This window comes from Diadema antillarum, unplaced genomic scaffold, assembly GCF_040938485.1.
Source record: "Diadema antillarum isolate AM-2024a unplaced genomic scaffold, OU_Dant_1.0 seq00001740_RagTag, whole genome shotgun sequence".
NCBI lineage: Eukaryota > Metazoa > Echinodermata > Echinoidea > Diadematoida > Diadematidae > Diadema > Diadema antillarum.
Window position 1 is genome coordinate 265,548 of NW_027272423.1, and position 72,089 is coordinate 337,636.

The 72,089-nt window shown below is 39.3% G+C and overlaps 5 protein-coding genes across 5 annotated transcripts in view; all 5 read right to left on the minus strand.

Moving 5' to 3' along the window:
* Positions 1-2,776: 2,776 nt before the first annotated feature.
* LOC139711970 (uncharacterized) lies at positions 2,777-5,005 on the minus strand. The gene has a single exon (XM_071623816.1). It carries the CDS (start codon positions 4,587-4,589, stop codon positions 2,808-2,810), a length of 1,782 nt encoding a protein of 593 aa, XP_071479917.1. The 5' UTR covers positions 4,590-5,005; the 3' UTR covers positions 2,777-2,807.
* Positions 4,622-6,887, minus strand: LOC139711960 (uncharacterized). The gene is made up of 4 exons (XM_071623807.1): positions 6,868-6,887; positions 5,958-6,193; positions 5,491-5,618; positions 4,622-4,633 (listed from the first exon to the last, which is right to left on the minus strand). Exons 1-4 carry the CDS (start codon positions 6,885-6,887, stop codon positions 4,622-4,624), a joined length of 396 nt encoding a protein of 131 aa, XP_071479908.1.
* Positions 6,888-6,971: 84 nt separating this feature from the next.
* Positions 6,972-56,990, minus strand: LOC139711961 (uncharacterized). The gene is made up of 3 exons (XM_071623808.1): positions 56,753-56,990; positions 7,467-11,351; positions 6,972-7,027 (listed from the first exon to the last, which is right to left on the minus strand). The coding sequence occupies exons 2-3, from the start codon at positions 11,212-11,214 to the stop codon at positions 6,972-6,974; spliced, it is 3,804 nt and encodes a 1,267-aa protein (XP_071479909.1). The 5' UTR covers positions 11,215-11,351; positions 56,753-56,990.
* A 7,376-nt stretch (positions 56,991-64,366) lies between these two features.
* Positions 64,367-65,107, minus strand: LOC139711962 (uncharacterized). Its single transcript, XM_071623809.1, has one exon. It carries the CDS (start codon positions 65,105-65,107, stop codon positions 64,367-64,369), a length of 741 nt encoding a protein of 246 aa, XP_071479910.1.
* Positions 65,108-71,712: 6,605 nt separating this feature from the next.
* Positions 71,713-72,089, minus strand: part of LOC139711963 (NACHT, LRR and PYD domains-containing protein 3-like) — a 5,651-nt gene continuing 5,274 nt past the window's right edge. The window contains exons 3-4 of the mRNA XM_071623810.1: positions 71,896-72,089; positions 71,713-71,727 (exon numbers count right to left, since the gene is read on the minus strand). The exon at positions 71,896-72,089 is cut by the window's right edge and continues 1,353 nt beyond it. Of these exons, the coding sequence (XP_071479911.1) occupies positions 71,713-71,727; positions 71,896-72,089 (209 nt within the window). The remainder of the gene's footprint in view (positions 71,728-71,895) is intronic.

Sequence of the window (72,089 nt, forward strand, 5' to 3'; positions counted from 1 at the left end):
GAAAGTGCATTTTCAGTAGTTCTTCTACAACCCTTTTTTTGTATGGTAGTGAGATCAGGTATGTCTTAGAGGCCCCTTTTCATTTTTTGATAACCCTTTGCAAACTCTTCACTTTCAAGTCTGATAACTTTTGAAAGGATAACACTACTGCTTTGAAAGTTGGCATTAATCATGAACAGAATGTTTTGATAGAGCGTGCTCAATTTCAGTTTAATCTGATGATATCTTCATTGCTGTTGCTCCAATGGTTTACAAACTGTTTGCTGTCCCATTCATCGCACAGTTAGCACGGTTTGTTAAAGATTGAACGCTTGAATAGACAGATAGACCATGTTCTTCAGAGACTGTTTTCTCGGTTCGCACTTTTCTAGAGTGAGCACTTTCTTTCCAATATTTAGAAGGGTTGGGAGTGTCCATTTGAATTGAGTTATACATCATTTTAAAGCTTAGAGTCTACCCGTTAAGAATCTGTCCTTAACTAAAAAATCCATGTCTGGCGACTTTTTGTTTGTTTTGTTGTGCAGGGTCACATATTTCATTAACACTACTTCATTTACACAGCGCTGATTGATAGACTACAGTATTATATCTACCCAACGGAAAATCATAAGAGGATCAAAGTCCTTTAAACCTTTTTAGGTCTTTACATTTGATCAGACACATACAATGTAAGCCCACACAGCACTAAAAGCCTTAATTGGGCAATTCTTTTTAATTCATTTTTACATAGTTTTTCTTAAACAAATGCACTTCTTTTGAACCTTTGAAAGGATATACACAAATAAGAATTTAGTATTGTTAACCTTTAACACAATGAATACAATGCGAAATGACATTGAACAGTTCTATTACCAAAAGAACAAACACAAGTAGTTTGAAACGACCTCCGCAAAAATGAAGCTTTTATGATGTTAGGAAAGTCACATTCGTCCGCATTTTATGATACGTATTAAGAAATGAATGACTGTAACCAAACAGACAAAAGAATGAATAACATAACAAGAAATAATGATATCGGATGACAACAAATGCAGCTGTAACATACTGTTATGGCAGTGTTAAAGAATGAGCTCACATAACATTCACTTCTGTTCGAGACTTTAATTGTTGAAGGTATTACACAAAAGCTTAAATAACCACAAAGAACATAATTATTTTCATAGTTGGCTAACAGATAAAACTATGGAACTGATTGATGATTTGAAGATTGAGGCACAAGGAGCGTATTGCAAACAGATGGTTAGGTGCCATGTCTTGGAGAAGTAACATAAAGTAGCCGATATAAGACACCGTGTGAATGATACACAATTTCGTAAAGGGGAAAAGCTTATACACACATCTGCCTCCATATAACTCATATATCACGACTGGTATATAGATTCTTTGATACACAGAAATGAAATATTAACATGTGCTATTCATGTATTAATTAAGGAATAACATTCTAGCGTTTGTCAAAGTAGATACATGTACATAAAATATAACAGAGTTATTTTATCGGCAGTTGAATATTGAGATTAGAGGTGATCCTCTCTACTAGGTTAATCATTGAACAACAAACAAGGCAATTATTCCATGAGCTATGTACAACAGTACCCTGTCGTCAATCTTCATCAAATATACACAAAGCTGACTATACACAATACATACTGCAAAAACCAAAGTCAACCAGACAAGGATGGCATCATGTAAAAACAGACTTATTCACCAGATGCATAAGTAGATAAGAAATGCGATGCGTATATCATCGACCAGTATTCATGACATTTGTAAAACACATTGCTGCATTTTATCTCACAGAGTTTGATTATTTGCTGTTGGTTTCATGCTTAAGGTAAAAAGGAGCTATATGCCATTATCAAACAAGCAAAAACAGGTGTGAAACAATGCATAATATAATCTAAAGCGGATCATGGTCAGCTTCTTGCTCATCAAGACAGTGTACAACTTCTCGATTGCTGTTCAGACACATCACACGTAAAGACGCAATATCATCATTCATTGGAGTATTCACGTCTGGTATCTTGACAATGATTTGAACAACTGAGAGATGTCCATTTCCACATTTACCGTCCTCCGCTGTAACATTGACATCTGATCCCCTGTTAGTAAGGACTCGACATGAGATACTCATTGCGGCATGTAATATGCAGCAAATTATCACCCCATGAATCACTGCATATCAGCTCGAATAATGTGTTATGAGTGTGAAACGATATTTTCGTATCTTTCCATAGATGCGGGGATGAGAGCTTTGAATTTTTTTTTTCATTAGCTGCATTTACATCAGTTCCTTGTTCAACAAGATTTTGGGCAACTTCAAGATGCCCTTTCGAACTAGCAATCTGTAGCGAGATATAACACTCTTTAGTGGTAGCATTCACATTCTGCTCCCTTGTCAACGAGGGTTTTAACAACCGTGAGATGGCCATGCAGACACGCAATAAGCAAAGCCCTTGTATCGTTACTATATACTGAATTGACAGCCCTGCAGTTCCATGTTATATCATGCATGGAAACCAGGGTGGGGGTGATGGAGCCTGTTCCGTCAGCAGTATTTACGTCACCTAATTTTCCAACAAGATAGCGTACAATATCTACCTCTCCATTCTCACAGGATTTTTGTAATGTTGTAATGCCATCGTTACCGGAAGAACACCCGTCTGCTCCCCTGTCTACAAGAATTTTCGCATTTATGAAATGTCCATTTTCACATGCTTTATCCAACGAATTTTCACCGCCAACGGTTGCTGTGTTCACATCAGCTCCATGGTTTGTAAGGTATGAAACAATGACTCTGTGCTCTTTCATTGCTGCGAGAAATCTTCCTGATCAGCATCATTTACATCAGCTCCTTTTTCAACAAGATAGCGTGCAATCCTAAAATGTCCATTCTCACGAGCTCTTTGTAAAGGTGTAACACCAAAGTTATTGGCGTAATTCACGTTTGCTCCCCTACCTAGTAGGATTTTGACTATTATAAGATGTCCATTTTCACATGCAACATACAACGAACTTTTGCCTTCAATGGTTATTGCATTTACGTCACCTCTATGGTGAAAAACGTGAGAGGCAAGACTTTGGTGTCTTTTCATAGATGCAAGTATGAGAGAATTAAAACCTTGTTCATCAGCAGCATTTACGTCAGCTCTAAATTCAAGAAGATAGTGTGCAATTACAATATGTCCGTTTTTACATGCGTTTAGCAATGGTGTGGCGCCATCTTTTGTTACATAATTCACGTCTGCTCCCTTGTTGACAAGGTTTTTAGCGATATGTACTTGTCCATTTTGGCATGCAATATGCAACGAAGTTTTGCCGTTGATTGTTACTGCATTTACCTTAGCTCCATGATCTATTAGGCGTGAAACGATACTTTGATGTCCTATCTCGGATGCAAGGATGAGGGGACTGAAACCTTGTTCATCAGTTACATTTACGTCGGCACCTTTTTCAAGAAGATAGTGTGTTACTTCACTTTGTCCATTTCTACATGCGTTTTGTAAAGGTGTAACACCAGCTTTGGTTGCTGAGTTAATGTGTGCTCCTCTGTCTACAAGGATTTCGGTAATCTTGAGATGTCCATAGTCACACGCGACATGCAGCGAACTTGTGCCATTAGTGGTTACATCATTTACATCAGCTCCGTGGTCTATTAAGTGAGAAACAATCCTTTCGTATCCTTTTCTAGATGCGCGGATGAGGGCATTAAATCCCTCTTTATCAGCTGCCTGAGTGTTAGCTCCTTGTTCAATGAGATAGTGAGCAACTTGTAAATGTCCTTTCGCGCTAGCATGATATAAGGGAATAACACCGTCCTTGGCTTTAGAATTCACATCTGCCCTCCTATCAACAAGAATTTTGACAACTGCGAAATGTCCATTTACACAAGCAGCATGCAAAGGCCTATGATCGTCAATGGCTACTGCATCCACATCGGCTGCATGGTTTGTTAGGTATGAAACAACTCCTTGGTGTCCTTTCATACATGCAAGAAATGAAGGGTTGAAACCTGTTTTATCAGCAGTATTCACGTCAGCTCCATTTTCAACAAGATATCGTGCTATGTCTAAGTGTCCTTTCTCACAAGCTCTTGGCAAAGGAGTGATACCATCTTTACTGGAAGAATTCACGTCTGCTCCCCATTCTACGAGGATTTTACCAGTTGTAAGATGTCTATTTTCACGCGCTTTATCCAAGGAACTTTCACCATCAAAGGTTTTTGCGTTCAAATCAGCTCCATGGTCTAAAAGGTAAGAAACAAGAACATGATATCCTTTCATAGATGCAAGGATGAGGGGATTGAAACCTTCTTCATCAGTGGCATTTACGTCAACTCCTTCCAGAAGATATTGTGCTATTTCAAGTTTCCCGTTTTTACATGCATAATGCAAAGGTGTATTACCATCTTTCTTTGCTGAATTCACGTCGGCTCCCCGATCGATAAGGATTGTCACTACTCTGAGATGTCCATTTTGGCAAGCTAAATGCAAGGGACTATCACCGTCATGGTTTACTTCATGTACATCAGCTCCAAGGTCTATTAGGTGTGAAACAATATTTTCGTATCCTTTCTCCGATGCAGCCATAAGAAGATTGACACCCTCCTCACCAGCTGCATTTACGTCAGCTCCTTGATCAAAAAGATATTGTGCAACATCCAGATGTCCTTTCAAACAAGCACCTTTTAGCGGTGTAGAACCGTCTTTCGCTCTAGTATTCACATCTCTGCCCGTGATTCTACTCCCCTGTCAACAAGGATTTTGGCTACTGTGAGATGTCCATTACTTTGGCATGCATAATGTAACGAACCATAACCCTTATGGTTTACTGCATTTACATCAGCTCCCAGGTCTATTAGGTATAAAACAACATTTTCGTGTCCTTTCTCAGATGCTGCGATGAGTGGAGTGAAACCCATTGGAGAGCATTCAGATGTCCTTGTAAACTAGCAAGATATACTGGTGTTACACCGTCTTTCGCTGTAGAATTCAAGTCTGCTCCCCTGTCACCGGATATTGGCTACTGTGAGATGTCAATTTGTGCATGCAAGTTGTAACGAACTATAACCCTCATGGTCTACTGCATGTACATCAGCTCCCAGGTTTATTAAGTATGAAACAACATATTTGTGTCCTTCCTGAGATGCAAGGATGAGTGGAGTGAAACCCTTTTCATTGGTTGTATTTACGTCAGCTCCTTGTTCAACAAGATATTGGACAACATTCAAATGCCCTTTCAAACTAGCAAGAATTAGTGTGTATTACCGCTTTTCGCTGTAGAATTCACGTCTGCTCCCCTGTCAACAAGGATTTTGGCTACCGTGAGATGTCCATTACTTTGGCATGCAAAATGTAACGAACTATTACCCTCATGGTTTACTGCATGTATATCAGCTCCATGGTCTATTAGATATAAAACAACATTTTCGTGTCCTTCGTGAGATGCAAGGATAAGTGGAGTGAAACCCTCTTCATCAGCTGTATTTACGCCAGCTCCTTGTTCAACAAGATATTGGACAACATTCGGATGTCCTTTCAAACTAGCAAGAATTAGTGGTGTATTACCGTCTTTCGCTGTAGAATTCACGTCTGCTCCCCTGTCAACAAGGATTTTGGCTACTTTGAGATGTCCATTTTGGCATACAAAATGTAACGAACTCACTCCCTCATGCTTTACTGCATGTATATCAGCTCCATGGTCTATTAGATATAAAACAACATTTTCGTGTCCTTCCTGAGATGCAACGATGAGTGGAGTGAAACCCTTTTCATTAGCTGCATTTACGTCAGCTCCTTGTTCAACAAGATATTGGACAACATTCGGATGTCCTTTCCAACTAGCAAGAATTAGTGGTGTACCACCGTCTTTCGCTGTAGAATTCACGTCTGCTCCCCTGTCAACAAGGATTTTGGCTACTTTGAGATGTCCATCTTGGCATGCAAAATATAACGAACCATAACCCGTATGGTTTACTGCATGTATATCAGCTCCATGGTCTATTAGGTATAAAACAACATTTTCGTGTCCTTTCTGAGATGCAAGGATGAGTGGAGTGAAACCATTTTCATTAGCTGCATTTACGTCAGCTCCTTGTTCAACAAGATATTGGACAACATTCGGATGTCCTTTCAAACTAGCAAGATATAGTGGTGTACCACCGTCTTTCACTGTAGAATTCACGTCTGCTCCCCTGTCAACAAGGATTTTGGCTACTTTGAGATGTCCATCTTGGCATGCAAAATGTAACGAACTACCACCCGTATGGTTTACTGCATGTATATCAGCTCCATGGTCTATTAGATATAAAACAACATTTTCGTGTCCTTTCTGAGATGCAAGGATGAGTGGAGTGAAACCATTTTCATTAGCTGCATTTACGTCAGCTCCTTGTTCAACAAAATATTGGACAACATTCAGATGTCCTTTCAAACTAGCAAGATATAGTGGTGTAACACCGCCTTTCGCTGTAGAATTCACGTCTGCTCCCCTGTCAACAAGGATTTTGGCTACTTTGAGATGTCCATCTTGGCATACAAAATGTAACGAACTACCACCCGTATGGTTTGCTGCATGTATATCAGCTCCATGGTCTATTAGGTATAAAACAACATTTTCGTGTCCTTTCTGAGATGCAAGGATGAGTGGAGTGAAACCATTTTCATTAGCTGCATTTACGTCAGCTCCTTGTTCAACAAGATATTGGACAACATTCAGATGTCCTTTCAAACTTGCAAGAATTAGAGGTGTATCACTGTTTTCCCCTGATGTATTCACATCTGCTCCACTGCCAACAAGGATTTTGGCTACTGTGAGATGTCCATTTTTGCATGCAAAATGTAACGAACTACTGCCCGTATGGTTTACTGCATGTACATCAGCTCCATGCTCTATTAGGTGTGAAACAATATTATCGTGTCCTTGCTTAGATGCATTGATAAGTGGATTTAAACCCTTTTCATCAGTTTCATTTAAGTCAGCTCCATGTTGAACAAGATATCGTACAACTCCCAGATGTCCATTAAAACTAGCAAGATATAGCGGTGTAACACAGCGTTTTGCTTTATGATTTACATCTGCCCCACTGTCAACAAGGATTTTGGCCACTGTGATGTGTCCTTTCATAGATGCGATAGTGAGAGGACTGAAACCTTGTTTATCGGATGCATTGACGTGAGCTCCTTTTTCAAGTAGATAGTTTGATACTTGAAATTTTCCTTTTTTAGATGCGTTGTATAAAGGTGTAACACCAGTATCCGTTTCACAGTTAACGTATGCTCCCCTGTCGACAAGGATTTTGGCAATTGTAAAATGTCCATATTCACTTGCAACATGCAATGAACTTGTACCGTTAATGGTTGCAGCATTTACATCAGCTCCGTGGTGTATTAGCAGTGAAACAATGTTTACGTATCCTTCCCCAGATGCACGGATGATGAAAGTGGAACCTTTTTTATTAGCTGCACGAACGTCATCTCCTTTATCGACAAGATAGTCAGCGACCTGTGCATGTCCTTTTGCGCTAGCATAATATAGCGCAGTAACATTGTCTTTGGCAAGAGTATTCACATTTGCCCCTTTGTCTACAAGGACGTTCACAACCGTGAGGTGTCCATTGACGCATGCAACATGCAAAGGCCTGTGATCGTCAATGGCTGGTGCATTCACATCAGCTCCCTGCTTTGTTAGGCATGAAACAACACCGTGGAGCCCTTTCAGACATGCAAGAAATAGGGGATTTGAACCTGTTTCATCAGCAGTATTCATGTCAGCTCCATTTTCAACGAGGTAGCATGCAACGTCTGCATGTCCATTCCTACATGCGTTTTGTAAAGGTGTAACACCTTTTTTCGTTGCAGAATTCACGTCTGCTCCCCTGTCCACAAGGATGTTGACAATTGCGTCATCGCCATTTTTGCATGCATTATGCAAAGAACTTTCCCCATCAATCGTTACAGAATTCACGTCAGCTCCGTGGTTTAAAAGGGGAGAAATAATACTCAGCTGTCCTTTGTTAGTTGCATGGATGAGGGGATTGAAACCTTGTGCATCAGATGCATTTACGTCGGCACCTTTGTCAAGAAGATATTGTGCTACTTCACATTCCCCCTTTTTACATGCGTTTTGTAAAGGTGTAACTCCAGTATTCGTTGCAGAGTTAACGTCTGCTCCCCTGTCGACAAGGATTTTGGTAATTTTGAGATTACCATTGTCGCTTGCAACATGCAAAGAACTTGTGCCATTAGTGGTTACAGCATTCACATCAGCTCCATGGTGTAGTAGGTGTGAAACGATAATTTCGTATCCTTTCCCAGATGCACGGATGAGAGCAGTGGAACCCTTTTTATCAGCTGTCAGAACGTCAGCTCCTTTATCGACAAGAAAGTCAGCAACCTGTAGATGTCCTTTTGCGCTAGCATAATATAGCGGAGTAGCACCATCTCTTGTTTTAGTATTCACATCTGCCCCCATGTCAACAAGAATTCGGACAACTGCGAGATGTCCATTTACACATGCAACATGCAAAGGCCTATGATCGTCAATTGCTTTTGCATTCACATCAGCTCCATGATATTTTAGGAACGAAACCACACCTTGATGCCCTTTCATGCATGCAAGAAATAAAGGGCTGAAACCTTCGTGATCTGCAGCATTTACGTCGGCTCCTTTTTCAGCAAGATAGCGTGCCATGTCTACGTTGCCATTCTCACAAGCTCTTTGCAAAGGGTTAATGCCATTTTTATTGGAAGAATTCACATCAGCTCCCCTGTCTACAAGAATCTTGGCAGTTGTAAGATGTCCATTTTTACATGCTGTATTCAGCGAAGTTTCACCGTCAAAGGTTGCTGAGTTCACATCAGCTCCATGGTTTAAAAGGTGAGAAACAAGATGATGGAATCCTTTCATAGATGCACGGATGAGGGGATTGAAACCTTGTGCATCAGATGCATTTACGTCAGCTCCTTCTTCTAGAAGATATTGTACTATCTCAAGTTTCCCGTTTTTACATGCGTCTTGTAATGGTGTAACACCACCTTTCGTTGCTGAATTCACGTTGGCTCCCTGACCGAGTAGGATTTCGGCCAGCTTGAGATGTCCTTTGAGGCAGGCTAAATGCAAGGAGCTATCACCGTCATTGTTAACTGCATGTACATCAGCTCCAAGATCTATTAGGTGTGAAACAATATTTTCATGCCCTTCCTGAGATGCATAGGAGAGAAGTTTGAAAACCTTTTCAGTGACGGCATTTACGTCAGCTCCTTGTTTAAGAAGATATTGTGCAACATCCAAATTTCCTTTCAAACTAGCAAGAGATAACGGTGAATTGCCGCTTTTCGCTCTAGCATTCACATCTGCTCCCCTGTCAACAAGGATTTTGGCTACTGTGAGATAGCCTAATTGGCACGAAAAATGTAACGAATTAACCTCGGCGTGGTTTACTGCGTGTACATCAGCTCCATGGTCTACCAAGTGTGAAACAATATTTTCATATCCTTTCTGAGATGCAACAATGATGGGATTGGAACCATTTTCATTAGCTGCATTAACGTCAGCTCCATGGTCTATTAGGTGTGAAACAATATCTTCATGTCCTTTCTGAGACGCAACGATGAGGGGATTGAAACCCTTTTTATTAGCCGCATTTACGTCAGATCCTTTTTCAAGAAGATATTCTGCAACTTTCAGATGTCCCATCAAACTAGCTAGATATAGCGGTGTAGAACCACTTTTTGCTCTATTATTCACACCTGCTCCCCTGTCAACAAGGATTTTGGCAACTGTGAGATGTCCATGCTGGCATGCAAAATGCAACGAACTAACATGTCCGTGATTAGCTGCGTGTACATTAGCTCCATGGTTCATTAGGTGGAAAACAACATTTTCGTATCCTTTCTGAGATGCAACGATGAGGGGAGTGGAACCCTCTTTATTAGCTGCATTTACATCAGCTCTACGGTCTATCAGGTATGACACAATATTTTTGTATCCTTTCTGAGATGCAACGATTAGGGGATTGAAACCCTTTTTATTAGCCGCATTTACGTCAGCTCCTTGTTCAAGAAGATATCGTGCAACGTTCAGATGTCCGTTCAAACTAGCATCAAGTAGCGGTGTATCACCGTTTTTCGATCTAGTATTTACATCTGCTCCCCTGTCAACAAGGATTTTGGCAACTGTAAGATGTCCATTTTTGCATGCAAGATGCAACGAACTTTGGCCATTAGTTGTTACTGCATTTACATTAGCCCCGTGGTATATTAGGTCTTTGACTACTGTGAGATGTTTATTTTTACATGCATTATGTAACGAACTATCACCGTCATTGTCAACTGCATTGACGTCAGCTCCATGATCTAAAAGATAGGAGACAACTCTTTTTTGTCCTGCTGTAGATGCAAGAATGAGTGGATTCAAACCTTTGTTATCAGCAATATTAACATCAGCTTGGTGTTCAATAAGATAGCGTATTGTTTCTAGATGTCCATTGATACTTGCATACTGTAATGGTGTAATACTGTTATACTTAACCACAACTGCATTTACGTGAGCTCCATGATCTACAAGATTAGAAACAATTTTTGTATATCCTTTCATAGATGCAAGGATGATGGCATTGAAACCGTTTTTGTCAGCTGCATTTACATCAGCCCTTTGCTGAAGAAGAAAATTTGCAAATTTTTCATGTCCATTCTCACATGCCCTATGTAAAGGTGTAACAGCATCATTCGTTAGAGAATTCACATCTGCTCCCCTGTCTACAAGGATTTTGGATACTGCGAGATGTCCATTTCTACATGAAATATACAAAGAACTTTCACCGTCAATAGTTTCTGCGTTCACATCAGCTACATGGTCTAAAAGGTAGGAGACAACAGTCTGATGTCCTTCTCTAGATGCAAGGAAGAGGGGATTGACACCGTTTTCGTCAGCTGCATTGACGTCCGCTCCTTGTCCAACAAGGTAACGTGAAACTTCTACATGTCCATTCGCACATGCGCTTTGTAGAGGTGTAGCGCCATCTCTTCCGGCAACATTCACGTCTGCCCCTTTCTCGACAAGGGATTTGACAGCCGAAAGATTTCCATTTTCACACGCTTGATACAGTGAATGGTTACTGCTAGTGTTTTTTTGATGTACATCATCTCCATGCACCAAATTTAGAGAATCAGAGTACCGGTGTATTTTCCTAACTGTCGTTTCTCTATTATCCATTATAGTGCAGTTCTACCTTTTCGATTGACAGAGTACATAGCAGGTTCGTCGTTATTTAGGAGAGTTACAGCGTTGTGACATACCTGTATCAGTAGTCTTGAATCAATAATGTATGCAGCATCACGTCCTTTGAAGCCCTATGATGCAGAAAAAAATATGAACACATAACAAATGATAAACCAAAGAATGTCAAAGATGCACAGAGTAGAACATGTACTCTTGGAAATTGATAATGTTTTCCAGGCCAATTGTATCAAATTTGCATTATAATGAGTGGAAAGGCATTCAAAGCTGAGTTTGGCATGCCTCAATTCTCTTTGTTCATTTTAATCATTCAAATCCGTTTCATGTCATTCCTTTTAGGTTCTGTTTCATTCAATTGAGAGAAAAAAAAAATCATTGAATATAAGGACGTTGAGCTGGCATTCAATTTCGAGCCAGCTTGATAAAGGTACTTTAAAAGGTTCCAAGTACTTGTTTCAATTCCATTTAGATGCAGATAACTTCGAATGTCAACGACCCAATTTACACCGCAAAAATTCACGTCGCATTTCCATTTTAAATCGTTGAATAATGTAATATCGTTGCATCATCAAATCGCCATTCAATTAGTTGATTTCAATCACTTTAGTTTTGATGTATTCTTCTTTCTAGTCTCTCTTCTACTTTCACTTTATTAATTATCAACAATATAGATGAAACACTTACAGCATCGTCATATCTCTTACTTTTGTACACATCAAAATCCATTACTACGTTTTGGACCCATCCCTAATGGTCCATTCCTTTTTTTTTTCTCTTTTTTTTCGGTTTTTTTTTTAACCGTATGTACGTTAAACGTTTCTCGGGCCAGTTGCATCAACCCCCCTCCCCTATCTGAGTAAAGCAACAGTTTTATAAAATCATGCCGGTTTTGAAATTCTGCAATTACTACAGTTCCCTGATTATTTTAGGACATTTACGTAATTTGATCCTCGAACATCCGTCAAATTTGTGCAGAAAGGAATGTATATAGGCTAATATGCATGCATCCATGAGAATGAAACGTATTGCCAGAAGAGAAGGTCAGGAAAACCAAATGTCCCATTTCAAGCTACATTAAGTAAGCAGTTTCAGGCAGATGTGTTACGAAGAAGAAAAAAATAACAATGACGGAAACAGTGTCTACATGCTGAAATTTATATATATATAAATATATATATATATATATATATATATATATATGTATATATATATGTGTGTATATGTATATTGTGTGTGTGTGTGTGTGTGTGTGTGTGTGTGTGTGTTTTGAACTTTGAAAAATCCTTAACATCTCCACGGTGGTGCAGATGCAAATTTGATTCCGTTTCGCATGCAATTTAAATCGCTTTTCACACGTCCATGTTAGGAAATTATTAATTAGTATTCTGTTGAGAAATGAACTAGTTAGCTTTTTGAAGTTGATTTTCCCGATTCGCTTGAAATCTTATGATCTCATTGGATTTTAATGCAAACCTGATTGAAGCGGGTGGAAAATTCTTTGATATTCAGTTGACACTTTTAGATGAACCTAATATTTAAGAAATGGGACAAATTATGCATCAACATTTATAGCCCGATATCTTTGTAAACCTCGTTATCCAAAATCTCAGAGAAAGCCGTTCAATCAAGGGCGACTACCTTCCTTGGAAATCACAACATCATTATATCTGACTCCCAATTTGACATTAGAAAAATTCAATAATGCCATTGTAAATTTATATCAATACCACACTAGTAGGGTTCAAACGAAAAATCCTGACTATTGATTTGTTCTTAGATTTTTCTAAAATGTTCAATACTACAATCACGACATTTCATTATACAAACTTGCGCACTATGGTATTATACAAATATCGACTGCTGCAGAGGGAGATGGTAAAACTATTTGCACCGAGGTGATTTCTCAACAGTGCTTATGTCCCGAGACGAAGTCGAGGGACATGGCACTGTTGAGAAATCACCGAGGTCAAATAGTTTTACCATGGCCCGAAAGAAAGCAGTCGATATTTGTTTTATATCCCTCTCGAGCATTTTACTAGAGTAATGACGGTTCCCTTTTGGAAAAATGTGCAGGTTTCTTGAACGATAAATCTACCGTTAGGCCGTAGCTGTGCAGCAGCAGTGCGTGCAGCGCGTAGCGAACGACACCGCTGCGCTGTTGTTGATTCCTACACACGAGCTACACTACTACACAGCGTGCAAAACTCCGAAAGATCGAGGAGGTCCAGGACTACGTTAGAAGTAGGCCTAAAGCAGCTTCGTTACCCAGATCATCTTCAAAATCGGTTTTAGTTTATTCCTAATTCGTACCTGATATGGTGTCCTCCTGCGATCATTCCTCCGTTACTTGAACCAGTCACTTTGTCAATTGAGCTGAATGCATTGATCACACTAATTGCAAATAACGTTACACACACACGCCATCGCACCACAGATTTCTGTAATTATGCCGTCGCGCAATTCCAAAGCGCTGCTAGCGCTAGCTACAAGCCACGCACAGGACTGTCGCTCAAAAGTATCGCTACTACGCGCACTGCGTACATTCTTAAGTGAGAAATGTCGATATCGATCGTACGATCACGATGGGTGCAGATCGTGGATTCCCAAAAGTACTATATCCCGCTGGCTAGTAACCAATTGCACCGCATCCAGCTGCTCGTAGCTAGCTAGTAAAACTACACCATGTTCGTGCTCTGTACAATCCTATGGCAAGAAGCTTTACATGAGGGATATAATAGATGTTAGACCCCGGAATGTTTCGAAAGTTATCTTTCTGGAAGAAAGCATTTCGAAACCACTGATGAATATAATCAGTGTACCCTTCCAATCACGTGGGAACGTCCCCAAGGAAACTTTCTTGGTCCACTACCATTCGATGACATTCGATGTTCTTTGAGTGTTTTCTCTTTTATCCTCTTTGCTGATGATTCATATTTCTTTCATACTCCATGTCATCCAAATAAGTTTGTAGATGTTTTAAATGTAGAACTTACTCATGTTTCAAATTGGATGAAAGATAATAAATTATCTTTAAATAATTAAAAATACATAAATACATGTTATTAGGTAAGTCGGTAACGTGAATTCCTTACCGAGTCCTATTTGAAAATTCTGTCATTAAAGACCCCAAGACCTCAAAATTTCTAGGTATTACAATTGACAATAAGGTAACTTGGAATCATCATATTTATAAAAGATTGCATTATAGTTTCAAGAAGTATTCGGATTATCAATCACGTTAAAGGGATTCTCCCCAAGTCGTTAGTCCTACTTCTAATGTTGTATTAAACCCTCATTCTACCTTATCTCAATTATGGCGTAATTGCATGGGGAAATACAATACTAACAAAAAATAGAGTTCTTCTGTTGCAGAAAAGAGCACTGCGATTGATTCGCTATATCGCCTATAGCTCACATACTGATGTTTTGTTTGTTTAGAGAAATCCGGATTCTTAAGATTACTGATTTATATCGAATTCAGCTGGGTTGTTTTATGTACAATGTAGAAAGTAACGTTAACCCTGCTACATTTAAGGAAATTTTCTTAAAGAATAAAGTTATACATAAGTACTAATAACAAGGTATGTACATGATTGCCATCTTCCTAAGATAAAACTAGTTTTGGCAAAATAATTTTTTTCTTTGAATTCCCTCGATCATTCACTGAAACAAGCTCAGAGCATAAATAGTTATAAATGTAATAAGTATAAACCAAATATATTGATAAGTACATGTACCAATAATTGGTTGCACAGTAATTTATCATTCTGTTTATTTGAACCAATGTTTTCTAGAAGTATTTTCATTATGTATACATCGAAGGTTATCTTCTACGTCATTCATTATTTTAATGACATATGAATGCACATTGTAAAACCTTGTACATAAACCTGTGCTATATAACATTAAACGTATATTCATACCAATGTCCATAATTGAAGCCTTGTACATATGCATATAATACTTTTTCGTTGTATCACTTTGTTTGGTAAAGAAGTATCAAAAAATAAACCAGAGAAAATACAAGTCAAAGTATCACAGGTAAATGTCAGGATATTCCTGTGTGCCTGTGGTATTTTGCCACATATACCATTGGAGTACCCCAGGACAAAACAAAACTAGTTTGCAGGCACGAACCCTTGTTGGTCGTTAAGGCGTCTGCTTGCGCCAGGACTACAATACCCACCACTGGCACTGAAGCCTCTCCCAACTGCATTTGAGAATTTGTCAAGACTGACAAAGTAGGTAATCTAGTGTACAATAATTTCTGAGATTCTCATTGAAGAAAACACCGTCTATACGTGTGCAAAACGTGGAAAGATAGAACGGGTATTCACCAAGATACAGGATGAAACAGTTATGACCTTTGACCCTAATTAACCTAGAAAAGACAGTGTCTGATGAAGTAGTTGTTATCTTATGAAATGATGTACTTGACATGGGCTAAACATGTGCAGGATATGAGGGTCAAATTGCGTGTTTTTCTTTAACTATTGCAAAGAAAGTGACAGAAAGGAAGCCATATCTCCTTACATTGAAGGTAAGCGTCAATTTCAACCACGTTTGACGTGATCCCGACGTCCAATGAAAAAGAAAAAGGAAAAAACAAGGGCGCATTAATAATAGCCCAAAGTCTCAGCTACAGCATACTCAAATGTGGGAGAAATTCATCAACGGATAAGAAAGCTAGTGGTCAATAAAGACAGTAGTATGTCAAGTTTCATTTCCAGGAGAAATGCACTCCCATAGAGATAACATGTAAACTGGTCAAATTTGGCAAGGTACCTTGCAATTGATATTTTTGAGGTGGTGATGTCATCCAATCAAATTTTGCTATACGTCTCTGAAAGACCATTTAATAAGCTTGTCATGATATGACATATTTTGTATTTGTCACGTAATAATTTGTCTCATTGTACTACTGTTTATTATGTAGCTCATGTAAGAAATTGATGTTATCGCACTGATTACAAAAGAAGTGCAGCTTTAAAGACAAAAGCTTGCATCAAAATAACCATATAAGGAGATGTTGCGATGCACAATCAAAGTAAAAGAGAGTGATTTGGAATGAAATGTTTTGGGGATGAGTAAACCCTACATAACGTCAAAATACGAGGAAAGGATATCCCTCGTAGTATGCCTCATACTAACTGGTATGTGGACGTCATTCACGACGTCAAACACAAGTTTCTAGCTAGGTCAAAACAGGACCACTTCAACGAATTTTGGTTTCCGTGGACAGGAAGTGATGACGTCAAGCAGGGGCTTGACCAATGCAAAATGAGATACTCAGGAAGGTTCTGACAGACAGAAAACTCCATCCAATAAGGAAAAGGGGGCAGGACTTCTATGAAAACTTTCTAGGAAGTCACTTCATTTAATTAATTTTACATGGAGACCTATGGTCCAACAAATGTATAAATATGCAGTGTTTGGGCATAACATTCAGATGCCATATAATTTGCGGAACACTCCGGACCAGGCTACGGTACTTCGAGAATTGCGAAGTTAGAGAGTAGCAGAGTGTTATTTGGAATCAGTGTGATTCAGGGATTGTTGCATTTCGGCTTGGACAGCCTGACCGTCCAGCAGAGAATCTAGGAGGATTCGAGTGTAAACACCAACAACTGTTGTAAGTACACGATCATTTAATTGAAGTTGTTTATGCCTTGTAAGTTCCTATGTAATTCCCGATATTACATTGTATGTGTGATGTTAGTATGTCAAACCGAATTTTAATTGCATTGTGAAAAAAATAGAGAATTAGAACAACGCTTAGATTTTAATTGGCTGATTAATCACCCCTATTCAACATTGAAAGATAATGATCCAGGGTGAAACATTATTATGGTAATTATGTGTGGCTAATCAATGTTAATATGATGGAATATTTAATTATATGTTTTGTTGAAGTTATATGAATGGAATCAGGAATAACCAAAGACCACAAATTATAAGGGAGGTATTATATTATTAAATTAACAGGGTGTTTAGGGTTCCAGGGAGAGAGCCACCGTTTAGGGTTCCAGCGAGGACCAAGTTTAGGGTTCCAGAGAGAGCCACAGTTTGCGGTTCCAGAGAGAGCCACAGTTTGCGGTTCCAGAGAGGACCAGAAGTAAGGGGAGACGACCCGCTACTTCAGGCAGGGCATCGTCGACAACCTAGAACAACCAAGCACGGGAGCTTCTAGAATAAGCCAACGAGCAGAGCAACCAAGCTCAAGATCAAGTGGAATTGGATATCTGTATTCAAGTCTGTACTATGTTGTTATTGTAAACGACCACAATTTGAGACCAGTATAATAAATCTTATTGCTTGTTATATTGTAAGAACACGGTGTGATTGGCTACTTCTTTCGAGGCACTGTAGTTGCACAAGTCGAAAGAGTTGATTGAGTGAATGGTCTGCTAACAATCTGCTGCATTTAGAGAAAGTCAACCTTTGACTATAGAAAAGATCCCAGTCGCAGGGAGGACTTTCGTTCCCCACATTCGGAGGAAAGTCCCCTGTGACAAAGCGATAACATACTAATATCTGGGTGAAAATCGGCGAAGGATAAGTAGGATACGCTCGAGTGAACTAGAAATGTGATGATGTCATTTAAAAAATCAGCGTTTTTTTTTTTAATTTACTGAGGAATTTTAAACGTTTTTATCGTTCTGCTACCATCGACTACCAATGAAATGCTATGTACAACTCATCAGCTTTTAGAATATGTAAAGAAAATGGGGGGTTTACCTTCCATATTGACGAGTAAAATTGGATTTAAAATTGGCGGTTTTTACCGTATAAGTTTTTACTGTATATTGCCATTGATGCACGTGCGGAATTTTAACTTTGACGGGCCCGTATGACGTCATATTGAGTCTGATTTAGTTGAAACTTGGCAGAATCATCCCTTGACATTTTAGATATCTGATCCAAGCAAAACAAACAAACAAACAAACAAAATTTCCACGGCGTATGAGCTGCGTATATGCATACATCCACGCGCGCGTCCGCGTCCGTCGAATTTTTATGAAATGCACTAAATGGCATACAACGTGTGAAAAACAATTTTGAGCTCGATTGGAGCATGCCAATATTTTAACGCGCGCGTACGCGCACGTTAACCGTCAACGGATGAATTTGAAAGAAATGAATAGATAGAATTGCCATGACCTATATCACGTTCAAATTTCAGTTCAAAATCTTCCGTTACGAAGGTATGATTCATAAGGTGATTTTAGATCATGACGTCATGGTGACGTCACGAGTGACAGGACAAAAAGATATATTAGATCTGTCGTCTTAGGACATGATACATGTATGGTATAGGTATGAAATTGATAGTCGAAGGACTCTTTGAGTCAACCTCTGCACAACATTTGAGGAGAAAATTTTTTTTACAACATCGGGAAGTTTAACACTAATTTCGAGAATTTGTCAAGATTGACAAATTAGGTGATCTGATATACAAATGATTTCTGAGATTTCTGAGATTCTCATCGAAGAAAAGGGAATCAAACTTGTCATGACTGCAGATTTAAAGCAGAAAGGGCATACATTTTGACCTTTGACCCCTCTTTGCACAACCATTATGGCATCTGAACAAAAAGTGGTTAATCTATTAAACGATTAATGCGACATGGTCTATACGTGTGCAAAATATGGCAAAGATAAGACCAGTACTTACCAAAATACAGGGCGAACATTTATGATGTTGACCCTAATTTACCTACAGAAGACGATGTCTGATGAATTAATTGTGACCGTGCACCACAAAACAAACAAAAAAGTCGCTCCCCTTGATTTTACGCGAGGGCTTAAAAAAGGTGACATCAGTCAACCGTGTTAATCTTGAGTTTTTCATATTTTCTGAAAGAGCTATCCTTCTTCTACATTATACTTTAATTTGGGATCATAAAATGGATGAGAAAGTGTCTTTTCAGCAGTTTTTCTAGAGCCCTTTCTTTTTTTTTTTTTGGGGGGGGGGGAGGAGTAGAATGTCCGATGTACTATCCACGCACCTATTTCATCCCCATAGGATCTCTGTATTTAGCAAAATGACGCTACATCGGAGCCAATTTCAACCAAGTTTTTCGAGACGTTCTCAACGTGCAATGAACAAATTGAGGGCACATCTACGAAAGCCCAAAGTCTCAGCTACAACATATTAAAATCTTGGAGAAGAGGGTAAGTGAGCTAGTGTTCGATAAATACAGTCATGTCAATTTTAATTTCCAGAAGAAAAAAAAAACTGCACTCCCATAGAGATAACACATAAACTGATCAGATCTGACAAGGTTACTTTTAATCCATTTTTTAACGAGGTGATGACATCATCAAATAAAAAAAGAAAAAAAGCTACAACATACTGAAATCTGGATAACTGGGCAACGGATAAAAGTGAGATACGCTCGAGTAAACTAGAAATTGATGACGTCATTTTGAGAATTTGCCTTTTCTAATTCATTGAGAAATTTGATATTTTTTAATTATTTTCCACCATCGCCAGCCAATGAAATCACATGTACAACTCATTAGCTTACAGAATATGGAAAGAAAATGGGGATCAAGTTCCATCCTGGCGAGCGAAAACGGCTTTAAAATTGACAGTTTTTCGGCATACTTGCACTGTGCATCGCCATTGTCGCGCGCGCGGAATTTCAACTTTGACGGGCCCTTATGGTGTCATATTGAGACTTGAAACTTGGTAGAATTATTCCTTAACATTTGAGACATCCGATCCATGTGGAAAAAAAAAAACGGGATCATTTTTATTGCATACGAGCTGCGCGTGAATATGTAAGGGCGCGCACGTACGCGTCCGTCGATTATTTTTATTTCACAAAAGAAATGCTCCAAATGGTCTGAAGCGTGTCCAAATAAATTTTGATGTCGATTGGAGCATGCCATCATCTAAACGTGCGCGTACGCGTACGTTTTAAGTTTAGAGATGAATTTTAAGAATATGAGAAGAAAGAGATGACTTAAAATATATGAGACGTAAATATCATTGAGAAAATTCAATTCCATTAATGACATATAAATGCGAATATGACAGTGACGTCACGGTCGACTGATCACAATGATTTTATTAGATATATGGTATAATTTTGAAAATTGATAGGCAGAGGACTTTGTGATTTAACCTCTGCACAACTTTTGAGTACAGAAAGAAGAAAAAGAAGAAGAAGAAGAAGAAAGAATCAGTACAGATACAGAAGGTAATCTAAGAGGATACTCGGATCACCTAACAAGCGAGAAGCTACAACACAGGGTCTATGGGACAGTGCCAGGGTGGTGCAGGTGGTAGGCTCCTTACAACCAACGAGGGGTAATGCCTGCAAACTATTGCCAAACAGCAGTACTGCACAGGAGTACCACACAGCAAAACCACGTAGTATATCGCACAGCAGTAGCAAAACTTTTATACCACACATCAATAACACGAGGCAAAACCGCACGAAATACAATAAAAAGTACCACAGAAAAACACCATGGTATTATTGTGTTCGTTGGCTTTTCTTCATACCACAGGACTATCACAAGACCTTACACTACACAGCAATACCAACTGGAATTAAAACACACACACACACACACACACACACACACACACAAATTCATTCCAGAATGATACATTAGTTATGCTGTGTGTTATGACAATTGATTTAAGTAGTACTTAACCTGGATTATGCTCTTAAAGTATTCCCTATTAGATGGGAGTGCTGAGGTGCAGCATGTGACACTCCATACGATCTCTTTCATCCGAAAAAAAAAAATGTATTTGTGTGTGTGTGTTTTCAAATCAAAATAATAAGAAAGGATGTTCGAAAATAACAATGAGAGACGTAATTTTCCTGGGCAGGGTGATTGTTAAGTGTGTGATTGTTTGGGACCTAATCTTAGCAAGAGGTAATTGTCAAGGGAGGTAACGTTCTGTGGTAATCATACCAAGGAGGTGGGAATCTCTTCCCTTGTCCCTGATTATACTAGTTGTTATTAATGTCCAATGATGCAGCAGGATAATTCTGAAATGAGCGTTTACGGTATTACAGTAACATCGCATCGAAGAAACGTCCTAATACAAGTGATGGCAGTGATAAGCTTTGTCGAAATAGATACATTATCTTTTCAATAATTTATGAAATACTCCGTGTTTATTTTTTCTAGCTGAACGTCACTTGAGTAGTTGTCTGATAGAGCTGGAATTGCCCTATGGAGGAAATTGTCCTAGGAGGAATTGGACTTGAGGATAATTATCTGTAAGAGAGTTGTTATCTGGGGGTATTTGTACCGGGGGAATCATATCCCTTGTTTAGTGTCAGTTCATTTTCTTTTATTTTATATCTAACACAAAGTGACATTTCTTGAATACACCTATACTAATGATGCAACAATGCAACGAGAAATAACAACAATCAATGAACCATAACGCCTACTATTTTTTCAGAATAATTTCAAGACAAGTAAAGAAAATCTGGTTGGAAATGGAGGGAACTGCTTATAAACAGAGATTGTAGTAAGCAGACAATAAAAACAACAGCAACTATACACTGTAAGTTACAAAATTGATAAAATGAAGCAAAGAAGTGAAGTAAGACAAAGACGAAGTAAACAGTACAGACACAATGCTTATGAGACAGCGTCCTTATGATGAGGGAAAGAGGAAAGGTATAAAGTAAGGGTGAAATGGATGAGAGGAAGTGGCTATCCTCACAGTGGACACAGAAAACCGAGAGGGAAGAGGAAGATGATGGGTAAAAACCAGGTCACGTGAGGCATGAGATATAAGTTCCTCAAAGTAAAGAAGTGTCAACTGGAGTTGTGGTAGACGATAAACGAATGCGGTTAAAAAATAATTAGAAGAGTCAGCTTACAAAAAGTATCTCATTCTGAAATGTAATATTTCTGTAAGAATGATTTAATCTAAGGGTAAAGGTATTCGACCTTAAAACTTCTTTATGAATATGTATAAGACTAGCAATGCAAGTATAAGATGCATATGTATGCATGTGCACATGATGATACAGGAACCAACAAATCAAATAAAAAAGGATCTCGCAGGTTTAATTTTTGTTTTAGAGTCAATACGCACCTCCCTGAAAAAAAAAATGGTAACGCCTCTGGTTCAGTGGTATAAATTTGATCGAAATTAGATGAAGAATAAGGAAATTATGGCATTATGATTTTTTTCTTCTTTTTTTTTTGGGGGGGGGGGAGGAGGGGAAACGTTTTTTGAACAGTAAATAAAATATGAATATGTAAATGGAAAGGTTAGCATGTCATTCCCCACTACCTACCATAATACCATAGTTCTTACATAAAATTGCGGATTTTCCACTTTTCCATTCAACGCATTGCCCGAGACTCCAGTCCTCCTATGCCAACTGATCACTATTCTGAATTTATGCAACCAGGAATAAGGTGTGCGGTTTGTTATTCCGAAGGTTCCTTAATCCGAAACACACGAATTCCCTATACCTAGATGTTCGTCAATCCGAAAAAGAAAAGGAGTTCGTTAATCCGAACATTTGTGGCGTTATTCCGAAGGTTCGTTATTCCGAAGGTTCGTTAATCCGAAAATGATATTGGGTTCGTTATTCCGAAGGTTCGTTGATCCGAAGTGATGTAGGGTCCGTAACGAACCTTTGGAACAACGAGCTTTGTTTCAATTTCGGATTAAGGAACCTTCGGAATAATGAACCTTATTTCATTTTTAGATTAGTGAACCTTCGGAAAAGCGAATCTTTAAAATAACGAACCTTTGGAATAATGAACCTTCAGACCGAAGAACCTTCGAAATAACGAGCTGTAACCATCTGATATATTTAGACCGGGGGCCCAGAAGATTTATTCAGCTGAAAAGGGTCACACTTTTTGATGGTCTCATCATATAAGGATGTGGCCAAGGGTCAATAAAATGAATTGCTGGCAAGTCACATCCTGTACCGTAAGCCTAGGGGCCACAAAAAGACGCCCCGAAAATGGATGTATTCAGCCGAAGGGGTTCATGGACAAAAGTTTGTGGATATTGTTCCTTTGGGTGAACTTATCATGAAAAAAAAAAAAAAAACAATGCCAGCTATTTTATCCTGTACGGGGCCCCAGACAGTAGCCCCAAAGGGCACCACAAATATGGTGTTATTTAGCTGAAAAGGGTCACTTCTAATTTCTTTTGCAATGGAAGTAGTTCCCATCAGAGATATCCAAAACACCAATGCCAGCTATTTTATCCTGTACGGGGCCCCAGACAGTAGCCCCAAAGTGCCCCACTCCCCATAGGCCCTACGTATAGTCAAGGTGCAGGGACCCAGAAAAAATGACTTCGTTCAACCCATCTCGCAGAAAAGGTTTCACTGCATGGGGTGGGGTTACGCCATTTCCTGACCCACTTCATCTGACACACTCTTTCTGACACACTTTTTTTGCCATTCATTTTGTACACGGGGCAGTTTTCATGAGACTGCCTCTGTTACTGGCTACTGTGCTAATGAATATTCAACAGCCTTACGATTTTTTTTTTCATAATGAGTCACTCGGTCTGATTCTGTGTCTGTGATTGGCTTTTAGCTATTGACTTACGCGTGGTATCGTGATATCGATCTCCTCAAGAGGGTGTCCATGACGATATCTGATTACCTGTGTGTGTCGAATTGCGTTTTGGTGCCAGTGAGTGTGGCGTAACTTCTGCGGGTTTCCTGTCCATTTCTCTCTCTTTTTCTCTCTTTTGCTTTTGTATCATCTTATCTCTGTTATTCTTAGAGTACAATCGTACTACCACAAGTGTTTTCCCCCCATTTTTTGAAGTGATTATCTCGTTTGCAACAATTTAGGGGTGAGTTTTTGTTCGAGTGTTTGTTGAGTTTTTTGATTGAACACGATGTAGATTACTAGCATCTACGTGTATGCGAGAACATTCATACTATGGTACCCACTCGTTTGTCTTTCCGTGTGCATTTTTACCGTACAGTGTCTTCATCGTTCGTCTTCCAAGCAGCGGGTTTTCACCCTAGTTTTCCTCAACGTAGTTTTTTACCTCAAGTTTTTTGCGGTGCAAGATATTCAGTGTATTTTTTCTACGGTAAAATGCCATCGTTGATGATCTCCGTGTATTCATTACTAGTTTTCCACCTCCGTTTCATTTTGTGTGCAACTAACATTGATCTAAAATCTAACGACAGTAACGTAGTTAGCTACAAAGTCTGCGATGTCTGTACGTTTGCTGATGTGTTTTTGTGAGCTGGGAGTGACTATGTTGGAATGATATTCAGGGTTTTGCTGTGGTTGAGATGATAGTGATGATGATCATAATGATTCTGGTGATGATATACGAACCCTTTTGATGATGCAATTTATTTCGTGTGACCATGACGTTGATGATGGCGAGAACGACACGAGTACTAGTAGCCTTTGACCGAAAGATCGGTCTGTATCTGTCCGTCGGGGAATGTTCCGCGGAGACTGCGTCTGGCTTCACGGATCCCCTCCGTATACAGACCGAAGTCAATGATGCCAGCTCCTGTGTGGCAGTAGCGCACAGATCAAACGTTACGATAAACCAAATTTCAGACAGCTTTTTTATATTCAAACAAGTTTGACATGACATGACACATTATGCAGCAATATTTGGGGTTAATTTCTCACATTTTGCAACCGAAATACTCACAGTAACGCGGTTATAATGCAGAAATTTTATCCATATCGCAACATCGCCGTTCGCTAGCTGTAGGTCGCCATTTTGAATCTGTTAACCAATCACATGTGAGGTACTTTATTAAGTAAAAAAAAAACAAGTAGAAACTACCTCGCATGTGATTGGCTAATAGATTCATACTGTATGTTTCTGCAGTTTGAACGTGACGACGCGACGGGCTGGTTGATGTGTGTTTTGCGTTGAAAATTCGACCGAAATATTGGATTATTCATTAATCTGGTGAGTGTAGTCTATTCTTGAATAGTTGATTTAACTATTCAAGCTTAAATTTGCCGACCTAGGGCTGTGAATTAGACGCAATCGAGAAGGGTGAGGTACCTCACCCAATTTTCCATAGAGACAGTGGTTAAGAACATCCACACAGCAATGGGTACTACAACCTTCCGTCTGTCTACGGAGGACGGCGTTAATGGCAAAATACAAAAGAGTCCTCCGGACAGACGGATCTTTCTGTCTATAGTAGCCTAGCCTAGGCCAAGGACGAGAGTGACACTGTCCACGGGGGCTGTTGCTCGCTCATGCACAGGAGTGGTCTAGAGACCTGCATTTCATCATTTTTTTAAACCTTTTGGTTGTTCACTTGGGTTAGTGCTCCAAAAATTCGTTTCTCTAGAGAAACTCAACCAAAAGTTGCATCGGGGCTATTCTTTAGATCTAAATGGCGATGCTAATTTAGTTTTCATTTAGAATTCGATGATATCCCATTTTCTTTGCTCATTTTTCAAATAATAGAGGTCTATTTAGAACTGTACTTAAAGTCTGATGTACTGCATTCACCATTGTAAATATCAATAAAAACAGAGCCCGCTGAGCAGGTGTTTCATTCTATCCTTTTCATTTCCTCCCTATCGTTTTGGTTTCCTTCCTGTCACTTCCTTCTTTGACCCTGGATGGAAGAAAAAAAAAATCCCATCTTGCCATGTAAAGACAGAACACATACCATCATGAAATATTATGACATTAGAATAGTTTTAAAAGATTATGGAAGTCATCAAAATTCTTGGGTGTGAAAATAAATAATAAATAAAGGTGATTTCTTACAAAGCAGTTCTTTCAAATATCCAACAGCCTCAGAACAGCTTCGATAATGAAGCTAGTGAAATCTGAAAACTATCGTGGCAACAAGTGATATTGATAGGGAATTCTGACAAAAACTGTCACAACATTTGATGTTTAAATTTGTCTAGTTTTATTGGATTAGGTCATGAAACTAAATGCCACCGATAAAATCACAATCGCTCTCAATTTCAACAGAGGCAGTAGGGTAGGAATGACTCGGCAAACAGCTGATTATTTATGCGTCGTATCTATGGGCAACTGCGGGGTAACTGCAAGAAGACGCACGAAGTTTAGACTTGAGTCAAGAACTATTATTTATTATTAATTTTTTATTCAAAATATTTTTTTCTTTGGATTGCAAAAAAAAAAGTCAAAATATTTCATATTACGCTTCTAAAATGTATTATGGATATATGAAGTATTTTCATCGTGATTTCATGAAGAATTAGAATTATTATGAATATAACTAGACGGGCTGAACAATGAAGTCTAATGTTGCTCCAAGAATTTGCAGCCCACCGTACCAGCTGGTGGTGCATTCCTAGCGTTCTTGCCGCACTCTCCCAGCCACATGCACGCATGCATGCAACAGTCACATAGAGTACACGTTTAGCTACTTCACCGATCTCACTCCTGATCTCTTGCAAAGAAAACCTTCACAAGTGTAGAAAATTCTCTCGAAACTAAGCCAGACATGAATTTGGAACATACATTACAGTGTCAAAACCTTTTCAGTGGACTTTGATTTCGCTATTTGTCTGTTTAGCTCTTGTATGTACGACTTCTTACGTCCGATTTGTTTTTACCTCACCACGTGGTGCTGTTTTTTCAGCCCCATGCTTCCTCCATATGCACACATGTTGTAAACACACACAAGCCACCGGCACCGCGATCGAAGTTTGAGCGATAGCGCGTAGCGATAACTGTGTGGAGCAGACATGCGGATTTCAGCACAAGGTAAATGAGTAGTTGAACGTATCACGATTGTGAAACAAATATTTTTCTATGTCTCTGCCAATTTGAATTAGGTTATCTAAGCATAGATAGATTACGATATAAATGTACATGCATCATCCCTCCTGTCTAGTGGGAATGACACAGGCAGTTTTTCAATGACGTATACCCTTCGCGTGTAGTCTGTAGATCGCGCCGGCGCCGTAGGGAAGATCGCGCCCAAGTTCACTGCCGACTTACTAGGCAGGCACGAAATTACAGGTCACACAGAGGCCCCGTACGTGGATGGGTTAAGCAGCTGAAAAAAAAAAAAGGTACTGGAAGCGCACGTAGTAGCAAGGCCTACACGTGGATGAGTTTAGAAATTGCCGCGCGCCTCCAGCTCATCAGCTCCTGGCCGCCTCTTATTGGCCGGCCTTGAGCGCGACGTTCGACAAGTCATACCATATAGTCTTGAATATTCATTAGCACAGTAGCCAATAACAGAGGCCGTCTCATGAAAACTGCCCCATGTACAAAGTGAATGGCAAAAAAAGTGTGTCAGAAAGAGTGTGTCAGATAAAGTGGGTCAGGAAATGGCGTAACCCCATGGGGTGGTCGGTTGGACCCTCTGGAACACCCCTAGGTAGTATGTGACTCCAAATTGTGGTATCAATAAAATTTTACAGGCCACTTAAGTTGCGACAAGACCTTATTCTTCGAGAAAGAGTCTGCGCACGCTAAGACTACTACACGTACCACTAGCTCTGCTACAGGCGCCAATGCCAGTGGTGCGTGCGGTAGTCTTAGCGCATACAGACTTTTTAGGTCACAAACAGAGGGTTTTTGCCTGCAAACCAGCATTTCACGCCAAGCTGGTGTCGGTGTAGTGTAGTTTCTAGACGTTTTTATTTCGTGTTTATTTCTCCGAGTTGAAGTAAGCAGAGTGAGAGCGCATACCCAGTGATTGCGACGCCACAACCTTTTTTTTTTTTGTCGCAGTCACTGGGTATGCACCATCACTTGGCTTAGCGCAATGCAGCGGGCTTCTGCACAATACACAAGCTGCAACTCAGAGAAATAAAGACGAAATAAAAGCGGCTAGAAATTGAGACTAGGGTCAGTAATGCTTGTCGCTATTGGGGCACTGAAAATGACAAACTTATCACAGTTCTTGCACTTATTCCATGAAAAATTCATCAAAACTGCATAAAACTATATATGTACACGTTGCTAGAGATGTCAGCAAAACAGTGGGATTCATTGTAAGTTATGATATTGTGCATGGTAACCATGGTAACGGGATGCCTACAGGTGATTGGTAACCGCCCCCAAATATACATTATATATATATATATATATATATATATATATAGAGAGAGAGAGAGAGAGCACTCTGCAGAGTGGATTTGGCGCTTCTATATATATATATATAGAGTATATATATATATATATATATATATATGTGTTGATAAGGTAGTCCACGTGTTGGCAAGATAAAAAGATAAGTAACAAAGCTGCAACAAAGTTCATGCTGTATTCACCAACGGTTTATTTCTTCACACAAATTTTCGAGCGTCTCGCCGCCCTTTCTCAAGTGTTGATACTGAGAGAACAATAACAAAATTAAGCCATAACAATATATTGCAACCGTGTTACCAAGGATGCGCGCTTTAACGCATCAATGCTAGGCATCCTAACACCCAGCGCGCATCCTGGCAACAGTGCAATGTTACGTCATAATGAAATTACAATGAGTATAAAGCATACATGAAAAAACTTGGCACGACTGATACAGAAGTAATTCCTCTGAATACGCAGCTGCCGTGGTTATGTAAAAGCAGTGCATTATTTCTTTCAAAATTCAACATACACATAAATTAACTTTAATTCTAGTGTATAGATAATCTTTACATAATCTGAAATTATCATGATTAATATAAACATCGATTTTTTTTTAATCAAACTGAATCGTCACACGGATGGTTATGCAAAATATGTGCAAGCAGTTTACCATTCCTTTCAAACTTCAGCATACACATACATTGGAAGTTAATGTATGTGTATGCTGAAGTTTGAAAGGAATGGTAAACTGCTTGCACATATTTTGCATAACCATCCGTGTGACGATTCAGTTTGATTAAAAAAAAAATCGATGTTTATATTAATCATGATAATTTCAGATTATGTAAAGATTATCTATACACTAGAATTAAAGTTAATTTATGTGCATGTTGAATTTTGAAAGAAATAATGCACTGCTTTTACATAACCACGGCAGCTGCGTATTCAGAGGAATTACTTTTGTATCAGTCGTGCCAAGTTTTTTCATGTATGCTTTATACTCATTGTAATTTCATTATGACGTAACATTGCACTGTTGCCAGGATGCGCGCTGGGTGTTAGGATGCCTAGCATTGATGCGTTAAAGCGCGCATCCTTGGTAACACGGTTGCAATATATTGTTATGGCTTAATTTTGTTATTGTTCTCTCAGTATCAACACTTGAGAAAGGGCGGCGAGACGCTCGAAAATTTGTGTGAAGAAATAAACCGTTGGTGAATACAGCATGAACTTTGTTGCAGCTTTGTTACTTATCTTTATATATATATATATATATATATATATATATATATATATATAGAAGTATTGCAACAAGTTCACTCGGTTGACATCCTTCTGTCTAAAGCTCTTCCTTTGAGGATATCGAGCACTCTTCATAGAAGGATAGAATCACCAAGTGTATATATATATATATATATATATATATATATACATTATATATATCTGGCTCGTGACCGATGGTAACGCCTCTTATTTGTGATTCATCTTCACATCCCATGCTTGTAGCCTTGGTAACGGGCTGATCCTATGTCAGAGAGATGAGCTCAGCACCCTCCACCCTCCTAGCTGTCTGTATTCTCTGTTCTGTCCTCACCCTTTCCGCTATTCTTCTATCATCCCTTCTCTTCCACGATGTCTCTGCCTACTATATAGGCTAATAATAACTTAACACCTAGGCCGATAAGACAACTAGAGGCGCCTGCCCCGGGAAAGGCCAAGACATCACCGGCGTCGACGGGCGGGTCCTATACCTGCTTTGCCGACGGGAACGGCGTAACCCTGCATCTCTCTCGATGCAGGAGTAGGCAGATGACATCATTTCCGGAACCCTGTCCCCTTTTCCTTCCTTTGTAAATATATCACTTGTGAATATCAAAATAAATGTGATTAGTTTTTTTTTTGTTGTAAATAATTAAAAGTAGTATAGGTTTTGTAATTGAATTTAAAGGTATATTTGAATAACTATATTTTTGGGAGCAAATTGCCCACCGGTAGAGAGTTCCAATAAATCTAAAACAACAACAGCAACATCTGGAATTTAGACACATTTGTTTCTTTTGCTTTTCGTGCACATCACCCATTGTAGACCTACCTCCTATAAAAAGTAAAAGACGCCCAAGAGTTTTCCCTCATTGTCTCCTTAGCATTAGTTCGTTACTGCACGTTTTGATACAAATTTACATATCATGATTTCTTCATTTCATTCTCTCTCTCTCTCTCTCTCTATATATATATATATATATATATATATATATGTATGTGACCCGCTCCAACAAAATGTGACCGTGCACCTCAAAACGAACATAAAGTCGCACACACTGATTTTGCGTGAGGACTGAAAATAAGTGAAATGGGTCAACCTAGCCGAACTTGACTTTTTCATATTTTCTGAAAGAGCGGGTCTTCTTTTACATTATGCTAAAATTTGGCATCATAAAACGGGCAGGAAAGTGTCTTTTTTTAGCATTTTACCTCGAACATTTTTGGTAGAATAGTGTGATTAGGCGTGTCTTTAGAATCCCTTTTTCATTTCTGAAAAACCTTGTCCACACTCTTCATTTTCAACTCTAATAACTTTTGAAAGGATGATGCTACTGCTTTGAAAATTGGCGTTACTTATGGACAGCATGTGTTAATGAGGCATGCTTAATTTCAGTTTAATCTGATAATCTCTTCATTGTTGTTACTCTGGTGGTTTACTCCCTGTTTTTTGTCCCATTCATCGCACAGCCAGCACGGTTTGGTAAAGATTAAGCGCTTGAATAGACACTGTACTTCAGAGCCTCTTTTCTCAGTTCCCACTTTTCCTGAGTTTGTGCGTTCTTTCCAATATTTAGATAGGTTAGGAGAGTCCATTTGATTTGAGTTATACATCATTTTAAAGCTTAAAGTCTGCTCTTTCAGAATATGGTCTCAACTAAAAATTCATGTCTGGCGACTTTTTGTTTGTTTTGAGGTGCAGGGTCACAAATGATCCTAAAGTCGGGTGAGGTCGATTATTTGAAAATTGCATGACACAATTCCCTAATCTTTCTGCTTTAAAAATGATATATAAAACATCTTATAAAAATAATCGGCTGTGGAGATATCGATGTTTACAAGAGAGCATGTCGAAACGTCTGGGAAATCACTGTTTCGAGAAAAGTGCCCTAAAAGTTCTCCTTGCGACGCAATCACGATCAAGGGACACGCAAGTCAGTATACCTCCGGACAATAGAAGGTAAGCCCTAGCAACCCACGAAATGCTTATTCAAACACAACGTCGGCGGTCTCCTCACCGACCAATCAGTGACCAGGATGACAGGAGAAGCGGCTGGGCATAGCGCACCCCGCCAGCACGCACCAGTCAACTGGGCAGTGTGCGAGCTTCATGCTTCGGTTAGCCGCAAGCAGCAAACTGACCAATGAGATCACTCTGGTCGTTGTTAGGGGCGGAGCCTATCTGTGGCGCTCAATCCAAATGTTCGAACCAGTTTCTGCTTCGTTGAAACGCCAAAAAACATGGCCCAGAAAAACGCTATTTTTTGGTCTTTCCTTTCATCATTTTGCTTCCAAATTTTGACAGACAATAGAAGACATGTCAGACTCTAATAATATGTCAAATTCAGAAAATCGTAAGTTTTGACCAATTTTGATGCTCTGACTTAAAACTTGATTTTCACGGCTTTGACCGTGCGCGACTTTAGGACCATTTTGTTGTAGCGGGTCATATATAGTAATTTACAAAAGCTAACGAACACAAAAAGTACGTTTAATTCTTTGGTGGATAATCCAGCGCACGTGTGTATTCCTTCTTTACAAAGAAATTTATCTGCATTCTTGAATATACTTCCTTTACGAACATGAACAATTATTGCTTTCCTCTGCTCTCTTCCAGGATTGTTTTGCATAACCATCGCTCTGTTAATGCTCAAAAGAGCTAACATTAGAATGTAATTGGCTTTGCTCTCTGTATTCACCTATATTATTAAGGGAAATTTGTGTCCATACATTACTAAAAAACTACATTTGCCTATGTACTTTGAAGTCAAATTTGCGTTGAAAGTACGACGGATGCAACTTTTTCATGCATTTATTTATTCGAAAATAATATCCTTCTTTCAATGGCCGTTTATTATGCGTTTGTTTGCAAATATTGATGTAACTTGAAATGCTTCAGTATATTCCTCACATAAATTGTACATAAGATATGCAAAAGGAAGGACATGCTCATTGAGCTTTTTGAAATTATGGGCTTTAGTTTTTGAGTTATTGACAACTGAATCATGATTGGATAATACTAGTTGCCTTGGCAGCAGAATTTGTATATTTTATTACAATAGTCAATAAAAAGGTTTTTTTTTAAATGCATCTATATATAAAAAAAAAAATCAAAAGTTTGCAGCAGTAGCTGGCATTTCGGGGGTTACTAATCACCTGTAGACATCCGGTTACCATGGTTACCATGTACAATATTATAACTTACATTGAATCCTACTGTATTGCCGACATCTCTAGAAACGTGTACATATAAAGTTTTATGCAGGTTTGATGAATTCTTCATGAAATAAATGCAAAAAACTGTGATAAGTTTGGTATTTTCAGTGCCCCAATAGCGACAAGCGTTACTGACCCTAGACTTAATTTCTAGTCGTTTTTATTTCGTCTTTATTTCTCTGAGTTGCAACTTGTGTATTGGGCAGAAGCCCGCTGTATTGCGCTAAGCCGGGTGAGGGCACATACCCAGTGATTGCGATTCGGGCGTCGCAATCACTGGGTATGCGCTCTCACTCTGCTTACTTCAACTCGGAGAAATAAAGACGAAATAAAAACGTCTAGAAACTACACTATACCGACCCCCAACTTGGTGTGAAAAGTTAGTTTGCAGGCAAAACCCTTGTTTGTCGAAGAAAAAGTATGCATGCGCTAAGACTACTACACGCCCCAATGCACTGGCGCATGTAGCAGTGCTAGTGGTGAGTGTAATAGTCTTGGCATGCGTAGACCCCTTTGCGTTTGTTCCAACAAATGTGACCCTGCACCTCAAAACAAACAAAAAGTCGCCAGACATGAATTTTCAGTTAAGACCATATTCTGAAAGAGCAGACTTTAAGCTTTAAAATGATGTATAACTCAAATCAAATGGACTCTTCTAACCTATCTAAATATTGGAAAGAAAGGACAAACTCAGGAAAAGTGTGAACTGAGAAAACAGGCTCTGAAGTACAGTGTCTATTCAAGCGCTTAATCTTTACCAAACTGTGCTGGCTGTTCGATGAATGGGACAAAAAACAGGAAGTAAACCACCAGAGTAACAACAATGAAGGGATTATCAGATTAAATTGAAATTAAGCATGCCTCATTAACACATTCTGTCCATAAGTAATGCCAGCGTTCAAAGCACTAGCACTATCCTTTCAAAAGTTATTAGAGTTGAAAGTGAAGAGTGTGGACAAGGTTTTTCAGAACTGAAAAAGGGATTCTAAAGACACACCTAATCACACTATTCTACCAAAAATGTTCAAGATAAACTGCTAAAAAACACACTTTCCTGCCCGTTTTATGATACCAAATTTTAGCATAATGTAAAAGAAGACCCGCTCTTTCAGAAAATATGAAAAAGTCAAGTTCGGCTAGATTGACCCACTTCACTTATTTTCAGTCCTCACGCAAAATCAGTATGTGCGACTTTATGTTCGTTTTGAGGTGCACGGTCACAAATAATGATGAAAAATGGCCAGTAAAATTCTACTGACACCACAATTTGGAACCACATACTACCTAGGGATGTTCATGGAGGTCCCATCTACCACCCTGTCTGGTCAAACCTTTTCTGCCGGGGGGGTTGAACGAACTCCTTAATTAAGCCTCCTACAGGAATTAGCGCCTTGACTAGTACAAACACACACAAACATTGATTTTTTTTCAGCTGAAAAGAGTCATGGCTAATTTCTTTTGCAATGGAAGGAGTACCAATCAGAGATATCCAAAACATCAAAGCCAGTTATTTTATCCTGCACGGGGTCCCACACAGTAGCCCCAAATTCCCCCCCCCCCCCCATACACACACACATTGATTTCATTCAGCTGAAAGGGGTCACGGCTAATTTCTTTTGCAATTTAAGTAGTCCCCATCAGAGATATCCAAAACACCAAAGCCAGCTATTTTATCCTGCACGGGGCCCCAGACAGTTGCACCAAAGTGCCCCCTCCCCCCCCCCCCCCCCTACACACACACATTAGTTCCATTCAGCTGAAAAGGGTCACGGCTAATTTCTTTTGGAATGGAAGTGGTACCCATCAGAGATATCCAAAACACCAATGCCAGGTTTTTTTTTTATCCTGTCAGTAGCCCCAAATTGCTCCCTTCCCCCCTCCCCCCCCCCGCCACCCACACACATTGATTTTATTCAGCTGAAAAGGGTCAAGGCTGCTTTCTTTTGCAATCGGAAGTAGTACTCATCAGAGATATCCAAAACACTAAAGCCAGTTATTTTATCCTGTACGGGGCCCCAGACAGTAGCCCCAAAGTGCCCCCTACACACACACACACACACACACACACACACACACACACACACATTAGTTTCATTCAGCCGAAAAGGGTTATGGCTAATTTCTTTTGCAATGGATGTAGTACCCATCAGAGATATCCAAAGCACCAAAGCCAGTTATTTTATCCTGTACGGGGCCCCAGACAGTTGCCCCAAAGTGCCCCCTACACATACACACATATACACACATACACACACACACACACACACACACACCCATTAGTTTCATTCAGCTAAAAAGGGTCACGGCTAATTTCTTTTGCAATGGAAGTACACTGTAGTACCCATCAGAGACATCCAAAATAACAAATCCAGTTATTTTATCCTGTACGGGGCCCTAGACCAATTGTAGACAATAAAGCCCCAAACACGGGCAACACGGACTATACTTCAAAATCTTCAAAAATGGACTAATCGTACCAACACACACACACACACACACACACACATTGAATTTATCCAGCTGATAAGAGTCACGGCTAAATTCTTTCGCACTGGAAGAAGTACCTATCAGAGAAATTCAACACACCAAGGCCAGTTATTTTATCCTCTACGGAGCCCCAGACAGTAGCTCCACAGTGTCCCATCCATTATACATGTACTGTGAATCAGCTGAAAATGGTCTTACAAATTCTTTTGTAATGTAAATATCAGGGCCTACTGAACAGAGATATCACAAACACCAAAGCAAGTCATCTTATCCTGTATACGGGGTCCTTTATATAGGTTACAGCAGCAAAACACCCAAGAAATTTGCAAAGGAAGCATACTTCTGTATAGTGCATAACCGAGATGGCCATACGCAAACCAGTCATTTCATCCTGTACTGGGCCCGGTACAGTAGCCATAAAGTGCCCCTCCCCCACATAATTATTATGACATCATTTAGCTGAAAAGAGTCATACATGTAGATGTTTTTCTTTTACAATCGAAGTAGGCCTTAGTTTACATCATAGATACCCAAAACATCAAAGCCAGTTAGGTTTTCCCAGCCAATTTCGCACTTTTGTCGGTTCATTGGATAGAAGGTTCGAATTCGTAAAATGGGTATTCAAATTGGCTGGTACCCTACGTTCATTGAAATTCGCCTTGACTTGTCGAAAAGGGTATTTCAGTCATTAAATGTCGCGAAAGACAGTAAAATTCCAAACGTGTTCATTCAAGTTAACGTGTGTTTCTATATGTGTTTTTGTTTCATTTATAAATTACTGTTATAAAGCAGTAAAAGTATCATATTTTTATATCTAGTATAACTGGATTTGGTTGTTCTGTAACGCTCCTTCTCTTTCATACATGTCATTATAGAAAGAATTATAAAAAAAACAAACACACATTTGAGGATCATAACCTTGACTTCCTGGAACTGGCCGACCGCTCGTAATAAAGCTCTCGTAACGGCCAGATAATTTGTGACTTCTTACTTCTCCGGATTCAATAAGCACGTAACCCCCCCCCCCCCCCCCCCCAAAAAAAAAAAAAAAAAAAAACAAAAACAACAACAACAAAAAAACAACAAAAAAACAAAAACAAAAACAAAAACTGTTGTCAAAGTCTCTTAACCCTAACTAGGCCGGGGGGGGGGGGGGGGGGGGGGGGGTGTCTCCGAGGCTTCTTCCCCCCCGCGATGTATCGCTAACGTGAAAAGCTATCGCCGTGACGTTTCATGACTTTTTTCTTTCGAGTCTCCCGCATCTTTTGACACCAAATTTGCGATGCCCGGGCGCGCGGTTCCGAAGTTGTGCATAAATATGTACGTGCATGTCAGACCAAAAATTGCTCAAAAATGTGAATTCATGTACAATTTCAATGCAAACTGTGCTTACAGGCAAATTTCATAAAAGCGTGTTTATTTGGGGGTTTTACTGATTAAAATCAATTGATAACATATTTTCTTGTCCGGAACAATGTCGCGGACAAGTTTCGTCGAAAAATCAATGAAAAAACATAAAGTCAAAAAAACAAAGAAATAAGAAATTCAAAAAAACAATAAAATACATCAGAATTTTTTTTCTGATGGCACAATTTTTTTCTCTTATATTTGCTCAGGACACTAAAAAGAATATTTAAACAAAACATGGGCCCATTTTGAGCTTTATTTATTGATTTATACCAAATTGTCTGATTTCATGCATCATTATGCATAAATTAGCATAATTTAGCATAAATGGTATTTTTTCTCTTATATTTGCTCAGGACACTAAAAAGAATATCTAAGCAAATCATGGGCCCATTTTGAGCTTTATTTACTGATTTATAGCAAATTGTCTGATTTCATGCATAATTATGCATAAATTAGCATAATTTAGCATAAATGATATATATATTTTTTTAAATTTCACTTTGTAGTACTTAAGATTACATCATAGGCAATGTTTGTGCCAATTTTCGTCGCGATCGCGCGGTCGACGGCCGAGATCTGGAGGGGAGGGGGGGGGGGGGGGGCTATGATCTACATAAATAGCCCGGCCTAGTTACGGGTTAAACGAATACAAAAACATGAAATGTTATGATGCTTACAAAACAATAACTACGATGAAAGAAAATAAGGAAAGAGGTCAAACATGAACATATCTGTTTAAAGACACTCAGTCGTGGCGAGTGGTTTGTGCGGCACGGAGACGAACGCAACACGCTGCCCTCCCCCATTCTGTATCAAATGTAGTGACCCCCGAATGAGAATAGCGCTGGCTCAATGGGTCAGCGAAAATACGGTAGGCTACAAGAGAGCTCCCTGTGCTTATCTCCTAACCCAAAATGGCTGTCCCGAGAGCTTCCGAATGGACGCACACTCTCAGTGCGCATGCGCATGAAGAGAGGCCAAAAGAGCCACGCGTCTTCTGGCCTCTCTCCTCCAATCACCGCAGCTCGCGGTGACAATATTTGTGTACGATGCGTACACACACACGCACACACACACACACACACACACACACGCCGCAGCGTCTTCTGGCCTCTCTCCTCCAATCACCGCAGCTCGCGGTGACAATGTTTGTGTATGATGCGTACACACACACACGCACACACACACACTTGTCTCAGTGGTAGCATTGTCCCACACGTTTATGGATATAGCACCGAGTCTGCCGTTGCGCAATTGCACGCACAAACTTCGGTCGTTCGGAGTTTACGTACCATTAGGGATGGCGATCGGCTGCCTTTAATTGACTGCAGAACATGTTAAATTAGATGCCCAGAAATCAATTTGAATGAACGAGCGCAGCATGTGATCACGTGACTATATCATTATGAATTTATGAATGAACGGATAGTGGAATGGTGCTTGTCTTATATATGGATTTCAGTTGAAAAAAAAAAGTGTTATTTAGAATAAGGTTAGAGGTAATGTGAATGTTTCAAAATGAATTTGAATGAAGAGATGATGACATTGAACTACCATGTCATCTAGGCGAAATTTTTGCTAAATTTAATTCAGCATTAAAGAATAGGATTAAAAGAGGTGCGAAATTGGCCCGGATGCAGGCCCTTGACAGGTATAGCCCCGAGGTATTCCCACCCCATATGAATTAAGCGTTTTTAGGTGAAAAGAGTCATGTATGCCTACTTTCCTTGCAGTAGAATTAACAGCTGAGATACCTAAAACACAAACCCATCCAGTTATTTTTATTCTTTAAGGGGCCCCAGCCAGTAGCTGGAAAGTGCTCCCGTATCATTTTATTCTAAGTGAAAAGAATCACTGCTATAATTTCTTTTGCAATGGATGTAGTACTCAACGAGGTATCAAAAACACCGAAACCAGTTATAGCTGTACGGGGCCCCACGGAGTGTTCCTAAAGTGTCCCCACGTGTAATTCCACTATAAAGATCTGCATCCCGATCTCATTCTATTCAATCTGTCAGATCGGGAGAGAGCGGCAAAAGTGTATACGGGGACCGGGAGCATCGTAGCAGCAGCGTTTGGGTGATGGGGTTGGATCTGGCAATTTTACAGATCGGGAAGAAATTTTGAACTGGTTCAAAATTTCTCCCCCATCTCCCCATCAAGATTGACCTATTTTGAATCGTAGCTCAAACGGGGAGAGAGCAGTGACAGTGTAAATACCGCGGGATGTGCGTAACAATTCCAGGTTTTTTTGACCGTAGTAACAGCGGCACAAGAACGGGAAGTAGTTTAAACTAGACACCGACGTGGTCCCGCTGCTGCGCCGCTTTCTTGATCAAAAGCTCGATCTTCCCGCTTTAACGACGCTCTCACTAAGTTCTCTACTCTCGTATAAAATCAAGGCCTGTTCCTACGACGCTTCATTCCTGCTTCGATAACGCTGTTGGCCGCTTTAGCTACGCTGTTCCTACGCTTTCCCAGACTCAATGTCTTCCGCTCGCGCCGCTCTAAAATCGAACGTAGCCGATACGCTGGAAAATGTTTGCCAGCTAGAACAGCAAAACTGATGATGAGGAGGAGGACGTTGTCGTTGTCACGAAAATGAAGACGAAGGAGCGCATATTTAAGAAGAAGAAGAAATGAAGACGAAGAAGAGAAGAAAGCAAAACACTTTGGAGCTACTGTCTGGGGCCCCGTGCAGGATAAAATACCTGGCTTTGGTGTTTTGGATATCTCTGATTGGTACTACTTCCATTGCAAAAGAAATTAGCCGTGACCCTTTTCGGCTGAATGAAACCAATGTGTGTGTATGTGTGTGTGTGTGTGTGTGTGTGTGTGTGTGTGTGTGCGTGTAGTGGGCACTTTGGGGCTACTGTCTGGGGCTCCGTAAAGGATAAAATAACTGGCTTTAGTGTTTTGATATCTCTGATGAATACTACTTCCGATTGCAAAAGAAAGTAGCCGTGACCCTTTTCAGTTGAATAAAATCAATGTGTGTGTGTGTGGGGGGGGGGGGGGGGAGGGGGAGGGGGAAGGGGGAAGTTTGGGGCTACTCTCTGGGGCCCCGTACAGGATAAAATAGCTGGCTTTGGTGTTTTGGATATCTCTGATTGGTACTCCTTCCATTGCAAAAGAAATTAGACGTGACTCGTTTTTCAGCTGAATAAAATCAATGCTTGTGTGTGTTTGTACGTAGGGCCTATGGGGGGTGGGACACTTTGGGGCTACTGTCTGGGGCCCCGTACAGGATGAAATAGCTGGCATTGGTGTTTTGGATATCTCTGATGGGAACTACTTCCATTGCAAAAGAAATTAGAAGTGACCCTTTTCAGCTGAATAACACCATATTTGTGGGGCCCTTTGGGGCTACTGTCTGGGGCCCCGTATTTCATTTTATTGACCCTTGGCCACATCCTTATAAGATGAGACCATCAAAAAGTGTGACCCTTTTCAGCTGAATTAATCCTCTAGGCCCCCGGTCTAGTTGTTTTAACAGTATTTAGGATTAAAGGGAAATTATTTTTGTAACACCTAGTACATTAAATAATTTTAATTCATAAATTGCTGTGTAATATATGAAGAGTTTGTTCGCAAAACAGATTAGTCCATTTTTGAAGATTTTGAAGTATAGTCTCTGTCATAAAGTACAATATAATACCCTTTAAATGATATATTGGTCACACATATAAAGGTGCATTATTGAAGTTCTGGTAAAAAGAAACAGACATTTTCTTATTATTCTCTATATTTTTCTTGACCTTGCATCGCAAACATCTCCATTTGGCAAATATGGACTTATCGTTTCTTTTTTGCGAACAAACTCTTCACATATTCAAAGCATAAATCATTTTATTTTATTTCATTAAGTGTTTTTTTTATAAAACATATTTCCGTTACAAAGTACACACACACACACACACACACACACACCAGTCAGCACACTGCTACTGAGAGCGGGTAAGAGCGGTTGGGGTGCGCGGTTATACTAGACCAGGGAGGTGTGGTCTCACCTCCCTGACTAGACCTTTACTTCTTAAAGGACAAGTCCACCTTCATATACATGTGTCTTGAATGGGTGCAGCAGTACTATTAGAACACATCATTGACAGTTCAAGGAAAATTGGACAATTCGTTTAAAAGTTCTGAATGCCTATGGAGGTAAACTAGTCCTTTAAAGGCACGGAACCAAAAAGAGCACCAAAAGCAACAATCCATGGTGAGATTACAGGGGTGTATCCAGGATTTTTTCTGGGGGGGTCGTGATCACAATTTTTGGACCTTTAGTACTACCTTTGCGAGGGAGCGGAGCGACCGAGCGGGGGGAGGGTGTGGGAGGGGGGTGTCCCCCCTGCCACGGTAGGGAGTTTTTTAATTTTATGTCTTAAAATGGGGCCATTTGGTGCATTCAAAGGTGACTTTTCGGCATACTTAAAAAAAAAAATTATGTTGAAATTGGTGATAAAATCTGTGTTGGTCACTTACAAGTTCGTGAATCGGTAAGTTGAAAACTGCATTATAAAAACAGTTGCTGACTGGTTATACCTTCCTAAAAGTAGGCCCTACATAGTAACAAGTTTTGCGGACCTTTAAATACAAGTATTTCAGAGTTGACGATACTTCCAGGGCTAGTCAATCCTGCCTAACGTTGCCTCCGAATGTAGTAAGAAAGTAGAATGTGCACTTCAATCTCAATCCAAAAGGACAGGAGTTGAAAAAAAAAAAGAGAGAGCATGAATTACTAGTATAACGTTCCACCATCAACAGGACAATAGTTAGGCCCTAATTCGAACAATTCATTACCGATAACTCATGACTCAGTTACTCATACGGCAATTCAAGACTTTATTGGCAAGTATGTTGATGAATAACAGCAGCAGATTATTCATTACTTCTATCAAGATTTAGGGAATTTCTCATGTACATTTTGTTGAGTCCTATAATATTCTATTTGGGAGAGTTGCACGCGAACGAAGCGATACCGATCGAAATTATCGATCCCCACTAGGTGTTGGAATCGCACCTTCGCGAAAAAAAAAAAAAGTATAGTTAAAGTCATATATAAAAAGATGTAGCCATGACTGCTTTGTATTAGACACAACGAGGGAGACTGATTAAAATGCAGCAATACATGAAACCTTCCTTAAAACACAATTACACTGTATCCTAATTTTTACTCTTAGGCTCAGATTTATGAAGCCCGTGTCGTGAGTGTTCGTGTTCGTTACGTGGGCGACCACTGCATTGGCATAGACTTAATTTGCACGTAGAACGTGCATCTATTATGGACGTGAATATAATTATGATGAGTCTCGCACGGCAACGCTAACACCAGCACCGAACTTGAAGTGACGAAAACGATAATCCCCTATAGGAGATAGTGTTAGCCAATGAGGGAAAAGCACGTTAATCGCCAACACAAACGGCGGAGATCGGTTCAGCAGACGACATTCAACAACGGAGAAGATCGATGCAGAGGTGGGGTTTTGCACATACGGATGTATCAAGGTCCGTTATGAAATCGCATCAAGATGAGATTAAAATGTCAACGAATTAAATTTTATTGAAAAGCGATATATATATATATATATATATATATATATATATATTTCTGCCTACTCACCAGAGACCGCAACACCTGAGGGACGCCACGTAAACCATGTGCGCTTGCTCTGTCACACAAAATCAATCATTCAGTTTTCTCCTAATCAGAGTCCTTTAGGATATGTCCGAAGTGCATTCGTCGGGGTTGCTTTTGACAGAAAGCACGAACCACTTCTTCTACGTCAACTTTCTTGTCATAGTGAATATGAATGAGGGCTAAACTAGACATTCTTTCCTGCGTCATGGAACAGCGGTTGTAGGTACAGGGGAAACTCGGTATAACGAACACTGCTATAACGAGATATCGGTTATAACGAGGAAATTTTCTCGGTCCCAAATTTCCTTCCACACAAGTCTATGTAAAATGCTACTCTTATAGCGAGATCGGCTATAACGAAATAACTGCTATAACGAGATAAATTTTGTGACTTCCAAACAAAGAAAAACATAGTAAATCAAACCTGCTATAGCGAGGTAAAGCAAAATGCCTTCGGTAAAGCTTTACTTCGCCTGTGCTATCATCTTCCGAGATTGTAAAGCTTGATGCGCCAAAAACTGTCTTGTATACACATAATCATTTTCTTCAGTGCACTCCAGCTAGCACTGCATATTGTACGTGTGAAGTGTGTGTGTGCACGCACACTGATACATGCAGAAAATGTGGTGGGACGGCCATATGTATACATGACATCATCATGACGTTTAGCAGGTGTGAGGCAATCTGATGCTGTGATTGGCCTTCTACTTTATAATAGGGAATTCCCCGTCTTCACACACACGCAGTCATAATGTACATACAGATTGTGTCACAAACACGCACAGCATTGTGCAGACCATATTCAAGCTTTCCACACAACACACACCCATACGATAACCAAATACCAATCCACAGACAATCTTGATACAATCGCAAGCTATATAAATTTACAAATTCAAACATCTACAATCAATAAGTAACACATTCTTGATAATGGATTTCCTTGGCGAAAAACATCTTCTTACCCATAAAGGTGAGTAATTCCCTCACACACAATATCAAGTTATCAGTATTGATTGAAATATGATGGGTAGTCCCACATGTGCAAATTAATGTCTCTATTTTATGCCTTCTTTTATGCCTACTGATATAACGAGATATCGGATATAACGAGGAAAATGACTCGGTCCCGACCATCTCGTTATATCGAGTTTCCACTGTATTGAGTCGGCGTAGAGCACTGAAGGTTCGCTCACACTCACACGACGTTGTAGGAAGTGTGCACAGAAGTTTCAAGACAGTGAATATGTTTGGAAACAAGGTAGCGTCACATTTCTTTAAGCACTGAGCAGCTGACTTCGGCAATTTGTCATCCGGCACTTTCTCCCAGTGCACTTTCCAGTGGAGTAGCTCTCCATCGACAAGTTCAGGGTTTGGTAGGTCATCCTGGAAAGTTGTCACAGCCTCTTTGAGAGACTTTGTTGCATCTGCTGTAGAGGATTCCCTATTTGTTGGTACTAGAGCAAGCAGGCCAGCGCATTGACGGGCAACATCAGAAAATCTCTCTGAAAGCTGCATTACAATGTTATCGAGGAAGGGAATGACAAGATTTCTCAAGTAGTAACTTTCTACGTCATCCTTCGCTGCATCAATTGGAATGTTGCTTCTGTGTGTTTGACGTCCTGTGATCCGTGGTCGAGATGGTTCTACCTCCACAGCTGAGGCCATTCTCTTGGCATGGTCATAGATCTGCTGGAATTCTTGGTCAACATTCGCTCTCAGTTCGGAATAGACGTGCTTAATCTCTTCAACGTCCGAAAATGCCTGCAGTATGTCCCTAGACTTGCCTTGGAGCTTCACAGTAATGCCGCTCAGATGAGACAACATCTTGTACACAACAAGAAATGTTACAATGAAGTCGAAGGAACAAAGAGCACGTAGCAGTGAGGATGCCTTTGCCCTGGAATCAGTGTCCCAGCCTGAGGTGAATTCGGTAGGGATGCTGTCCTGATGGAGGGAGTAGGCAATCACTTCCAGAGTCTTCACAATGAATACGAAGCTTGAGTAGAAGTGACTATATGTGACCCTGCACCTCAAAACAAACAAAAAGTCGCCAGACATGAATTTTTAGTTAAGACCATATTCTAAAAGAGCAGATTTTAAGCTTTAAAATGATGTATAACTCAAATCAAATGGACTCTCCTAACCTATCTAAATATTGGAAAGAAAGCACAAACTCAGGAAAAGTGTGAACTGAGAAAAGAGGCTCTGAAGTACAGTGTCTATTCAAGCGCTTAATCTTTACCAAACTGTGCTGGCTGTGCAATGAATGGGTCAAAAAAACAGGAAGGAAACCACCAGAGTAACAACAATGAAGGGATTATCAGATTAAACTGAAATTAAACATGCCTCATTAACACATTCTGTCCATAATTAATGCCAACTTTCAAAGCAGTAGCACTATCCTTTCAAAAGTTATTAGAGTTGAAAGTGAAGAGTGTGGACAAGGTTTTTCAGAAATGAAAAGGGATTCTAAAGACACACCTATTCACACTATTCTACCAAAAATGTTCGAGATAAACTGCTAAAAACACACACTTTCCTGCCCGTTTTATGATACCAAATTTTAACATAATGTAAAAGAAGACCCTCTCTTTCAGAAAATATGAAAAAGTCAAGATCGGCTGGGTTGACCCACTTCACCTATTTTCAGTCCTCACGCCAAATCAGTGTGTGCGACTTTATGTTCGTTTTGAGGTGCACAGTCACATATGCGACGTGGCGCATTGCCCAGCGAGTTTTGCATAAGTTCAGGATGGCTTTTCTTTTCGACGTTTGCGCAACTTCATTCTGAACTATGCTCTCCAAAAGAGCCGTTCTCTTGGGGCTATGAAGGAAAAACAAGCAGGTTTCCTTCATAATGTCAAGCACGTTTCTTACATTAGTAAGTCTGCAACTATGAGCGATCACTAAGTTCAGGCAGTGACCGTAGCAGTGCACATACTGCGCTTTGGGTGAGGATCTCTTTATAATTGCCTGAACACCAACTGCCTCACTAGACATAGCACTGCATCCATCATACCCTTGCCCTCTGACATGTTGAATATCCAGTCCCACGTTTTCGATGGTTTTCTTGATCGCTGATGCAATGTGCTCTCCCGTTGTTCTCACAAGTCCTACAAAGTCCACGAACTCCTCTCTGATATTACGCTCAGCATCAACAAACCTGATACAAAGCGAGCAAACTTCCCTATTATGGCTGTCTACTTCATCTGCGAGAATCGAGAAGAACTTGGCCTTCTCTATTTCCTCTACGACTCTTCTCTGGATAATATCCTTTCCGATAATCTCGATTATCTGGTTTTGTGTGACAGAAGATGTGTAGGTAGCATTTTTCTGTGCAGGCTCAGTTAAATGCTTCAGAAGAGCATCATCATGCTGCGCAAAGCTTCTCAACAGGGCAATGAAATTGCCAGGGTTGCTGCCATCGCTACATGAACCAGATTCGTTTCTTGTTCTAAGGGCTATACATTGCCGACCACAGAAGAGCACAGCTTCTACACAATATCGTAGAATGTGAAGGTTGTTCTGATAGTTTTGACCAGAAAGTGACTTTGAGTAGGCCTCTACCGTCTTCTCGGGATGGTCAATCTTTGCGATGAAATCCATAGCAGCATTCTGTGCTTCTATATGGTGACCTTTCATGGCATGCGGCCCAATGTACTCCGACTTCTTTCGCCACTTCGTGAATGGCTTGTTGACCAAGATCCCAAGGTTGTCCCTTGGCGAGGCGAACAACGCACAGTATATACAGAATGCACCATCTAGACACTTGCTGTAGATCAACCAAGGGTAGCTGTCAAGCCAGCTTCTTTGGAAAGAGCGATTACATCCACCTTCGTACTGAGATGGGAAGATGAATCCATCACATGGCTTTGAATGATGCTTTAACAGAGTGTACTTTTGATCATCTGACATGGCACTCAGCTTAGTCTTGATGTCTGATACAGACATTGTTGCTGACAAGATTTCCCCAAGGTCATGTTTGAGATTCTCTCCCACAGATTTTGTTCGAGACTCGGCAGCAGCTAACTGGACTTGGACGCCCGTTTCCATTACATTTCTTTCGTCTGACTGGTCACTCTGGATGACAGCACCACTTCCATCTGTCCCGCTGCTGCTGTCTGTTGGAGATGACAGGTCACTCTGGATGACAGCACCACTTCCATCTGTCCCGCTGCTAGTGCTGCTGCCTGTTGTAGATGACAGGTCACTCTGGATGACAGCACCACTTCCATCTGTCCCGCTGCTGCTGCTTGTTGTAGATGATGCCGAAGATTTGAAAAATTTAGTGATACTTTGGCAGGTTTCCGCAGCTCGCTTATTCTTTCTTTTCTCCTCATTTCTTCGGCCTGGCATGCTGAAAGTGGGATAAGCTAGCAGTTATATTCTGACCTTTATTATCACTGACCCGATTATTACTGAATGCTTACATTAAATGAAATCATGTCTCATCAGAAAACGAAGACGGACTAATTACGCAAAGCGTATTTAACAAAGGAATTATCGAAATATCTCTTAAGAAAGGCATCCGACCGATCCGAAGAACAAGCTGAAGATACGTGTATTTTTTTCCACAAGCCATTGATTACATGCTAGTTTTATATTCGGTGGCAATATATTTTCCCATAAATGTAATTTTCTTGTGATTCAGTGCACTCCCGTCATAACGAATTTCTCGAAACAAATTAGTTCTCTTTTGTTATAACGAAATCTCGGTATAACTAAACAACAGTAAATATATGATGACAACACTGATCATACACTCGAAATCTATTTCAAATGAGATGCTACGTGTATCTTATTAATTTCATTGATAAATTGCATCTAAGAGAGCGTGCATAAACTTTTTTGTACTTTTATTATGCCAAGTTGTAAAACACTTGCAAAGAGAATGATGGTTTAAGATTTGGTTACAATTCGTTATTCGCAGGTCATTATTTATACTTAAGTTCGTTATTCCGGGACCTTCTTATTCCGAAGGTTCGCAAATCTCGGGATCCCGAAAGTTTGTTTATCCTAAAATGAAATAAATGTATTGTTCTTAAGCTTCAATCTCCCTAAGATTCGTTATTATGAAAATTCTTAAATTTGGAAGCGATCAAGTTCGTTTTCCAAAGGCTCGTTGATTTGAAAATAAAGGTTCATTTATCCGAAGATTTGTTAATTAAAAATAAGAAAGACTCGCTATTCCTCCGAACGTTGTTCCGAAGGTTCGTTAATCCGAAAACGAAGTAAGCGAGTTCTTTTTTTTTCCCGAAAGCTTGTTAATCAAAAATAATTACAAAGGTTCTTTATCTCGAATGTTCCTTCACATCTCAAGACGATTAAGGTTTGTGGACTCACCTTTTCTTTTTGGTGAGTTTTGTTTTGTTTTGTCTTGTTTTGTTTCAAGGGAGGTTGGGGTTAACAAACCTACGAAATTTCTTTATAGCAGTGCTCGTTGTAACGGGGGTGCACTCTCGTATTTGTTTTTTTTTTAGATAACATGAAGGGGAAGGGTTATATTCATGATTTTCTATCTCCCCCCCAAAAAAAAAAAAAAAAAATATTTACGAAATTATTGTCAGTGTCATAAAGCGTCAGGGGTCGCGGGACACAAAATTATGCCAAATTGACACTTTCTTAACGAGAATCAATGACCCAAATAATAATGAAAAGAGTCCCACATCCCCGCTTAGTTCACCCTTAACCTGGGGCGCTACGTTGCAACAATTAATTGTACTGGTATACCCCGGGTCTCTTGGTGTCATCAAAGACAAAGTGGATTACCCATCGTTGCCCGGCTACAACACAAGATCTCTATGTTCATCGAGCATGAGGATGATTATGTAACATTTTTATAACCCCAAGTAGTCGATCAGAGAACATGGTAACATGCTCATCATTTTTATCAAGGTAAGGCCTTTGTACAAAGTACATAATGTTGTCGATAGGTCAGTTTTTTGGAAGGTCAACCTACTGTGACCTGCGACCCCAACGTTAATTGTTACAGCGCCCCTGAAAGCGTAGGCTACTGTTAGGTTGGGTTTATCCTGTACATAATATGCATAAAAAGTAAGAGTATTTTAGTCATTTGACTCATTAATTTTGGACGTAAACCATGTGATAAAAGCATTAGATTATTTCTGTAACTCGATCTTTGAAGTCAGTAATAAAGTTCGTGGCAAAAATCGTGAAATAGGCCCCAACGCAGGGGGTGCATCCGTGCGTTAGCGAGCAATAAGTAAGGATAAGATTCCTTGTGGCCCTAGCTATGATTAGATAAGTCGAGGGACAACAGGAAGTCTTTCTGACGGTAAAGGAAAGGAAAGAAAAGAAAAAGAAGGACAAATGTAGGACAAAAGATGCTATAGACCATAGTCAGCTATAGAATATAAAGAGTACCTACATGCGTGATATAAAACCTGTGCTGCCGCAATGCGGAAGAGTTTCAAACGTCATTTGGTGGGGCCGCTGAAATTCACGAGTATTTTACTACTCATGCTAGTAGTACACACAGAGAAATTAGGGTTCTATTAGGGTTCATATTTTCACCCTACGAGCAAATCTAACTAAAAGGCACCTTATAGGGTTCGGGATGGGTGTAGGGGTGCAAATCCGAACCCTAAAGGGAGCCAAGTCTTAAGGGTTCGAATTTGGAACCATTCCATAGTCTTTCCCGAAAGCTGACATGTGGGTGTTGAATGGTGTTTGCTTGAAATGCCACACTATTTTTGGATATTATCGTATATTTTTATTTGAAAATATAACTACACGTTGTTAAAGAGTAACAGTGTCATCAGTAATACTGTACTAAAAAAATTACTACTTGAATTAAACATTTGTTTTTTCTTCTCGCACCGGGATCAAGAATATCATTTCAATGACGTTATCATAGAGTACACGTATTATGCGTGCACGCGTGGACCGTTCAGCACTTGGTCAATGGCAAAGCTAAAATCGCATGCGCACGCCACGCCGTTGGTCGCGCGGTATACGTACGTACGTGCATACTACTGACGTTCCTCGTTTGAAATGGACAGACGACCGTGAGGTTGGGATGATGAATTAATCTTTTTGATGAGCCAAACGTTGTGAGTAGATAGTTGTACTATAATTCCGTTGAAAATATTTCACAGTAATCGATGATGATATGTGTGAATTATGCTAATCGAATGCTGAGTGGTGAAAACTGATGCGAAAGAGTTGTATCGGGTACATGTGTACTAACATGTCAGAAGTGCGATCATGCATATCAGGTACATACAGTAAAGCATAGCGAATAAGTCAATGAAAGTGCACGGTAATACGGAAAGCCTCAACCAAGGTACTAACTACGACCAACAGCCCCATACGCATAGCCATAGCGTAATTACGCTATGCGTATGGGGCTGCTGGACGCAGTTACCAAGGTACGTACGTAAATAGGTGACCGGATATAGTCGCATCATATTCGTTAATAGGAATTATTAAGTTTGAGCCGAGTTGAGGCTCAGTTGGATATTGGTTTCTGTGAAGTTGACACGAAGAACGATGTAGGCATGTATGATGTGCCTAATGAAGAAAAATAGCGTTCCTGGTTCATTTAGGAGAATTTAAGACATGTATGAAGATTGAAGTCAGAAAATTTAGGTTGGCCATGACTCCTTGTTGTCTATCAATGAAAATAGAATGTGTGTTATAAATTAGCAATGCCATAGTCACAGAGCATAAGCAATGATACACGATATGTGAATTTAGATAATATCTACTGGAGAAGTTGCATGTGCTAGACATGACATAAAATAAGTCACACAAACAAGGTATGTAAACGGTAAATCACTTCAGAAGTACAACTACTTGATCCCATACTTTAGCAGGTAAATATTCCAATATTGATTGTATGTTGAACTTTGTTTTATTCAATTACAGGTTGAGCCTTGCTGATCCATGCTGATGCATGGTGTTAGCTTGGTCTCATACTGGGCCAAAGGGACCTGTGATTATTCATCATCGAGTTCACTATGCATCAAGTTCAATAATGGTCTTCAGGATGAGTGATGCAGGTCAACCTCGAGAGACTGGTGAGCCATATAGGATGCCAGAGCTGGAGATGGAAGATGTTCAGGATGTCAATCCTGGTTCCTCGTTGAGTCAGTGTGGAAGCCATGCAAGTCCTTCTGAGAGTGATGGCCAGAAGGGCATACTATTTGGCAGCTGAAGCAGGTGCTATAGAAACGCATCAAAAACTAGAGCTCGAGGAGTTTCGACTTATGCAGCGTAAGATGAGATTAGCTATGAAGACCAAGCTGCAGGTTGCTGAAGCAGAGGATCAGATATACCTTGACTACGAGAACAAGAAGTTGGGAGTCGGCTTTCCTGTGAAAGCAGAGGATGAAACCTTGCTGTACCCAACTGAATGCGCCAACCAACCAGTACACACGAGTACACCGATTTCCCTGACTAGAGAAGTAGCAAAAACGTTATTTTCACATTTTCTTTGACTTTTAGCAGATATAGTCCAAAAGCCAATAAGATCATCAGCATCATGTAGTATCCCTGAACCAGGTTTGATGAAAGCCCATCAATTTTTCCGTAGACACATCCGCACAGACCGGGAGACAGACAGGCAACCTGAAAACATATGCCTCCGGCACCATTCAGGGCAGAGGCATAATAATGAGACTCCTATGTCATAGGCTATGTCATGTATGTTTAAACCATATAAAATTTGAGACGGGTCACATTGAATCCCCCCCCCCCCCCCCATTAGAATTGCTAAACACCACGGCTCTAGAAACATCTTTCCATTTTAATCCAGAAAGTAATCACCTCCCTGTTTTTAGCCGAGGGTGAGCATGAAGCCACTCCATGAAATGAAGATTAGCATTTTTTTTTGTGCAAAATATATGTGAAAATGTCTAATTTCATAGATAACGATAACTATTTATTCTGTCTTCTAAACTGTTGTCAGGTTATTCCCTTTCTTAGAATGCACTGGGCTTGAATATTTACAAGAATACTCTTAAAGAAATATATAATAGAAAAATACAAGAGAACGAACTGGCAAATTACAAATTTAAACACAACCTAAAGAGAACTTGACTTCTATTCACTTTTATCTTTTTTTTTTTGGGGGGGGGGGGTGGATTATGGATGAAAATATGAATCTGCTAATGGATATGAAATACTCAAATTATGCTTTCCATTATATTTCATACTAGATGGGGTTAGTTTGTATTGTTCATATATTAGATATTTCTTCACCATCGATAGCCTCAGTGCTTCAATAACACATGCACACTTTGAATTGATTGTTTAAGTAGGGAACAAAAAAAAAAAATAAGTCGCCTGCTGTTTTATGTAGTAGACAGCCACACAATGTATGTCAATTTTGGGCAATCTCTGGCAATGCAATGTCATAAGTGGAGTAGCTTTGTGACACTTGACAGAAGCATGATTTTCTCACAAACTCTTTATGTATATAAGGATTGAAAAATAGAGTTTGTTCCAAAACCTGAGAAAACTCAACATATCATATCTACTTTTTTTGCATATAAAAGAACACTGGACTTCACTCTTTAAGAAGGCAGAAACTACATGTATTATCATTGCCCTTACATACGTCAGTGACTTGTTGAGGAAATGTGCATGTTTTACCTAAAAGAAAAAAAAAAGTGAAATTCTCTTTAGGTTTTCCTTGAATTGTTCTACGCATGTGACATCATAAACTCTTCTCACTCTGCTGCGACTGCACAAATGATTTAAAGATTATCAACTTTTGAACTGAATGTCCGCTTTTCACTTTTTTTACTGATGTGTTCTAATAGTATAAGCCAGTTCGGGATACCAGTTTGAGCATGTGCGGAAAAAGGTTATTTGTACCGAGAGACAGGTTGGTTTTTTAATTTCACTGAGATAAGCATCTGTAATGCTAGGATTATTCATGGAATCCTTATAAATGGTGCCTGCCAGTACATCCACTTGACAGCAAGCCCGGTATTTGGCAATGTTAACACACAAAAAAAGTTTGTTAACATATTCAAAACAGCACTTAATAAAATAGATGATTCCCTAAGTGTTGATTGACGAACCATACTGATCACTTCATCTACACTGGTTAGGTTCATTCTTTGTTTGAATATGCGTTCCATAAATGGCTATGGTGGGCAAGCTGCTGCATTATGTCACTTTGAATTGAGTGAAGTGCCTAACCAACTGAGAAAAATGAAAGGTCAGTTGTACCTATGTGCACATGAGCTATCTCCGGACTGGCTTATTGCTGCGCATTCACTCAATCCACATGTAGGTCTATATGAAGGTGGACTTGCCCTCTAACTCTGATTATAATTTTAAGCTTTCTTTAAGTAGGTTGTATAAAGTGCTGATATATTTGTGTAAGGTTTGGTGAAAATTAAGTGTTAAAATGATTGGAAGAGTTGTGAGACTGTAACATCAACACTTGAGGTATTTCTCATGCATGATCATAAATCTCTGTAAAATATTGATGGTAATACATGTATTAATAATGATAATGATAATAATGATAATAATAATAGTAGTAATAATGATGATGACAGTAATGATAATATATTTTGCTTCTGATCATTATGCTTGTGATGGTGCCAACACCAATACCTGCTTTATGAATGTGAAAAATCGACTGCTCTTTACAATATTTTGAATGTTGGGGCTAAACTGCATACATTGTGTAATTATATTTATGGTCTACTGAGTACAATGTGCTTCTTGTTTCCATCGCTTGAAAAAACAACAACAATGTATCAAAAAAATTATTTTTAAACTTGTCTCACAAGACATATTCCTTCCTCTTTATGTCCAGTTTGTCATACCACTGATTGGTTAACTTTATTTTCCCTTTCTGAGGTTACATTTTCTGTGGAATTGTTAATGTTAATTTGATGCAATGAAAAGTGTTTTCAGATGTGCTATTCTGCCCAAGATTTATAACTGGGACATATCTTTAGCTGTGCGCATAAAAAAGTAACCAAATTTAGATGTGCATTCTTAATTTTTTGATTCTTTTTTCACCTTTCTTATCATTGGTGTAATTGTATATGAAAAACAAAATGTGAAGTATACTAATTGTATAATGGCGCACATTCGCTAGCTCTCAAGTTTGGAATTGGATGGAATATGTCAGTACAAGTAGTGAGTTTCAAATATATATGACAGAACTTTGCCATACCCTTCATTGTTTTGGCAATAACTTGTGTACGAGAAATCAGAGTTGACATATCGCTGTTAATGTCTAAGAGCGTCATAAAGGTGCTTTTGATTACACATAAAGGTGCTTAAGATGTACCGGTAAATTCAAGGTACATATCTATGATCCATTCTAGAAGTAGAAGGACAATGTGAAAGATATTTGTCACATAGTTTACTATTACTCTGCACAAGCTTCAGGGATTTTTTAAATAAAAAGAATTAGTGATTTTTGTCAATGTGGTAACTTCCTTTAAAAGAAGAAAAAGTAATCATTTGATGGAAAGAACAAATATTTTTTTTCTTTTTCAATGTACTGACCAAATTTAATACAATTTTCATTTACATTGCCCTTTTTATGTAAAATATGCATCTCGAATTAGAATTTGTAGAAATACAATGTATATTTGATGTTCACTTTAATGTAAACCATGAAAAAGAAAATCGCTGTTAACTTGTCCCTCTTCCATTAGACATATATTAAAATGTTAATAATTTATATGTAAGTATGCACTGTATTCATCATGTTTATGTTCTATTTGTTGTTGAATTGAAGTCTCTGACTTCATTTTTCGAAAGATTGTGGATTTAATTGACTGAGAAACTGTGTGTAAATCTATGCATGCTATTTTGCGTCATGTCTGGAGTGTTGCCTTAGGTAATTGTTTGTGAAGTCAGTGAAGGCATCCAGTAGACATTAGGTAATTGTTTGTGAAGTCAGTGAAGGCATCCAGTATATAATTATTTTGGTTTAAAAAAAAGGTTATAATTTTCACCATATGGGGTGCAGAAAGGTAACCCTATATAGAGACGTGTGCAAATTGTATTGCATCCTATATTGCGGTGACTTTATCACCCCATGGGGTGCAAAATTACAACAACAATATGAACCATAATGGGTGCAGGTATGAGGTGCAGAAAGGGAACCCTGTATAGAGGTCCATATTTGCACCTTATAGGGTGTTGAATATAGGGTGCTAAATAAGAACCCCCCAAAATAGAACCCTAAATGGAGCCGCTGGTGTTACAACGATATGAACCAGAAAGGGAGCAAATTTGCACCTGAATTTTTGTTCACCATATGGGGTGCAGAAAGGGAACCCAATGTAGGGGTGCAAATATGCACCAGATATGGTGTTGAATATAGGGTGCTAAATAAGCACCCCCAAAAATAGAACCCTAAATGGAGCCGCTGGTGTTACAACGATATGAACCCTATTGGGTGCAGAAAGGGAACCCAATGGAGGGGTGCAAATATGCACTATATATGGTGTTAAATATAGGGTGCTAAATAAGCACCCCCAAAAATAGAACCCTAAATGGAGCCGCTGGTGTTACAACGATATGCACCCTGTAGGGTGCAAATTAGAACCGTAATTTCTCTGTGTGTAGGGTCCTGCGCTTAATTTAGGGCCTAACATCAATAGGTCTATAGCCTACATAATGTACCGTTGAACGCCGAACTCACGAGTAGACGAGAAGGCAGACAGTGGTGGGGCCTATTTCACGATTTGTTGTGGTTTTTTTTACAAGTTTATAAATCACTGAGACCTATAATCGAGCTGTAGGGTCACGATAGCCTACCTTATGTTCAAATGCGAGTACAATAAATTGTACTAAATTGACTGGCAGTTGTTGATGGCTGGAACAGTGTGCAGGTAATCTGTTCGTGATGATATAAATTTTTAATGCATAGCGCGTTATGATTTGAATGTCTTGTTATGAATGTTCTAATATTTTTTGGGTGTTTGTATGTTTGTGTAACTGGTATCTTTCGTTAAGATATGTTTGGTAACCAGTCTGGGATTTCCCAACTACGTCAGATAGATGACTCATCCTGCTCAGTTAGCGTCGGTAGATACGAACGTAGCAACATGATCGAAGTATTTTTTGACGGTTGAAGTGAGCCCTCACACGACGAATGTGCCGATGGCTGCTCGTGTACTAGAGTACATGGTATGCCTGCAAAGGCTGAGTACTGTCATAGAGCTCAACTCTATGGCTACTGTACACGCTACAGTAGACCTACCTAGCGCACGCATACAGCCTGCGCGTTGCTGCTAGCTGCTGTAAATTCATTGCAGTGCGTGGCACAGTAGGCACAGTTAGTGGTCACGTCACGTAGCGCGAGCACCAAAGATTTATTCAGTGTACGATCTATGCTTGCACTAGGCAGTGACCTAGAAGCAAGTATATGGAGCAGGCGCGCACAAGCAACCGTGCGTTGCTGCGCCGCCAGGCTGGCCGGCCGGTATGACACGTACGGGCGCCGGCGGATGTATGCGGATAGATAGGGCCAAGGGTGAGGCGCGAGTATTAGTAGTAGGCCAGCTGAGTGTACGTACAGTTGTATTTTAGTCAAGTTCGATGGGTTGCTGATGGGAGACAGGAAAATCGATAAACATGGCAGTGAGAAGGTATGGCAGATTAAAACCAAGTTACGAAATTTACGAGGTTTTGACAATTTGCTGGAACACCACCTGATCACATTTTTTCCCCCTGTTGCATTAGGGTAAAAAGCCCTCGAAAAACGATGTCTTTCACAAAAAGTGGACCTTTTGTCCACGTTTGAAAATTTTTTTTGGGGGGGGTCGTACGACCCTCCCGACCCCCCCCCCCCCCCCCCTTGCATACACCCATGGATTAATCACCTTTATGTAACGGTAGCAGTAGTAAATGCTAGGATTTTAATAAAGGTTCACCTGTAATCTAATAGAATGAACTATTTATAGATGTTGAAGAAATGTACCAAGAGATTGAAATATGGAATTTGTCAGGCTGTAAAGACATACTTACTGTCTTCTCTACACCATACCTATGGAACATGTAGATACTCGGAGATTACTCACCTAGCAAGTGTGAGACGACGTTTCTGGTGGACTTTTTAGCAGGGACTTTCCGAACGCTGCGAGGATCGACTTCTGAAAATCATATATGAAGTAACAAAAATTCAATGGAATCCCCATATTGCAAATGTTATTGCTACCAGATATCTTTGAATTTCTATTTTAAGATTTACATTAATTTTGTTGCAACAGTGAATTGCACATAACACGATATTCGGCATTAAACTATCATGTGTATGGGGCATATCAGTTTAAGGAGAAACAGTATTTACTGCGATGACAATGTTGTTAAAGGGTCTTCATGTTGCCAAGGTCTCCGTACCAATCTCGTCAACCTCGGAATACAAGTGTTTAGCGATCTAGTCTTAAACCTCTATTACCGACAGAGCAAAACGAACGAATAGAAACATCACACATGTATACGATACTTACCGGGAGAGTATGAACTGAAGATTCTTTTAGACCAGTTTACTTGAAATGTTTGTCTTCACGCGAAGAACATAGTTGTGACACGCATGGTTGTAAGATTCTTCTAAAGAGGCAATGCTTCAAATGTGAACAAGATTGGCCTACGTGCCAAATATATTTCAAACATTAACACTGTTCCCCTGTCGTTTTGTTCCGCGACCCGTGTGTCACTCGGCTCCAATCATTTCCTTATATATCAGAAATGTTGGACTATGAGTTGTTTGCACTATGATTTGAGTTTGCTTACTTGGCATTCTGTTGTGCTTGTCAGTTGTGTATATACGTGTGTGAGTGTGTGTGCGTTGTGTGTGTGCGGGGGGGGGTGTTTTGTGTTTCATTTTTTCTTAACTCTTCGTCACATTAGTGCTCGAGTAAGGAACCTGTACTTCATATCTCATGAAATTAATCTTTGTTTCCATTCACACATGTGGCAAGTTAAACAATTTGTGATGATAAGCGATCCTTATATATATATATATATATATATATATATATATATACACTCAACAAAAAAAAAGTAAGTTCCCCCCTAGCATTTTTGGCTATATTTCAAAAAGTATTTTACCGCTTTTTGTAATTCAAACGGAAATGAATTATTGGAATGGAATGGAATGGTAATGGTTTATTTAAAAAAATTCATTTGCAACCATGAAGATGGCTGAATTGCAGAATTTTGTACAGTGTAATATTTCATTTTATGGTAACATACATAATCATACAATCAGTCTACGATTAAAAGATAAAACTTTTAATAAAAAAAATTGCCACCGGATATCATTATTGGTGTGAAAATATGCATTTTATGTCAAAATGCATGTAAACAAAAGTTGCACTTTAGTGATTTGCAATGGCATTTACACAAATAAACAATCACTCATGATTCTGAACATTTAAGCATGGTTTATTGCATATTTCTCTATCTCTTTCTTCACATGATCATACAGTGAAGTATTTTATAATTGGTATGTAGACCATCCGCTTCAATGACCAGCAGGCATCACTTCCTTATACTGTTAACTAAATGCATACTTGGCGCTACTCAATGTTGGCTCATGTTCTCTGCAAGATGCGCTGAAATTCTTGCAGTAAAGTGTCATCTTTCACCTTCTTGCTCGCTTTCCGCTTTGTGAATGATATCCCAAAGATTCTCTACTGGATTACAGTCAGGGGATCTTGCTAGATCCCTTGCACCGGTCGCACGCCCCCTTCCCTTAATGATTTTTGTTAAAACAAAAGACATAAAAAGAAAACCGGGGAGGGGTGCGTGATCCCCCTTTAATACTGCAAAGGGGTCCCTCTTACGGAATTTCTAGATCCGCCACTTCAATATATCATTGCTACTCTGGTACAGGCATTGACCTCAGAAATTAAAAAAAAAAATGGACAAGTATCTGTATAGTGTGTGTACGTAATGAGACTTCGTTAACATGATGATGTGTGAACTGAGATGAAAATGACAGCGGGGCGTGGTTACCTCGTTCGGTGAACCCTTGCGCAGATGCATTGTAATCTGATGATATACTTAACAATGTATAGTAGCAAACGCTTCGATGACAATTCAATTCAATTCAAAGTTTATTTCATTTTTCGACAAAACATAAGTTACACTTCTTTTGACAACAGAGAATAAGGTAAACAGAACATTATGTATCGAAAAGAATGTAAAACAATTGAGGAGGACCTTATAGTAATTATACATTGTAGTAAAAAAAAAAACAGAAGTGATCGATATAAAGTACATGTATAACTTTGCTTAAAGTGCGAAGAATGGAGAGACCCACTAAAGAGACAGAGCTTGTAGAATGTGGGCCCCTCTGGAATAATAATATCAATGGAAAGATTAATTGAAGCATCATAAATACAAAAGGAGAGGAAAAAAAGAGGAAGAAGTCTGGAAGCCCACTGAGAACTAGATTCACAGATAAACGTTCAGTTTGAGACGGAACAACAACTCTCATATTAATGTGACCCGCTACAATAAAAGGATCCTAAAGTCGCTGACAATTCGTTACCTGAAGTCTTGAAAACCCGAACAAAGAAAAACGATAATAAAGGAAACCTAGTGATGCAAAGAGAAGAGACTACGAAAAAAAATGTAGAAGACAAAGATTAAAGAGGTACAGAAAAAGAAATAGGAATTACATAAATATACGAAAGTTATTTAAGCCAACCAATTATCACGGTTTTTACTGATTATTAGCAAAAAGTGTGCTGTGCTCCCCTCCCAGCATAGTTTCCCACTACATGTTCCGTTGTTTACTTTGCGTGTGTATAATGAATGCATGCACCATTGTCGAGGCAAGCCAAATTGTTCAATAGCAGGAAATGACAGGATGATACATTTTCTTTCAGTTGGCATGAAAGCCTTTCATGTTCAGTCGCACATGACTAATTAGCAAAAAAAGAAAATCAATTAAAAAGTGTTAAATTTTGGTGTTTCCGGTGTTTTTGGCTATTGCTTAAGAAAAGTTATGGTTAGGTTAGGTAGAGCTACGGATAAGAAAACTGCTTGGTGACATTTCAAGTATATTTATGTAAGATGGGATGGGGGAGGGTCGGGCTCAATTTTCACATCGTCATCATCAAACGCATGGCTATATTTTCACCAAACTTGATTTTTACCCAACTACGTTTTTACTAGTACCATTTGTGACCGTGCATTACAAAACTAACAAAAAGTCGCACACACTGATTTTGTGTGAGGACTGAAAATAGGTGAAATGGGTCAACCTAGCCGATCTTGACTAGTCATATTTTCTTCTACATTATGCTAAAATTTGGGATCATAAAGGGCAGGGAAATGTGCTTTTTATCAGTTTATCTCGAACATTTTTTTTGTGTGTGAATAGTGTGATTAGGTGTGTCTCTAGAATCTCCTTTTCATTGTGTGAAAAAAAATTGTACACACTCTTCACTTTCAACTCTAATAAATTTTGAAGGGATCATGCTACTGCTTTGAAAGTTTGCATTACTTTTGGACAGAATGTGCTAATACGGCATGCTCAATTTCATTTTAATCTGATAATCTCGTCATTGTCGTTACTCCATTGTCTAACATTCTGTTTTTGTTTTTGTTTTTGTTTTTTTGTTTTGTTTTGTTTTGTTTTGTTTTTGTTTTTGTTTTTGTTTTTTTTTTGTTTTTTTTTTTTTTTTTTTTGGGGGGGGGGGGGGGGGGGGTTGTCCCATTCATCGCACAGCCAGCACGGCTTGGTAAAGATTTAGCGCTTGAATAGGCACTGCACTTCATAGCCTCTTTTCTTAGTGCTTTCTTTCCAATATTTGGATAGGTTAGGGAAGTCCATTTGATTTGAGTTATACATCATTTTAAACTCTAAAGTATGCTCTTTCAGAATATGCTCTTAACTAAAATGTCATGTCTGGCGACTTTCTATTTTGTGTTCCAGGGTCACATTTATACAGATGGACGCCGTTTCCCACTTGAGGTTCCGTAGGGCAGGGGAGGGGGGGGGGGGGGACCTCCAAATAAAGTTTTTTTTTCTCTCTCTCTCTGTCTGCGTCTTAAAACCAGAAAAAAGAATAATTACAAATTTTCGTGCTACGATTTTGTAGATTTGTGCATTTACTGTGGAGTGTAGGGAGGAGCGGTGACTGAATTAGGTCTTACATTCGTTCTTTTAACCTTTCTCTTTTTCTCGAAAACACTTTGTGAAATTCTTCAACCAAAAGTTATTGTGGAGATTTTTTTTTTATATTGTCCGAATGCCACATCCTTAGGCACTCCAAAGCCCCCCCCCCCGTTTCTCAGATTATCTGAAAAAAAAAAATGAAAGAAAATCAATTGTGAAACCAGAGGTACTCTAAGTAAATACATCAGTGAAACGTTTTTTCTAATACTTATAGTAGATAATAATAGCTACTCTGCTACTGAGGCTCGGGAGAAATTTCCATGTTTTGTTGGAAAGGAAATTTATCCTTTTGACAGATATTTTTGCCAGTATGTAACAATTTGCAAATGAACACATGCTCTCTGGAGGAATTTAAAGCTTCCTTCACCACTTTTCTAAGAAAAGCAGAAAAATAACATTAACAAACAACTTGCAATACTCAGGTGACGGAGAAATCCCTTGGTCTCTCCTTAATGTCAAGTGACACACATCAGTTGATCGCTAGAATTTATAATACAACACAGCAAAACTTCATTAACATTTGCCTTTGTGGTTATGCATTAATCTATATCGCGGATATCAATCAATCTAAAAAAAAAAATGTACATTATGTCCAGTACAATACATACAATTGTGCAAGACACAATACATTTTCAGTGAAACAACATCATATTACATCATGTTTGTTTGTTTGTTTATTTTTTCTTACAGTTGGCTTTATCCAGACGCACCATATTTTTTATACAATTATGTTTCTAAAAAGCCAAGGGATATTTTCTCTTTTTTTTTCTGGCATTTTTAGCTCGTGAGCATTCCTCACATCTTTATTCATCGTCATCCAGTTTAACAGCTTTGTAAAGATAGGCGCGACGGCTTTCCGAGGGAATTTTGAAGTCAGCATTGTGATCTACAACAGCTTTGGTGAGAGTTACAGTTGGGTGATCGTGCGTTGTAGTAAGTTCAAATTGTGGGATGAGTGTACCATCATCGTTGTTTATGAAGTCAACCTGAAAACAAAGAAAATACAAAATACAAAATAAATCTTTGTCAGACCCGTAAATCATGTTTTTATTGTTGGTAAATATCGGTACGTATATTTTGTGCATCTGCTATAAAACAATGTTGCTCCTTGATTATTTGCAAAGATTCACACACCGTTGTATGTGAAAACCGAAATGCAAAATTGCTTGAAAGTTTCAGTTTCAGTTTGTTTTATTACTGCACCCGTAGGACGAAAATCAGTGTGAAAAAAACCCACAATATTTGTAACATAAGCAAAAGTATTCATAAGAAAGAGATAAACGCGCAAAAAGTATACCAACATAATTATGATTTATCTAACGGAACGCAAGTGAAAAAAAAAAAAAAAAGGTTTCTTGAAACGGATAACGGCATTTCGGCTTTATGATATATTACAAACGTCTTTTATGTTTAACTGAAGAAGCATACATTACGACACTAGGAAAAGAAGGTCCACTAGATCGAGAGCATTAACAGCACCACCTTAAGACCAATTAATTGTATAGGGAGTCCAGATGATGTCATATAGAATAATACAATACGAGAGATGGAAAAGGCGATTTCAAAGGGTGTTACTCCGTCAGTGCCCCCACCTTTCCCCCTAAAACGTTCAAGAACTATGGTGTTTATGTGAACGTTTATGAAAACATAATCAAAATTCATTTAATATGTGCGAAAGACTTTTCATTTATTAATGATTTTGAAAAATCCAAAACACCCTCGATTCCCTTTCCTCAAAACACATACCGGTAGTGTTCTATTTAGAAAAAAAAATACAGTGAAATGGTATGGACATTCAGATCAATCAACTAGAAAAGTACCCAGCTGTGAAGTGAAACTTACAAGAATATAGTTTATAAAAAAGTCAATGTATACACCTGCTGAACATGATATTGAGGGGGAGTAGTCATCTACAAGTTGTCGATTTTATATAAATTTACATACAAAAAAAAAAATATAATCGTCCATATCAAGAACGTTACATTGATTAAACGTTCTGGATATGGAAAAAGAACATCCATTTATAAAAACAGCTATTAGTATTTCATGTTTTTACAAGAATGATTTGACAAACACCAAAACCGAGGTGAATTGCTACGATACAGAATGTTTTCACCAGTTGAATGGTGTGCATTACATTGAATATAACAGTGTATAATGTATATAATTATCATAAACCTATTTAGAGTTCAATTTGTAATTTTCTCTGTAAATTTTACAGAGAAAATTACATAAGGTCTACTTAACTAGTGAAGTGAAAAAGAAAAGGGCGGAAATAATCATGTCCACGGTGTAGCTACGAATTGAGAAAGCTAATTAAAAATAACAAAATCAAACCATACATCGTTCTTTTCCTCCTTTTATAAACATATGACTTTTTTTTTGGGGGGGGGGGTTCCCATGAAGAGAACAATTCTGTATATAAAAATGGTAACAATGTCGATCCTCGCAGCATGACAGAACTGTTCCCTTTAATAAAATCACACGTGAAGAAATCATTCTTGATGTCACGGATGTTCCGGGACAATAAGTTTTAGTCTCTGACTCGAGACCGTGAAGAAAATTAATTGCATCCGTCAGTATGTAACTTTCCTCTTCATGGAACAACCTGTACATGACATTTGTAATTAACGTGTAGATGGAGCTGTTAATCATGTCGGTCTCATGATTCTTCTTTGCCTTGTGTGGGTGACGTGGGCTCTATTTGACTAGTGTCGGGCTCAAGAGCCTTCTTTGCCTAGTGTCGGTCTCATGGGCCTATTGTAGTTTCTGTTTCGTGGGCCTCTTTTGAATACTGCCGGTCTTGTGATCCTTTATTGCGCACTGTCTTTCTCAAGATGTTTTTTTTTCTTTAATTGGTGTCGTTCTCAGGGGCGGATCCAGGGAGGACCGCAAGCGGCGCACGCCCCCCTTTAATTTTTGTTGAAACAAAAGAAATAAAAAGAAAAAAAAGTGGGGGGAGGGGATTTAATTTTGTAAACGCGCCCCCTCTTTACGGAATTCCTGGATCCGCCCCTGGTTCTCGTGAGCCTGTTGTACGTAGTGTCGAATTCACGGGTTCGGCTGTATGACTCGTGAGCCGTATAGCTCATGGGCCGCATGAATCATGGACCTATATTAATTTGATGTCGGTCTCGTGGACCGTATGACTCGTGGGTGTCGGACTCGTGGGATGACTCCAAGACATCTGCCTCCATCAGCCGTTGAGAAACAGGTAGATACTAAGATATGTAAGAAAAAAAAAAGCTCAAGAGTTGAATAGGGCGCAAAATGTAGGTAAAGTGTGAAAGAGAGTCAAAACTAAAACGTAAGAGATCCAACATCATTCATGGTAAAATAGCACGGTGTCTGTTCCGTTGCTCTTTTACACTGTCTAAAGGCAGTATGTTTAACAAGAACATTACAGCAATTTTTAGAATTTAGTATGTGTGTGTGTGTGTAAGGGGGGGGGGGAGTCACGGTTGGATGCACACACTGTGATGCCTGTCTTTTAGTTGTATTAGTATCAATTCTGTGTTTGGGGAGTAATGGGTAATTAGCCTGCTTGTCAAGCAGAATCAACCACTTGCTCAGGTGGAGGCCATTATCGGGGGGGGGGGGGAGAGGTGGCAGTATTATGCACCCCGATTTTCCAAAGCTTATCTGACTCGTCGTTGATTCCAGTTGGGGATTTGCGTGATGAATCTGCTTTCATCCCACAAGATCCTTAGTTCACAGATGTGGGCATGGTGGATAAAAGCAGACTTGTCCCGTTGGCCCATCAGCCATGGACCTGGTGTTCCAGGTTGCAAAGGATCGGCTTGTCTCTCCGATGTAAACCTTACTAAATTCACAAGGAATGCGGTATACTCAAGGAAGATTCTTAGAATGTCGTTTGTCCTTGTGTGTAGTGAAGAAAGATTGAAGTTTGGTTGAAGAACTGTGCCGCATTTCAAATGTCGGCTTCTCTCAGAATCAGCTGGATCTTGTGAGAGGCTGCTCCACTCCCATGTATGAGAGGATCACTCTCGATTTCTTTTGAGTAACAATAACGTTCCGCACAAATGGGAACTCTGTGGAAACAATTGTGATGGGGGTAGCTGTTATGTTTCAATACCTGCTTGATATGCTTCAGTTCCCCGGGTAGGTGGGCTTGGTTGCTGACCTGGTGGACTTGGTTAACCAAAGTCTTGTTGATGGATCTCAACACGGAAGGATGGTGATATGAACGGTAAGTAGGTTTACGGTAAATCTGATGGGAAAGGGATCCCTGTGCCATCCTCGTGATCTTGGTGTCCAGGAAGGGGATAGCCCCTTGGTTCTCCATTTCCATGGTGAACTTGATGGATGGACGTTGAGAGTTTAGGTGCTGAAGGAAGTTGATGATTTCCTCGGCACCATGTTGCCAGACCACAAAGGTGTCACCCACGTATCTAAGCCACACCATGGGTCGGAGCGTTGCTGTCTGTAGTGTTGTCTTTTCAAAGTCTTCCATGATAAGATTTCCAACAATAGGGGACAATGGGGACCCCTTTGCTGCTCTTTTTGTCAGCTGGTAGAATGTTTCTCTCCATCTGAAAAGGGTGAAATTGAGACACATCCCAAGCAAGTCATAGATCTCTGTTGGAGACAGTTTGGTCCTGTCTGGTAGGTTTCGATCAGAGTCAAGCCTCTTGAGGATGGGAGCGCGCATCTTTAGCTGACACACTCATGAATATAGTGAGTCAACATCAAAGATGACGAGGACATCACTATTAGACACTGTCATCTGACGGACTTGGTCGATGAATTGTTTGGATTTCTTCACATGCTGTACAGTTTGGCCAACAAGAGGGTGCAAGGCAGAAGCCAAGTGTTGAGTTATGGTGCACGTGGGAGAACTCCCTGATCGAGACGATAGGTCGAAGTGGAATGTCCAGTTTATGAATCTTTGGTTGCACAAAGAGTATTAGGCATAAGCCACATGAGCTAAGTGTAGTATGTTGTACAGGGTAGGGGACAAAGCGTCCTTTTGCATAGTTTATCTTTAGATACACCTTTCTGCCTTATTTCTTCGGATTTTCCAGCATTTGTTACATTTTCTGAGGGCGGAAAAGGATTTGGTTTTGCATTTGCTTTACTTGCTAGACGAGTTCTACTTAAGTTCCACCCGCGGGCATTCTGTGTGACCTGCGAGCCAGCCGCGTGGGGGCAGACAACTCAGTAAAGGAATTCCTCTGGAGAAATGGCAGAAGTCTCACAGAGTGTTATTATCCTTGCTGCCTACGGGGATAGTGAAGTCCAGGTCTGCGTGGGAGTTGCCTGCGAGGTACTGCCTTCTGGCGTTTTACGTTGATATCTCTGGTCATCCCCGCGACTAACCCGGAAAAAAAAAATAGTCATGCTCAAAACTTGGCTGCGGTTATATCGGACTTGCATGTGCATCTCCGGGCAACTACAGCCGAGATGCGCAATAGGTATTGTCAAGTGCGGACCAACTGCGGATAGCTCCGGGTAGCAAATTAGTTTCCCCGCAATTCAATCGCTAACCTTTCCCAGGTAAGATATTAAAAAGTCTTGAGGAAGCTGGAAACTTCTTCCGAATGAGTAGTGGCGGTTCGCTCGCAGATGTACAGAATACCTGCAGGATACCGTTCATAACAGCACCTCGCAGGCAACTCCAACACAGTTAATTCTCACTACCTGTAGGTACCTCGTATAACAGAAAACGGATCGGTTACAAAGCTCTTATACGGGTCACACGGAATACACCCAAGTGGAAGGTAAATGGAGCTGGTATAGCAGGTAAAAAACACGTTCGAACTCGCAAACATTCTTGTCCGCCTGAATAAAACACCTGGGCGCTAGAAAATCCCTCCTCGCGACAAGCCAACGTAACATGCCCAGAAAGGTGTGACACGGTCTTAAGCCCCGCCTCCTCATGAAATCCCGGGAAAGCAAGATTCTGGATATACCCTGAAAAACACGAGTATGCCTCAATGATTGAGTCTCCTTCTGTACAAACTCTTATTTTCATCACACAGATTGATGTTATTCAGAACAAATGCAAAATGTCCCCCTCTTTCCATACTGGTGAACCAATCGAAACATCTTACCTGTTCTTTACATGGTGTGGTTTGTAGAGCAATTGTGGTGAAGAATGTCTTGGGTAGGTCTTCGCATGTGATACGGGCACGTCTGAGATGTGGCATACGGCACAGAAATTTGGCTGCTGCTGTAGCCTCTGACTGTGAAATCCGACCCGACTCAACCACGATCGAAAAATCGCAGACCTGAAGAAAATAAATGAAAACAATAACCCTTCAAACAAACAAACAAAAAATAAACACGAAATTAAAACATTAATGAGAAATGTTTGCAAAAGATTTTTCCCTAATTGTGTGTGTGTGTGGTTTGTTTTTTTCGTCTTCTTTATTATTGCTGTTTCAGAAAAAAAAACCCGGATTGGAATGCCCGATACTGAATGCTTGGAATAAGAACTTAAATGACAAAATTGTAGGATTAGCCGGGAATGCATGTTACTGTTCGACCAATATAATCTTTATGAAACGTGCACTTCAATCTAATTTATTATTGTATGTGTGTGTGTGTGTGTGTGTTTGTTTGTGTGCGTGTGTGTGTGTTTTTTTTTTTTCGGGTAATACCCAGGTCCACTATAAGATAGTCACGTCATTGGCAAGTATTGTGATTTCAGGATATTTTTCTCCGTGCTCCGCTGCGTTTATGTATGTTGTACAGTATGCGTCTAAATCTTGTCTTAACTGTAAACCCAAGGCGTGTGGATTGTAGCACTAATGCTAGAATAGCGGCTGCGTGCTCATGACAACAGGAGGCATACCAGCTTTGGTCCCATCAACGACGAAAACGGGAACGCACAAAGATGAAATATGCTTTTAATATGGCAACACAGTTTAAAACAAATTCGAACATGAGCGCTGCTCCCCTTTATCTGAAGAATAGTGTATGCTTCAAAAAGCTTCATCATTACTTCACCTCTTTTGTCCTTCTTTCATTTCATGATATCACACTTTTTCCCACCAACTATACACTTTTAAAATGCCTACTGAATAAAAAAAAAGAATATGCTATTCTGACGGAAAGGTCAATTGCAATCTGTGGGAAAAGATTTAATTGTAAGAATAGTTACAATATGCATGTTTCATCTTTCATATATGACACCAAAATTTCTGTACCATAAAAGAACGCTGCCGGGGTGTGAAATGAGGCCTCTTTATCTTTGGTTGTCAGTCCAAGACTCCAAGATGAATGAGGGCTGAGTAACAGCCTGCAGCTCTTTATTTAGTCTTAATGTATCATGATCAAGTGACACATTTTTACACACTGTTATAGATTGTTTTTTTAACATCACTGACTTTGAATAAAAACCTCCATCCCAAATTGAATATCTCATTGATTTACTCAATACCCAGGTTGGGTTATGTAACATTGGATATTCAATTATGGATTGTCAAAAAAAAAAGATAATGTCAAAGACGTCAGCTATTTATTCTTTAGGTCAATGGTTAACCTGAATAATTATTAGCCAGTAGCTGAAAATTACTGAAATGTGGTTCGAAGTTTTTTTTTATTCAAGTCACAGTTACAAAAAGGTGCAAATCTAAAAGACTAATTCCTGCGCAGCCTCATTTTCATACCCTTAACAAAAGTGACCAGTACTCATTCAAGCATGATCTATTTTTAGTTTTTTTGGTGTCATATAAAAGTTCAGTCAATAAGCTATCCATACATATAAACATTTTACCCAGTATCATTATATTTCTTGTGTATTTGTCAGCCATATCTAAAGAGCATAGTTTTTTTGACAACCTGTGTAGGCCTATACATGTGACATCTGGTGAAACACCCTCTACTATGGATTTTTTTAATGTTACTTTATCAAAACAAAATCATTATACAATTTTTCTTTGCTGTGAGCTGGCAAAGCAGCGTATTCGCATGCAAATCTGTATATGCATTTAGTGCTTGTGTTAAATCTCATAGCAGTTATCTAGTCGTCATCTCGAAACCCTTCTATATTTTTCCGGACATTACGATGACCACTTAATACCCTTGACCATTATTCCCTTAAAACGTCCGCGCGCACACAAATTCAAAGGCACACATACTAATTGTTTGATGAAACCAGTGCTGAAACCAAATCAATTAATACATATCTACATATCGACTTTGTTGTGCTATAAAAGGATTAACACTGCTTGGACACTTTGTAACAAGTGAGGATTCGTTGTATAGTGTGGTGGTTTTTATCAATGAGAGAAATGAATCTTTATGAAAAAAAATATATGTATTTTCTTAGAAATATATGAGCATAGTGATTGTGACATACCTGGCAGGATTGCGCCGAATCAGCTGCGATTAAGAAGAAACCATCGGGAACGGTGTGGCATTTTACATTGAGGTTTAAAAGATGCGGCAAAGTAGAAACCCAACGTGCTAAGTCTTTTCCCATTGAGGACTGATATTGAAGGTTGTCATTCCAGTAGCTAATGGTCAGTGCCAGATTTTGGATCTGTACAAAAAAACAACAAGCATCAACAAAGTTATCTGACAAATTAAGCGTATGAGAAAACTTGAAATTAATGTCGCAATGGCGACTTGTATGTCTTTCTGTCAAATCGCACGATTCCTCTATAGGTCTACGATACACTATCACAATGTGAGACGACAGTTGAGTTTCACATGGCTGGCACAAGAAACAAATATAAAAAAAGAAGGAAAGTGAGGCGTTCGAAGTATTTGCAGAGTTACAAGAATGTGGTGTTTTTGAAAACATTCCTTCACCTGAAATTTCATTTATATGGCTGATTATTATAAGAAATGAACGTATCCAAAAAATGGCGTTTTCGTTTGACCGTTAAACCGTGTTCTGTGTCCCCTTAAAATACAACCTTTTATAAATATCTAGTATCAGGTACCGTATCCTCCATGTACGGCAATACTAAGAATGATCACTTGAACTTGATTTTTGCGTGAGCGAAAATCATGGCTGGATAATAATAGTTGCCATTGTCATATTGTTAAAAAATAATCAATGATTTGTCATTGAATCGACATCATATCGATCTCAACATTTTCTTTACAGCTTTACAGGGTGTATGGCATTTGTAACAAAAATGTGCAAAACGTTGCATGTCTCTGAAAAAAAAACACGTTTTCCCCATTGCATGCCCTCGTATAGTTCTAGAATAATGCGGCAAACGGGGTTTTATACCGTCGTGCACCCAGAGTTACAGACGTTAACCAAATGTATGCATCTAATAAGGTATCGAGAAAATAGTGCAAAATCAGCATTAATTAGCATAGTTTTAGAACCTTTAGCCAGGCCTCTGACCTTGACCCTTGATTCAACGACCCCGAAATTCCCAAGAGATGTTTTTCAAGGTTGGGAATGTTAAACTCCTACATTAATGAAAAATGTTTGCAAAATGTTACCGTGCATCACAAAAACAACAAAACGTCTCCAGAGAAGGATTTTGAGTCAAGGGCAGATTGTAAAAGAGTAGACTTTAAGTGTTAAAATGATATTATAGCAGCTGTATATAACTCAATGCAATATTGACTATTTTAACCTAATCTACTCTGGAAAGGTTTAAACTGTGAGAATAGGTTCTGAAGTACAATCTATATTATATTCTAAGCGCTTATTCTTTGTCAAACCATGCTTTCTGTGCGATGAATTTGACCGAAACCAAAACCAAATAAAAAAGGAAAAAAAAGAAGAAACGAATCAACAACGAAAGGATAATCACAGTAAACGAACTCTTGATTCTACGAATGAATAATACCAACTTTTAAAACAGTAGCATTATCCTTGCAGTGAGTCCAACATTTAAGCGCAAGGTTATCTGAAGCAAATCCAGGTTCTTAAGGATCACTTGTCTTCTGAAAGACTGACACTGGTTTTCGATTCGTCAACGAATATTTTTTAAGATTTTGTTGATTGTATGTTATATAAGTCACTTGTTGGTCACGTTCCGAGTAACAAAATCTCAATCTTTAGTACAAATATCCTACAAACATCCATAACCTGCACAGTTTTAAGGACACTCTTCTTTCACAAATTCCAAGACGTAAAACAAAAGTGTCATAAAGAGACAAAACATCTGTCTGTGCAGCTCCCAAATATCGCATGACAAACCATTAGAAGTCAGGGAATCCCCAACTGAAGCGGTCTTTAAATCACGGCGCAAAACACATCTTTTCATTTACTGTCTATAATCAAGTACATCAGCCGCTTTTGCAGAGCAGAATATGTCATTAGATCCTTGACATTATTATATTTGATATATTCTTATGCTCAGCATTGTCAAAACTCCAAATTGTCTTGACTGACTCCCTTCCCCACCCCTTTTTTCTTATTCTTGTTGATTTTATGATGCACGTTCGCATAAAAAATTCATAGCAAACACACATATTATGCATGTTATGTAACTGTTGTTGAAGATCTTACCTGACAGGTCGAAGCCTTGTCTGCTATGATCCTGTAGAAATCTGTTTGAAATCTTGAGTTTAACAAGTCCATTTCGACTTCGCGCAGCACACGGCTGGAGCACATTCCCTCCGCCAAGTCAAGTAACAGATTTCTTCCGCAGTTTAAACGGTCAATATGTAACGATCGCTAATGAGAAGGAACATTGATAGTTTGAACAACGATGATCAGGGTACTATCATGAGCCATTATGCATTCAGGTACGATGCAGAACGTGCATTATGGCGTCCCGACCCAAGACACAATGGGAATTTAGCGAGCACGCTCGACTGGTTTGCAATTTCCTGAAAAAGTTTGATTTCTTTCCCCATGAAATTAACTTATTGTGCAAGGACGGAGCTTTGGCTTGCCCCAGTCATATTTTCCACAAGAAGACTAGTAAAACGACGGTTTACATCGAATACAAGTGAAGGGGTCGGTGCAATATAGTGATGACACACACTTTTGTTAAAATTGAGTCACATACATTTTCATAATTCTCATCTTTCACTCTTATCTCCATAAAAAAATGTACGTATTCATATTTTATTCATGTGCAATGTATATAATCGTATTTATTTCCAAATATTCAACAGCGATTATCTCAAAATGGCCATTGTGTGGGTTAGCACTATATTGCACCGACCCCCTCAATTATAATGATCATCATTATGATGTCTTATGACAATTTGGAGTCATCTATAGGATCATTACATCTTGGAACTGCCTGAGAGGGAGAACATGAGGTCTTTTTATCATAAAAGTCTTCTATGCCTTGTGTTTCAACTTCTACCCAAATTTGAATTTCATTAACTGATGTCCACCTTAGTTTTCAGAACAAAGGAAATTGATCACAGAAAAAGAGCATGAAGATTTCAAGGTCTCTGACAGCACACACTGACACGTGCACACGCACACAAAGGCATACACATACATCTTTTACGCTCTCTATGTATTTTTTTTTTCGATTTGAAAGCCAATGAGCAACTCACCGCTTGGTTACAGTGCACCATGAAGACAACTCCTGACTTTGTATGTTCTGACATATCAGGAGACAGTCTGTATTCATCCCATCGTTCTCCCACTGCTCTAGCTGCCTCTTCAGTATGACATTCAAACGCAACATCAACGCAAAAGTACTGGTCGGCACGCTTTGTCAATCCATCGATGATATCAAGGCGAATCT

Coding starts and splice junctions, on each gene's coding strand:
- LOC139711961 (XM_071623808.1), bottom strand. CDS start 11,214: ATGGATAATAGAGAAACGACAGTTAGGAAAATACACCGGTACTCTGAT. Junction 7,028..7,466: donor CGATAAAGGAGATGACGTTC/GTGCAGCTAATA, acceptor ATATCTTGCTAG/TTTTAATGGACATCTGGGAG.
- LOC139711960 (XM_071623807.1), bottom strand. CDS start 6,887: ATGGAGCTGATGTACATGCA. Junction 6,194..6,867: donor ATGGAGCTGATGTACATGCA/GTAAACCATACG, acceptor CCTTGTTGACAG/GGGAGCAGACGTGAATTCTA. Junction 5,619..5,957: donor AGTAAACCATACGGGTTATG/GTTCGTTATATT, acceptor ATCTCAAAGTAG/CCAAAATCCTTGTTGACAGG.
- LOC139711962 (XM_071623809.1), bottom strand. CDS start 65,107: ATGCGCGCTCCCATCCTCAAGAGGCTTGACTCTGATCGAAACCTACCA.
- LOC139711970 (XM_071623816.1), bottom strand. CDS start 4,589: ATGGCTGCATCGGAGAAAGGATACGAAAATATTGTTTCACACCTAATA.